The sequence below is a fragment of the Apium graveolens genome, chromosome 3 (genome assembly GCF_009905375.1).
Source record: "Apium graveolens cultivar Ventura chromosome 3, ASM990537v1, whole genome shotgun sequence".
Classification (NCBI taxonomy): Eukaryota; Viridiplantae; Streptophyta; class Magnoliopsida; order Apiales; family Apiaceae; genus Apium; species Apium graveolens.
In genome coordinates, this window is record NC_133649.1 from 277,510,416 (window position 1) to 277,582,504 (window position 72,089).

Below are 72,089 nucleotides of genomic sequence, written 5' to 3' on the forward strand. Positions count from 1 at the left end.
ATGATTAGATATCACAGGCACAATAAGAGGTGGAGTAGGAGTTGGTGCAGTTGCTGATGAATACTGTTCACACATAGTTAGAGGATTGATATGTCTTGAAAACATAGTTATGATTATTTCTATACATGTGATATTTGTCCTAGATGATAATAGCTTCACGGCTTGAACTGAGTTTAATTACATTAGATAGAAGCATATATCTACAATACATCGCTATGTTATTACCTTCACAAAGAGATCAAGATCAGAATATGACTTAATATTTGCATCTTTCTCTCTTCTTTCCATATCAGCCAACATATCTACGAAAAAATAACAATAAAAGTTTAATTATCAAAAAACTCAGTTCAAAATCAAATATATAGTATTCCACATGTTACACAAAGCACATAAACACCAAGAGCTCAAAAAATCTACATATAATACTATTACATGATCCAACTCCCTATAATTTAGCTAAAAAATCCAAGGTTTCCCTCATAGTCCTTTCTCCCATATGAATATGACACTAACTAATATATGCAGAAGTTCTCGAGACACAAACTTATTCATTCCGTGGCCAATATATTTGCACATTTTTACTGATTTTAACATATAATGCAATGTACGTTATTGAGAAAGTAAATCCTACCCATTAGAAGCCAAGCTTGAAAGAATCCAGTAGATCGAAAAATCTATTAGACATCTCTAACAACAAAAAACATGAAAAAACAAAATGGCATGTCTGTTTTAAAAATTAGTACCTCAAGATATACTTCTTCCTTAATACAAAATCTTGTGTGCTTTACTGGAAGCAACAATCTTCCCGTTTTTATCTTGAAGCATTTTTTTTAATAAAATCTTTATTACTTGTGGACTTTCTTGTTGGTCGCTATGGTGATAATTTTGTGCCGACATTATTAACTCTTGTAGTTGTGGCAATAAAAATTATTTCTCCAACACTTGTTGTATGAAATTGACCTTCTACATTCATAACTAATAATGTGCATAACTTATTGTTACTCCATCCATACCTAAAAATCCTTGATCCACTCATCCAAAAAAATTAAAATCAACCAATTATATATACATACAGCCAACTTGTATTTAAACATCGAAGCGATGATGTTAAAGTGCAAAAAGTATCCCAAAAAATTCTCACAGAAATTACATCAAACAATGAGAATGCAAAATCAAAATTATAATTACGAATGAAACAACTACAGAAAAATAATTTTAACATAGTAATTAAGACATTATATCAAACATGCAGTGTGCATTTCAAATGTACTAAATCTTGAAACCATATATATGTACACTAATTTATAAGGAAGAACCTATACACTGCTAGAGGATGAGTAAAGTCACAAATCAATAAATTGAACAAAAATATAAAGAACTTGGACATTATAATACCTATGGTATGGTCCTTATTAAAAAACTTGACGGATTTGTATCTCTACCAATTGCTTGTACTTGATAAAAACAATTACTTTATTTGGCCAATCTTCTTTTTTAACATTAACAATGTTTGGCATGCGTCTTTGTTTCGATTGCATGATCAAAATATCAAAAAAAAAATTAGTCAATTATAAGTTCATAAACCAAGCAAAAGCAAGAACCAGTGCCATGCCTCTTTCAAATACAAAACTAATATTTTGATTGCGGCATCTCCCATTTTGGCTGATTGTCATATCTCTCATTTTGGCTGATTGTCTATCCTATTAGTTTGTGATTTCAAATTCTATACTGTATTGCACGAAAGTAGGCTGTTGCTTATGGATCAGTAGTTTAATCATGCTTACGTGGACTTTTTTGAACATTTTCTAGTCTAAGTAGAATTACATTCATGTCCCTTATTACTATATTTTGGTTAAAAATTGAACTATCTTAAGAAGGACATAACTGGTAGATTAGTGCAAAAAGTATTCAAGATTTATAATATACATAGATATACATAGATACATAGATTATAATAGGGAAGAGATCAAAATCTTTTTTCAACTATAACAAGTTATCTTTTCTATTTCTTTAACTAAAACAACTCCTCGAATATCACGGGTAATTCTATTTAATAAAATAGAATAATAATATTATAAGTACTAATAACTAATAAATTACTTTTTTTTCCAAAATGGATTACCTTTTCAAACTACATTTTCTAACCAAGCCCCTTGTTCCAAAAACAACATGGATATTTAACAAAATAAGATAATGATATTATAATTGATATAACCAATTACCATTTTCAACTAAAATGTACTATCAATTCAAATTAATAATTTAATATTAAAAAGTATCAGTTCAAATTGAAATAACAAATCAAAAAATTTCAAAAATTCCATTCATCATACGGGATTTAAGCTATTTTAATTAATGTGATTATGAATCAAAATTTCATCTGACAAAAGAAAAGAATAAAATAAGGTTTCTGAAAAAATGATATGTTTTAACTTTTAGGTCATACTATTTCTTATTTTTATCTTATCCTTTTTTCTTGGGCTCTAAACTTTAAACTCTGACCCAAATAATGGGGGATAATGCTGCGCGATTGCTTCTAAATTACAATAACGATCTTACCGCTTTCTTACAGACAAGAGTTGATCTTTCTCATCACCATAATGAAGTGTTTAAAAGAAGCGGGATCAGTGGTCATGTTCCTCCCATCGCTGAACGGGAGGAATTCCGGTATCGTGCGCAATTCGTTTTGGCAAGATTGCACAATGCTAATATTAAGAGAATGTGCAACAAATTGAACGGAACAAAATGTATCGTAATTAAGTACCCATTACCTAACTTTGAGGAGGCAAATGAGATTTATGTTGTTGGTGGAGAAATCAGAATCATTGCAGAAGCTCATGTACCCGGAGAACAAATTCTTGCAAATCAAAGATCGCTTAGCCCGGGTAACATCGATATGATAAATTCTTTTTTGAAGAACAACTGGTTCTTCTTGTGACTTACCAATAGATATATCTCGGCGGAAGAAACGTGTGACACAATGCCAGAGGGCTCAGATACATGTACCTCGGTTTGTATGATGTAACCGACCACTTGCAATTTCAGACTGCGCTTAATTTAACCGGCTTCGAGTTTGTGCTAACTTATATGCTTGTTCTAGTTATGTCAATTATTTGAGGGATTTTATCCTTTGTAAGGTCAAGAGTCATAAGTTATTTATTTACTTATTTTCTTGTATGTTTGTGCTTATACTTTGTAGATCGACCAATCTACGCACTCGATTAACAAGTTTCATTTGCTTTGATATAGAAACACCTTTGTTCTTGAATTTGTTTGTTTAGTGTATTTCAGAATCATTGTCGAAACTTAAATGGTGAATGATATTAAATTTTCACTATTAATATTTTCTATCTTCAAGAAACGAAAAACGGATTAAGTAAACTATTCTTGATTCGGAACTAACCTTTTATATCTCGTTTTTACCCTAAGTGGTTTAAACTTGATTTTTAGAAATCAAAGAAAGTTTATACTTGATGAACCTTGTTACAATCCATTACTTTGTTATTAAATAACCTTGAACAAAGATTAAACAAGTTAGACCACTTAAACTTGAAAGAACAAGTTCAAGAAACCATTCGGCCTTAAACATTTACATTCGACCGAATACTATTTTACAAGCCAGTGTTGGTTTTTGTTGAATCTTAAAACCTTATTCCAAGTGCTTGTAATATTTTTGTGGTCTTGAATATTTAATTATATAACTTATACTTGGTTTAATTTATCAAGGAATTAAATTAACAAGATGAGAGAACTTGTTTTTGAACAAAACAAGCAAGTAGTTCCATTTGACCTTTTTCATTTCTATTCAGCCGAATAGACTACATTTCATAGCATTCAAGTTTCATTACATGTCTTGCTTACTTGTGCGTGAAGAGTCCCTTGTATTCAATTCTTTGCAGTGAGGTGAATTGAGGTGATCCTTATTCAAAGATTCAAATTTTAGGCGTACTAATGGGGAATTAGTAGCCTTTGTACCGTGAGGAAAAGGAAAGACCCGAGACCGGCAAACAAGGTTGTTACGCTCCGAGATAGTCTTGTACTTTATATTTAGTTATTATATTTTGAGGTCACGTGTGTGTAACGTTCTGAGATAAATATACATAGTAGATTGTAAAGCCTTCTCCGCCTACTATAAAGGAGGATCTTTATAGTAGAGAAAATCTCGATTTTGGATAGGAGCTCGGGGACTGGACTAGGGGTGAGTGGACTCCGATTATATAGTCAGCCACTGCGCACCGCGAACCAGAATAAAATCAAACATGATGTACATTACTCTTTTCATATCTTTACTTCTTGCATTTGAATTAATTATTTCAAGTAGCCTAAGTAAACAAGGAGAAAGAAAGTTTCAAAAAGTTACGCTCAACATTCTAAAAAGAAGATGATAAGCTATTCAACCCTTTCAGGGGACGTATCATTTTTTGATAATTTAGTATCATAAATTTTTTTGATATAAATACATATTCCTTGAAAATTAATTATTAATTATTATAAACGAGGATTAAAAATTTATACAATTTTTTTCAAAAGCATAATTCTATTTCTTTAAAGGGACTAAACAACCCAAGTTACTTATAATTTTTAACATAAAAGTAATTTATAGTATCTCAAAGTACACGGAAAATCATGGGAATGAATATGATAATCGAAAAATAATTAAAATTACTTGTCTATAGTTAATACATTTAAAATGAAAAAAGAAGCAAATTAACAACATTTAAATCAAGACAAACGTCCTCAATCTATTATACATGAATGACCCACACTTTTAACAATGTCCATGGTGAGCAGCGGCGGCATGATGAGTATGAGCAGCGGCGGCATGATGAGCATGAGCAGCGGCATGAGCAGCATGATGGTGATGATGGGCGGCGGCGGCGGCGGCATGAGCAGCATGGTGATGACGATGACGAGGACTAGTTCCTCCGGAGTCACCGCAACCAAATATGATAATAGAAATAATTGAGAGTGTCATTAGAATCATGCATAGCGCCAGCATGACGCCCGATGTACCAATCGCTGCTGTTGCTGCTGATGCACTGCCATCGCTAGCCAAAATATGTAAACCTAATAATCTAACCATCTCTACATACGCTTCCTGTTTCTAACCAAATTGTTTCTTTTTTAAGACCAAGCTCATGTTGCTTATATATAGTTGCGTGGAGTTGTATAACTCGCTAAAAAGATAACTTCAAAATATTTATAAACAGAAACTTCACACGTTTCTCAATTAGTCAGATCATGACTTTTTATTATATGATGGAAGTTGTGATTAATGTTGATCCTATATAGAGCCGGTCAAACGAGCGGGCCGAACGTGCCGGGCCGAATTTTTGGCGGGCCGATTTGGTCACAGTAAAGTCGTGAACGGCCCGTAAAAATTAACGGTCCGTGCCGAATCGGGCCGAACAATCAATTGAGTAAATCGTTAACGGCCCGCGAATTAAACGAATTAGACGGTTCAAATTTGGTGCGTGTTTCCAGGAGCTGTGTGGCTTGGCGAATTAAGCTGTGTTTTTGTTTTATTCATTTGTCTGTTACTAACTTACTATGAGTCAGTCTTGTTATTATATTATAAGTCATGTTATTATACTATTGGTCTTAGTCTGTTACTTTGTCAATTGTTTTATTAACATATTATTTGTTTTATTCTTTTTCTTTTTCTAGTTCAGTTCCTATATTAACTTATGGCGTGGGAATAACTCGCGATTCGCGGGCCGTGCCGGGCGGTTCAGTTCCGGCTGAATCGTTCCGGTTTAGCGGGTCGTGCCGGGCCGGTCACGGTCTCTCAGATTTCAACTCATGCTCGGTTCGTTTGTACAGACGGTTTGTGCCGAATTCTGAATCGGCTCGTAACGAGCCGACTTACGCGATTTTCAGGCGAGCCGGTTCCCGGTCGGGCCGAGCCAAACCGCCCGTTTGGCCGGCTCTAATCCTATAAACTATCGCGAATTCTATATCAAAAAGACGTGTTTGAATAAGCATGCATCTACCCCATTCCAAATGATTTCATTTGGAATCTCTGAATTGGTCAGCGGTTGAGACCAATCAAAATCGTTACTTGTCAATTAAGTAGCTAGATTTGATTTTTCAAATTTTGCATTTTTCACGATATAACTATCTTACAATATCAATGGTAGACTAGGAACCTCAGTATGTTTCCAAAATTCCTTTCGTATGTCACGTGTCTCTTTTTTTTTACCAGTTTTAGATTTGTGCATATTAACATCAAGTCATTTTGTTTTTTTTTTAATAAAAATTTTCTAGTATTGCAAAAAAAATTAATTTCAGATCATAATCAGTTATCACATCGAAGAACAATCAAGATAGGATATGTTATGTTAATAAAATAATATATAAAAAAAATAGACGAAGTTAATGAGACAATTGCAAACCCAGCTGACAGTGTTTGATTTCATTATTAAGATACAAACATGTGAATCTCCTGATGACCATACCACCAACACTTCAACAACCTCGACCCCCATGGCGAAGATGATGAACATTACTATGGTGACGAGCAGCACTACGGTGATGAGCAGCATGGTTGTGGTGACGATGATGACGAGGACGACCACCATCACCTGAGTCCCCGGAGTCACCGCAACCAAATATGATCATAGAAATGATTGACAGGGTCATCACAATCATGCAAAGCATGAGCATGACTCCTGATGTACCAATTGCAGCAATGCCATCACTAGGCAAAACATGTCAACTTAATAGTCGTACCATATTGCTTCCTGTTTCTTGTCTTAAGCCCATGCATACTTATATACAGCCTACTAAACGTGACATAAAAGATGAGAATACAGAAAACTAAATGGACTTGAACAAACGCAGAGCAGCAACTCAACAGCTAAGAAATAGTCAAATATATACTATTACATGCAAAAAGTCGTAATCATAATAGCCATGTTACTGTTAGTACAAACCTCTGAAAGAAAAATGTCAGGTTGATGCCAAAGAGAGATTAATAAATTTGGCAGTAACAAAGAAGTTTCTAAATAAATGAAAACAAATATCCCAATAATTATGATAATGATAATCAATAATCAACAAAACAGAATCTCTGAAAAACCATATAAATAATTGAGATGGCTATTTCAAGCTAAAAAGTACAGGTAAGTTTCACAAACAAAGAAGAAGTTATGTACAATCCATCTTAGTAACTCAACTTGCATAGTTAATGAACAAATAATCACTTCATAACAATGACAATCAGTGGCTGCATTTTTAACACTATATTAACTTGTCATGAATACACCCTCTATAATGAAAAATTACAACTAATGTAGAGACTTCTTTCTAAGGCTTCTTGTCTCAGGCAGTCGCAATATCTCTACTACCATTTGTAGTCTACTATGTTTGCTTTCCAGAAACTATACAATCAGAGGACAGATCTTCGAAGCTTTAGTAGCACGAACCTTCAGCTCTTGATCCACAATCACCTTATCAAAGCCATCAAGCAGGATAACATTTCATTGTACCACTGGGAGTACAAAAACCAATGGCATGATTTTCACATTAAAGTAACCGATAAATACCCTTTTCTAAGGGTTGTTCTCTGCAATACCGTTGTTAATAAGCATAACTTTATTACAATGAGGTGAAGACAAATTTTAACCGAAAGCATAATATGTAAATGAAAAGAACAATATGAACATCACGAGTCAATATTTGCAGCTCAATCCCAAACTTTTAAATTGGAATCAGCAACACACTTTATTTCTAGATATTTAGATGCAGTTATAATATAGCATTCAATACCAACTCCATAATTAGATTAAGTTGTCAAACACAGCATGAACTGACCTTCTACAAACAATCCAACAGCGTAAAAAACTCACCTACAGGTTGAGGATCTTTGTGCACGAAGAAACTTGCAGCAACTATCAAATAGCAGAGGAGGAGCATCAGTCCTTTGAAGTAATTTGAAGTTCCCTCCTTTAATACAATAATAATACAGTCAAACAGAATAAAGGAATATATAAAATAATGAATAAAAAAATAATAATACTTCATTATAGATCCCTGATCATATTTTTATTTTACAAGTAATGTGTTCAATGGAAGCAGTAGACGTAGGTCTCAACAAATTTCGATTTATCTCTAGCCAGACGCTTTAGATTTCTTAACGAGCTAACTAATAATAACTCACACTATTTTCAACACTCATTTACTGAAAAGAAATATATATATATATATAGAAATACAAAGAGTTGTATAGATCGGAGTCGTTCTTTAGCTATAAATATTTGTAAAATGTTTTATAAATAGCTGTCTACATTTAAGTTTTCAATTTTACATAGCAGTATGTAGGGCACAACAGACAAGGAGACATGGACCCTTTCTTGCAGCATTTCAAAATCCCAAAATTCAATCCCCTTGTTGCAAGCATATAATTTTTCTTGAAAGCTGTAGATTACCATTTAGAATAAGTTTCCAGAAAATAGACTAACCTGCAGCATGAAAGCTACTACTATAACAGTCATGAAAAGAGTGGCCGTCTCAAAAAGTTGAAAATTCAAATCCAGCGGATACCCTAGAATCCACCCAATAACCACGCAAAAGGGAATCTGCAATTATAATATATAGTATAATCTTTATATAAATGATATAAAGGTATACTATACAGACCCAGAAGTAATATATATACGCATGTGTTCGCATTTAAACATAGTAATAGTTCATAAACAACATTAATGCACAAGACATTCTGAAACTACCCCAAACATGGCAATCTGTGTTGACGAGCCTATCGCCACCCCCAGAGAGAGGTCCTGCACAAACACAGCATATATTAATTGTTACAGGAATGTGTGCATAATTAACCCGTGTGAAATTGGAAGGATAAATGCTTACAAGCTTATCTTTCATAGCAAACATAATGGCGCCTGCATGTTCTGCAGCATTTCCAACGATTGGAAGTAAAATCACACTTATGAACGCAACCGGCATGTTCAGAGCAACAGATGCCCCCTGAAAGTAAAAACAGATTTTCTAATATTAACTGCAACATGAATTACAATTCTATGACAAAAAAATTAGCACGAAAATATTCAAGAGGGACCACAAAGAGGTACTGTAGTGGAACAATCACCAGGGCAATGAATTCTAACAAATTCTTAGCCAGCAATAAGCCTATATATTGTAGTTACCTCGAGAAATAAAAAAATGACAAACCAGTGGTGTAGACAACATCCAGTCTTAGACTAATAATTAAATTAATTGATTATGCTACAACAAGTCCGACCAAACTACACGTACCCAGTATTTCCCACTCGAAGTAGGTTCCAGGAAGGGTAATATGTATACAAACTTCAACTCCTTTCTCACAGAAGTATAGATGTTGTCTCCTTTAAGACCCCGGATTTTATAAATATTGAAATTTTTAAAGTTTTTAAAATTGAAAAGGAGCAAACGGCATCAACAAATGTTTGGAAGTCGACAATAATCTTTCTTCCTCTTTTATTGTTTCTGTAACCTAATTAGTCTAACCATACAATACTCATAATCAAAGGCTATTAAATTATTAATACCATCTTACAACTCTTTCTTACCATACTCTATATATACCTAAGGGTTAAGTTCTATGGAGACCACTTTTTTTTGGAGACTTTGGAGACCACTTTTGTTCTGCAAGTTAAATATTGCATAAAAACATTGCAAAACATATTATTTTGCGAATCATGCTCTACAAAGATCCTTATTTATTCAAAATATTGAATATCATATATGTACTGCATGTAAAACATTACAAAAATATTTTATTCTGCAAAACATGTTAACTTTGCAGAACATTTGTTCAGTTTGCAGAACATACACATTCTACTTATTAAACTTAAATGATCTTCAATAATTTTAATGAATTAGTGATACTAGTAAAACATACTTCACAAAATAATATATTTTATAGTATTTTGAATGCAGAACATATGTGATCTCCAAGGTCTCCGATGAAAAAGCGGTCTCCATAGAACTTTCCTCTGTACCCATATATATATATATATAGAGTCTTACTCCAATACAAACTAAATTAAAATACAAACTACAAACTCTACCCCACCCAATTTAAATATACTCTCCCACACACAACTCCACCTAATTCCCTCCATTTTTAATTTAGTCTTTCCCGTCAATTGGTGAACTTTTTTTAAAATCCAACTTCACTGTATTTTTCTGCATCCTCCAACAATCGGTATGAATACCATATTTGATATATTTCGACGATAAATCACTAATTATGCCTACGAGAATCACTAAAGTCTGCTGGTTACTAGAATAGTATTGATTTCAGTTTACTGATTCGATTAAGATTAAATACTGATTTGTCATCAGAATATAGCAAATATGATATGCAAATTGATGAGTGGGAGATGAAGAAAAATACGGTGAAATTATTTTTAAAAAATAGTTAACCGATTAACGAGAAAAGTCAAATTAAAAACGAAGGGGAAATAGATACATGCATATGGAGGAGAGAGAAAGAGATTAAACATGTGACTGTTATTTAGTTTGTAGTTTGTATTCTAATATTGGTTTGTATTTGAGCACTTGCCTATATATATGCTACTCCAATAGAAACCAATTTAGAATAGAAAATAGAAACCAAATAATTTTATTTTTAAAATTAATTCGAAATATAACACATATGGTATGTAAATCGGTCGTTGAGAGATGTAGAAAAATACAGTGGAATCAGATTTAAAAAAAAACTTACGGTTTGACGGAAAAAATCAAATTAAAAACGGAGGGGAAAAGCTGGAATTGGGTGTGGGAGAGTGCAGAGTAGTTGGGTGGGGTGATTTAGGGGGGACCATTAGATTAGGTAGATCTAATGGCTTAGATTGGTTCCTAGTTTCTATTTTAATTTTAGTTTGTATTTGATCATTCCCCTATATATATATATATCCGTAAAATCTGTAAAATTTAACCATGAAGTTGCGATATACATACATTACGGTGTTTATCACGTTTCATGCGATATTATTAATTTCAAACCTTTAATAAATTCAAATCAACTTTTGTAAAAATTCTTAAAGTTAGTAATGACACACGAATTAATTTCTAACAAACAGAGCTGGGATACTAAGGAATAATACCTCTATGGCATTAACTAGGTACTCTGAAAGTGCTGATATCCATACAGTCAAAACAAAGAGCCATATTATAGATTCCCATTTTGAGATCCGGGGAGTTTCGTCATCAACTAAGTTTCCATCCTGGTTACTATCTTCCTGAATTCAAACAACTTGTCAGTCAAACAATAATAATGCATTTGCCAAGAAATATAACATAGAAAATGCACAGGGGTACAAATAAACAATAGCAATGGTTTTTTTTGTAACTTCAGCTATGTTCTTCCCACTCATATATATTTAAATAGGTTCCTGACATGTATACCCAAAAACAAAATTGTTTAATCCTCATTCAGGACATTCAAGAGATGTGGACCCAAAGTTTAATGATGAGCAAGAATATACACCATTTAAATTTTATGAGCAACCAAACGACATAATGTGTTCAACAACTATAGTTAAATATGCATGATCTAGTTAAAAACATTCTGAAAATAGATTTTATAAGAGAAAAAATAGACAACATAGCGTTGAATTCAAGAGAGTATCTCATACATCTGAAGGTAAGTGACTGAACCATTGTAGAAAACGTAATGAGAACAATCTGCTACATTTTTATGATGACTTTAAATCTGATGCCCAAAATCCACAGATAGACGTGGAGATGGAGAATGTGATACAAGAACACAACACTAAGTTATAACACAGTGTCTAGAAGAAAGCCAAGCAACAGAAGTCTTGAAGAGTGACTTTCTAAACAGAGAAAGTAAATTGATATTATGACCTCACTGATTGGAGAATACATATTACTCTGGCTGGTAAGCTGGAAAAAAAGATAAGCACCATATGCTATGAGCATGACACAGCTGCTAAACCTTGAAAGAGCTAATTCAGACTTTCCATCATGCAACTCTGTGTGTGTAAAGTGGAGAACTGCTGGGAACAGAAGCCCCATTACTGCCATCATCAGTAATCCCGAGTTCACCAAAGCAGTTCCCTGCCATCAAACCAGTACTACATCAATCAAGTTATGCACACAGAAATACAGAATAGTTCCGATATAAGAAAATTATTTAATTATTTAATGGCTGAATAGGTAAAAACATATATTATTCCTCAATTCAGTAAAGGCACCAAGTCAGGCATTTCATGTGACCCACCTTATTAAACACTTGTTCCTTATTAGGATGAACAATTCCACCACTGAAAAATGCACAACCAAGCACAAGCAACATGTTGGACAGAATTGAACCCAGTAATGACTGCTGAATAACACGCAGCATGCCATTTTTCATAGCATACATGGAAATAATCAACTCTGTTGCATTTCCGAAAGTAGCATTTAAAAGCCCCCCAACTGCAATTATGCAACTACACGACATGAAATGGTCATCATAAGGAGTTATAACTAAAGACATTCTCTATGACATCTATGACGCCACTAAAAAGGAAAAAAAGCATTAAAGTAATTGTACCGGAAAAACTGTTAAACACAATTTATGACTATTACGAGGCCTTGTAAACAGCTTAAAAGTAAATAAATTCAGAGAAGCTTTGCAGAAAGAGCAGGTAGTAGAACCTAGACCCCGTAGTCCCAAAAAGCTGAGGATCAGCTACATGCACAGTAAGTTTTGTAACTTTTTAAATTGGAAATCATGTAAAAAGTAAAGAGACACGCGTGATTATTATTGTATATCAATTATAATTTACAGTGTGGGTGTGGCAATTTAACATCAAATATTAAGAGATGTAACAAAATGTTTAATTATTTAACATATTCAAAGAATAAGCCTATTAAACCTACAAAGTTTAAAAATGAAACCTGTATCTCCAGTGTAACAAGCCAGCTGCCTGCATTTAAAAGAATCCTAATTAAGTTGTATACTATGCAAGAAGAAGAAACCTCATGCTAAATATTTTAACCTGCATAATTACGAAATACAAGTCAATGGGTTTTCCGGGTTCATACATAACTAAAAAATGGATACATGAGAAACTTAGAAATGTTTTTTGTGTTTTTATTTTCAAGTCAAAGAACTAAACAAAATTTGGGGTTGGGGGGGGGGGGTTACATTATACAGAATGCACACGTAGTTGGAAAAGGATCCGTCTCTAATAGTTAATTTTAACGATGCAGTAACGTGCGGAAGAATGTCTAGGGACTTAACATCAATACTAGCATGCTGGGATCACCTTTATCAGGATTTTTTTAATTAAGATGGTCACAAGGACATCTTAGTGATATAGTGCTGGCATGGTTATCTATAAGATCAAAACTAGAGAGTAGTGGTTGATTACATGTTTAATAGAGGTTTACTTTACATTTTTTAAGTTTTAGACAAATAATAACTTGTGTGCTACATATTGTTTTCATATAGATTATGCTATAGACGACAAGTATAGGGCTTTACTCTGTAGCCCAACCCAGACGCTCTGCCAACGGTATGATGCCTAACAAACTCAGGATGAAGACCCAACCCTGAAATCAAATTGGAAGGCACATTTATGAAAATTTAAGTAAATAAACATCCAAGAGTGTCCAACAGCATCTGCAACTCACATGTTGGCTTGCCACATTATGAACCAGTATTGCTAATGGGCCGAAAGGTACGAGTAAGTTGATTTTGTTGGAGAATAAGACGATTTTTATACTTCTGAATATACAATTTAGTAAACTTCTCAAATCAAGATATTGTTGGCTAACAGAACGGGATGGTCTGTTGGGTGGTGTATCCAAACTAGCCATCTTAACATCCGTTGGTGCGGTGCTGACGAGACTATTATCTTGATGCTGTAGTGATCCCATCTGTGGATAGTTAGTAACCTTGAATCACTAAATAAACATTATTTTTAAACTTACTAACTATTTAAGTTAATGCACATCACAATTAAAATATAATGCTGCTCGATAACCTACATTTATAAATCTCAACAAATTTCAAGTAATTTAACGACATATGTTCCAGTAACCTTAATTTTGAGTTGGTAACCTTGAATCACTAAATAAACATTAATTTTAAACTAACTAATTATCTAAGCTAATGCGCATCATAATTAAGAATGTAATATATCTCAACAAATTTCGAGTTATTTAACGACATATGTTCCGTAATAACTAGTCTAGTATGTGTAGTTTGATTCATGACAAGACGAAAGTAAGTACTCACTTGAATAGAGTTGGTCGGAGACATGTCTGAATAAGTTGTTTGAAAGCACTAGTTATGTTGTTGCCCAGTTCTACAAAGTACACAAACGTACATTTTGTAACATGTGCACAAGTCTATCTGCTGTAACAAAACAAACAAAATTTCTTACAAAATCAGAAAAATGTTTAACTACTACTATCCCAAAATCCTAAACAAATTCAAATCAAACTTATCTTAAATTATTTTAGGAAAACAATTTTTTTTAAAAAAAACATAAATACAAAAACATGGTGGAGAATAACGAAGGGGAGATGATCAAACGAAATAAATCCCAGAAAACAAGATCAGGAGTATATAATTGAAGTAACATCACAATCGGGGATCATTTGTAATTAGTAATCCCTTACTTGTGAGAGGCGACAAGGCGGTTACTGTGATCTTCACACACACAGATATATATATATATATATAGAGAGAGAGAGAGAGAGAGAGACTCACTTTTTAAGTTTTCAGAGTGAAAAAAGAGAGAGAAAAGTAACAGTGTCTGTTTGGATATATATGTGGGTATTTATATTGGTTTGTGAAACCGGCTATTAAATGTCTTAATTATCTAACTAAAAATTTAAGATTGTATTAACGCTTTTTTCTATAATTCTTCATATTGCTTTTATAATTAAATATTATATTAAGATTATAAATATAAACAAAAAAAATTCTAATAAAGTTGTACTTTTTAAATTTGTATTTTTTCCGTCATTATTCTTGTTCAATTGTTCTGACAAGATGAAGAATGTGTTATAAAATAAAGGAAGTGTAAAAAATTGTACAGAATTACACGTGGTTTTAATTGGAATGGATGTCAATATCAATTAACATGTTATTCCTAGCATTATTTATAAAGGAAAATGCTAGGTATACCAAAATAAAACAAAATGACCGATCCTCTGTGTTTTCCAAAGCTTGCAGACTGCAGAATCTGTTCAACTCCAAACGCTATATTCCAAGCTGAAACATAAATATTCGGACACAACTCTTGATACTGTTTTGTACAAATCAAGAAACTAAGCAAAAATCCAACTAATAATAAACCATAGAACAAATAATATTAACCCATAAATAGTTGCAGAAATTTTTTAGCTGACTTCAAAATTTTACATTTCATACATGATACATTTGGTGGAGACGGCACATCAAGTGAGGGGAAGACATACTTCGAGTTTACTTTCAAACACAAGGTTACATTTCTTAATCTAACAAGTTGGAGATGGATTGGATACACCAAGGAAGACCTCTAAATTACAGTGCCCCTGGGAATCAAAGCATCCTTGATTACTGTCACAATTCCGCTCTTTATAAAGTAACCGTCAGTTTCTCTTGCTGCTTCTTGAACATTGTCGCTATTTATGATCTGAAATGATAAAGTTCAAGGCCATATATGAGTTCCCGAATTCTGGAAAACGATGCAAACCATAAAAAGTGTTGTTTTTTACAAGAACATTATACACACATGCAAAATACATAACTAGTAAGGAACGTCGTTTGTGTCGCCCATCTTCCCATTACAGAGACAGCTAGAAAGAGAATGAGATGGTAGCTCTTCAAGCATGCAAGCATCAATACATGTAAGTGTATAATTACAAAAAACAATTGGCCATGAATTGTACTACTGGTCTTTTTCATGAAACCGGGGAGAGGGAGAGGGGCTTACCATACTACGTCATTGATCACCTCTAACCATAACAATGGTTTCTTGTAAGTTTTGCTTCATTTTATCATTGTACTTCCTCTGGAGGTATAAGGTAACATATGTGGGTGTTGCAGACAGTACACATGAATATACATTTATTTGACAGTCCACAAGTAGTGCTTTATTCTTATAGTTCAACACTCTTTAATTATAATAAAAAAACAATGGCTTTTTAGCTTCTTAAAAGCAGTAATCTTGGCAAAAGTTTCTTCTTCTTTTTTCTTGAAATTGAAGTACTACTGTCAATTTTGATATTTAGTATGTTGTCAATAGATTTACAGAACTTAAAGCATAGCTCTTTTCATTTAATGGAAGTAATTACTGAAACTAGCAATTTACAGCACAGAGACAGAACTGTTTATTTGTAAGGTAAAAACATAAAGCCCATACCTTAACGTTGTCCCCTATACGGGCATTCTTGTCAATAATTGCTCTTCTGATGTGAGAATTCTTCCCAATACCGATAGGGACACTACCCTTCGCAGCTACAGACTTTCTGTCGGTATCCGTCTGGTGACAGATAAACAATTAAACATTACCAGTTGGGAAACAAGTGCAAAAGATATCATGGATAACCAATTCCACCCACAATTTCTTGTAGGTATCTTTAGATCAACTTCCCAACAAATAATTACGAGTTTATCTACAATCCTTTGGCAGTCTCCATTCCACACAAGTTTTTACAGGTAAATTTGGCTCAACTGCCCAAGAAAATTAACCAGATATGACGGGGTTATCTACACGCCTTTGGCGGTCTGCAATCTCTTATGTTTGGTTGGGATGAATGAACTGGAATGGAAAATTGTGAAAAAACTAAGGAAAAGAAATGGAGGTAGGAGGAAAAACTGAATAAAAATGAAAGAATAAATTATTATGATTATTATTTTATGATGAGATTTGTGAAGAAAATGAGTAGGATGGAGAATGCCTTTTCAAATTGAAAGCAATGAGTTCTACTTAAATTTGATAGGAATAGGATGGAGGAAGGAAAGGAAAACATGAAAGTTTACTCATTAAAAGTAAAATTATCATTCCATTCCTCCTATTTTCATTCACTCCAACCAAACACAACATTTGTGTTCTATGTCACAAAGAAGAATTCAATTTAACGAGATGTAGATTCCAGCTCCTGGAGATGTATTACCTCGTAATAATCAGCTCCCATCAACAGCGTATCTTCAATAATTGTACCTTCTGAGATGCAAGATCGAAGGCCTACCACTGAGTGGTGAATTTTGCAGTTCTGCACAAGCATTTGTAAGAAAGTCAAGTACAATGAGTCAATACCTTCACTGCTAAATACAACTTATTAACTTAAGATGTCATAGTACAATAGAGTATAAGAGACAGAATCATCCACTATCTCCAAATTGTGCTACTATAACCATAGACTTTATCTACGGCACTCTTACTTATATATAGCACAAGACAAGAGGGGAGCTGAATTTTTTGTCACGGTATATGTTATTCTACCCCTTTTCCGAATTACCATCAAACAGAGAAATATGTCTCATCACAGTTTGGAATTATGTTTATCCACCAGTTTCTCAGTTTTTCCACTGTACTAACAAATTGTGGGACGACTAAGAACCAGGCCACCTTTATTTTTTTTCCAAATTTGGTATCTACAATTCACGCACCTTGATTACACAGCCTTCCCCAAAAACGCTATCCGTGACACCAGCATCAAGCATCTTAGAAGGGGGTAGATATCGAGGTTGGGTATAAATAGGCGATGATCTGTCGTAGAAGCTGAAATATATTCCAGACATGTTTACTTCAGTGGCAGAAAGAAATTTTTCATAAGACGTTTAATAAAGGTATATTACATATATTATTGACTCTTATCTGAGTCTTACCTAAAATCTGGGACTGGCTTCTTTGTGATCCCCAGGTTGGCATTGTAAAATGCCTCAATGGTACCTATATCTTCCCAGTAGCCATCATACAAGTAAGCTTGTACCTGTGGAAGTTCAAAGAATATCATGGAAAAAAAATATGCAGACAGCAAAATAGTCCAGTGGCTAAGCAAATTAAACAAATCATCCTTAATATCCTCATGATGATAGACTGATTCATTATCATGATACACTTGAAAAAGTTTGCATCATCTAGATCAACAATGATTAAAGATGTTCAACAACGTAAATAGGTTCCAAAATGATGTCTTAGCAAGTATCAGTCTTTAAAGCTTGCATCATTGAATTTAAAGAGAATTAACAAAGTAACAAATGCATGGGTTACATTTAGAAGACTTTTTTCACATAATCAAACTTTTAAAATGCCTAGAAAACGGATAATTATATTCAGATACAATTTGACGAAAGTACATTCTAAATATACAATGAATGCTACGTTTATATTAATGAACAGAAGTAAGAAATGCATACTCTCAATCCAATAGAGGTTGCACCAGGAATAACTTCACTTCCAAAATCATTGGCTCCGGGAAACTTATCTCGAAGCAAATTCAACATTACATCTTTACTCACAACATATATACCCATACTTGCAATGTAGGGCATCTCTTTGGCTCTCTCATCATCAAGACCCAATATAGTCGTATCTACCTAAAACAAAGATTAACAAATAGGACAATATTATTTCACTTGCCAGACAGAAGAAGTATGACTAACAGATAGACACAAGGAAGTTTTCAACAACCATCTCACAGTATTGTTATACCTTCATAGATTTCAACTGATCTCCTTTTGGTTTCTCTGCAAATTCAATAATCCGTCCTTCTTCATCGATCTTCATCAGACCAAAGGCAGTTGCACGCTTCTCATCCATTGGCAGGGCAGCTACAGTGATATCAGCAACAGTTTCTCTGTGTGCTTGAATAAATCTCTCATAATCCATCCTGTATAGATGGTCCCCAGCAAGAATCAGGTATTCGAGAACATTGTGCTCCTCAAACAGCCACAAATATTGTCTTACGGCATCAGCTGTACCCTGCAACCAATTTAAACTGAAATCAGACTAGAGTTCGGAAATTCTATATAAGGAAAAGGAGTAAGACACTAACAGAAAATAAGTTGTTACAGATATGCACCTAACCTGTAGAGGGATTATAATCCAGGACAAAAAAAATTATATACCTGGAACCAGTTCGGGTTCTCTGGACTCTGCTGAGCCGCAAGAACTTCAACGAATCCTTCGTTCTTGTAACCACCCATATTACTTGCATAAGCCCGTGAAAGGTGGCGATTGAGAGATGCAGAATTGAATTGTGTATGAACATAAATCTTTGATATGTTACTATTCAAACAATTGCTAACAGGAATATCAATAAGCCTATAATTTGCTCCTAAAGGAACCGCAGGTTTTGCCCTCTTCTTTGTCAGAGGATAAAGACGGGTGCCAGCTCCACCTCCAAGAATAATCCCCAAGACACTCTGCAGAAGATCACATATACAGGCAGATGCTTTAATTATGTTTACATGTGAACCCTGATTCGGAACTAAAAATACTAATCTTTTTGGAAGTAGTAAAATGTGGAAAGCTACTATGAACGAGTGATGAGTAGTTAATATATGGTTGTTCAAACCTGAGCTACTTACTATCAAAAAGGAATAAAAATGGGCTAATTAGTCTCAAATTCCCGTATGTTCCAAAAAAGAGTGGGAAACTTATTTCCACCTGTAAAAAAACATGCTCTCTGTAACATGCTTACACAATCCCCCCTCCCACCCACCTCCCAAACAGAACGTGCATCGGTCAATACATTGTCAAATTCAAGAAAAAAAACACTAATTGAAGAATTTTTCTGCACAGCAGCTAAGAGATTAGGCAACAATTTCTAGTCTTTCTACTTTTCACTAATCCTCTCCCAGATTGAGTAATTACAAAGTAGTGGCCGAACTTAATCTACTGGAGCACTTTGGTGATCCAAAGTTTGACTTTTGCAATATGTTAGCCGGACATTGCTTTTACTCTTTGAAAAGGTGGCTAAGGGCCAATTTTTTGAAAATATTTTTATCAGAAAAGTGACCCTTAGTCACCTTCTTGAACAAGGAGTATAAGCAATGTTTTGGCCAATATTGCAAAATCCGGCCATCAAAGTGGAAAACTGGATAAAGTTCAATTGGTAAAATTCAAATAATCAAGTAACTCCGATGTTAGCAAAATTCCTCCTATAATAGAAAAAAAAAAGGAGTAAAGAGGTGATTCAACTAATAGGAATGCGGAAATTTCAAGGTGGAGGAACAAGTTGAAGTTAAGAATAAAGCTTAAAAAAATCTAATCAAGCTGAGTTAAAGTACTTAACTACTAAAATAATACTAACTACTTATAGTATAATAATTATCAATGCCTAGACAACTTAGAGCAACTCCAAGAGTCACTTAGAACACTCCTCAAAAAAAATATTATAAAATAGACTCTTAGTCATTTAAGATCCCTATATATTTTCACTCCAACAATTCTCCTCAAACACTCATCTCCTATTTATTGTAATTTATTTTATATTCCATACATACTTTTAATGTTCTAATTTTTAATTGTTATTCAGCAATTCTGCATCACTTCTGCATAATGCGATACTCATCAGTCATCACTGTCCAGAAAGAGAATGCTCATGAATAAAACTTTAATATATTTCTTATAAACTTAAAATTGTTTATTCACCTTATTGAAAAACTAAGCACATTGGATGAGAGTATGAGACGCTAGCATAATTTTCAACTGAACTAGTCACATATATTTTAAACTATTGAACTCAGTAAAGATCCTTGAAATCAGTATATATTAATAAAAAATCAACTGAGGAGAGAAGGTATGCTCCTCACAATTGAGGAAAGGTTTGAAAATCCTAAGAGCAACTCCAAGAAACTCTCTATTCACCCTCCTAAGTTAAAATTTGAGGAGATTGAAATGAAAAACATCTCCAACATACTCCTGGTCCCTCCCTAGAAAGTTAGGATCTTCAAACCTTTCCTCAATTGTGAGGAGCATACCTTCTCTCCTGAGTTGATTATTTATTAATATATACTGATTTCAAGGATCGTTATAACTGAGAGTTTATGCTGGGTTCAATAGTTTAAAATATGTTGAAAATTATGCTAGCGTCTCATACTCTCATCCAATGTGCTTAGTTTTTAAATAAGGTGAATAAACAATTTTAAGTTTATAAGAAATATATTAAAATTTTATTCATGTGCATTCTCTTTCTGGATAGTGATGAGTATCACATTATGCAGAAGTGACCAGAATTGCAGATAACAATTAGAAATTAGAACATTAAAAGTATGTATGGAATATAAAATAAATTATAACAAATGGAGATGAGTGTTTGAGGAGAATGGTTGGAGTGAAAATATATATAGGGATCTTAAATGACTAAGAGTCTATTTTATAATATTTATTTTGAGAAGTGTTCTAATTGACTCTTGGAGTTGCTCTAACTTTCTAGGGAGGGACTAGGAGTGTGTTGGAGATATTTTTCATTTCAATCTCCTCAAATTTTAACTTAAGAGGGTAAATAGAGAGCTTCTTGGAATTGCTCTCAAGGGGCTACAATAATTCAATCAATCAAGCAACGAATGCTAGAAACATACACGAGAGAGAGAGGGAGTGAGAGAGAGATTACTCGGCTAGCGTCAGGATCAAGAGTCAAGACAAGTTTGAGAATTCTTAGAATCGGAAACAGCCTTAGGACATACGATCATGGAACGCCTGCAGGCACTGTTACATCTTTTTCCTGGTTCAAATGAAACTGAAGTCATCTTATTACCGGAAATGTTTGACGACGAGGAAGGTAGTCCCGGAAACAAATTCACTCTCCTCTCTCCATTTACAACGAAATGTACACTAATGTGTGAGCTTCCGGCAACAACAACAGCAGCAGCAGCCATCGGGAAGAGTGATCACAGTAGTTGCAATTTGCAAATGAGTGAGCGAGTTTATTTACAAATTTTCATGTCCTTCAATTACGTTATTGCCCCTGGGGGTTTTGATAGTACGAACTCCGTCCCTTCCAATTATTATCGTTTTAGGAAGAGTGTCTGACACGAATTTTAAGATTAATAGAATGTTTAGTTCTATAACTTGTTTTAAAAATTTTCTTTTTTCTGAATAAAATAGAATGTTTAAACTTTTATTCAGAAAAATAAATTTTTTAAAAAAAGTTAAAGGACTATACATTTTCTTCATCTTAAAATGCGTGTCGGACACTATTCCAGAAACAATAATAATTGGATGGGACGGAGGGAGTAATTCATTATTCACGGAGGAAGATAAAAGTGACCTCATAAGGGTTTTAATGTCAATCAAGGGTAGATTAGGGTTTTAACTTTCTAGGATACAAACAGGGAAAGTGTGACACGTTCACTCACATGGGGCCTGTGAATGGAAGACATGGGTGAAAGTTGGTGGTTTTGTTCTCTTCTTATTTCTTAATGATGTACTCCCTGATGACTTTATACATTTTTTATTTAGATTTCTTACACTATTCCTGATAAACCATTAAGATCAAATATAGTCATAAGTAATCTTGTTAAATTCGTATTTATTAGTACTTTAATACAATAAAATTTTATATTTAATACTAATACTAAATCAAAGATATTAACAATAAAAAATGTGCATTAGACTAACAGTGTCAAATACAAATAAAAAACGTTTTTAGGGACGGAGGGAGTACAATGTTACTTCAGTTAAATCATAAATAGATTCTCGTAGTAACAATTGCTAACAATCAGGGTTCCATAAATCTTTAATTTCATTGGCTAATCCCCGATTAATTATGTACAAGATACGTTATTGATTCGATTTCTAAAATCCGATTAATCTACGTGTATTCTTTATTATCGTTATTTTGAAAATAGATTATTTGATATAAATATAATTTTTAATTAAATTTAAATAACTATCAAATGTGAACTATGATAAACATATATTAATTTATAAATTACTAATAAAATAATTTAGAATTAAATATAGTTAAAAGATTAATATACATCCGATTTTTCTCCAAATAATCCTAAATCAGTTTTTTGACCGATCTCTTTCGATTACCGATTTTTATAAAATTGCCAACAATGTAAAAAATGAGTAATATCTTTTGACAATGTTTTCTTAATAATTCGGCTTATATATCTTACAATTGAGTATTATTCTAACAAATTTCTGGGTTGAGCGAGAATCGAACCGGCAACTTAGGACGACAAGAGATAAGTTCTTAATAAATGTGTAGCGAGAAAATGAGTAACACGACATTTTGAAAGTGTTGATTTCATCGTATATATAATCTAGTTTATATATTTATGAAATAAGTACTAAACAAAATTATAGTATCTCAACAAATTCACAATTCACATGTAAAGTATATCCTGCATTCAGATGTTCCTACTATCGTTTTTAGATTTAACCAAACTTTGTGTATCATTCAAACATGAACAGCTCAATCTCAATCTCAATCCGTAAGGGCTGTAACAATTATAAATAACTAAGAAAAAATATATTTTGATTATTACACTTGCATAGTATAACATAATATTTAATTTACATATTTTACAATATATAGCAGACAGAGAAACAAACATATAAATTATTGTTTTTTGTTTTCAATTTTAAAGAGACTGACAAGATTCTTCAAACCAAAAGCAAACATCCACCAAAGACCAAAGGGACAGATTTAACAATCAACAATCAGTCTCTTATTTCAGCTTTGAACAATCCATTCCACTGAGAAAAGAAGATATAAACCGATTTCAACTGCAACATCCACCTGCTTGAGAAGTCGAACCATCTCTTCCTCCTGACGGCCCCTGGATGCCACCATATCCAACTTTTATCCCATAAGACTGCAAAAAAAAGAAGCAAAAACATTGACAACATGAGCAGCCTCAAAATATTACAAGTGAACAAGTACCCTACAGTTCTAGCCTTCTAGGAATCAAGAATCAATATGTACATGACAGTGTCGTCATTTATTTTAAAAGATGAACGGTGGAAAAAAAAACTTGCCTCATTTGATACGTCAAAAATTCCATCCTGGATCTTCTTATGAATGGTAGCTGCAGTGCTTATAAACGCCTGCCATATGATGTTATTATTAGATAGATAAGGAATAAATGCTGAATGCATTTAATATTTTATTGTGATATAAATTGAACACTGGCAATAGTATTAAAGAGACACCTCTTCAACATTCTGAGCAGTTTTTGCAGAGGCCTCCATAAATATTAAGCCATGTTCCTTGGCAAATTGTTCGCCTTCTTCGGTGCTTACAGCCCTTCTATGAGCAAGATCAGATTTATTTCCTATAAGCATAATGGTCATATTTGCATTTGCATGCTGCCTAGCATCCTCCAACCAGCTCGCAAGATGATTGAAAGTTTCTCTCCTAAATTTTAAAAAAAATGTGGTATACATTATTTTTCCATCTCAGATATAGTAGACAATATACCTTAATGCATTCGACCAACAATACAAAACCTTCCACAACAGATACAATCAGTCAAAAAAAAGTACCGACATCTCCAGCTATAGGCAAGAAGAATATTCGACTTTCTAATGTACAAATTCTAAGACAGAAATAATGTCCACTTATAATACTGCATCTATGGTTTCTGCTTTCATTGGGTGTTCTAAATAATGATTAGGGCCATAAATAAACACTTTGCCGAGTACAACATGGACGACTTCTTCTAAACTTTTCATGAAGGAAACATTGCAAGTATCTCATTTAACTGTTTGGATAATCTTAATTGGTTAATTGGCTAAAAGTAAATCAATAATTAATTTAAACAGAAGACCATCATGTGTTTTCCCGATAAGCAGTGTCATTATAGTAGCGTAGATATTGCGTATAGTATTATTTTATGCAAACAAGGGAACACAATGTCCCCTTACTATCATCGATACCCTCTGTCTTTGACGGAGATGTATAAAACCTTTTGAACAAGACATTACCACTTATATATATAAAGTATTGCTGCATCGATATTACCATATTCAGAAGATGAGTAGATTTTTGAATATCACCATAGTACCGTTCAATTTTGCATCAGATTGTTTAAGAGCACTTCTATAATGTAAAGCATTGGTACAAAATATGTCATATATGGTTTCGGTGAAAGGTAGATCTTGACAAGACAATGGAAGATAAATTCATGTCATTGGCACTTTCTACATTAATTATTAGGTATTTACTTAGGTCCGTACATATCTGGTATGCTTCAGTCCAGCAACTGAGAAATAATTTGCCATGTGCATTAACTTTTTTTGATTAAAATACGTTAGCGGATGATTAGTCATAGTAAGGAATACAAATAAACCGAGTCAAGCTCGAATACCACTGTGCCGGAGCTTGGCTCGTTAAGATAATATTGTTCGCAATTTTAAACAAAAAATCACTGTGCTGCTTATTATTTTTTCTTAATTTCCTTGCATTTGAGATTCTATACAATAAATTTATGTCCACTACAATATAGATGTACATGATAATGTACAAAGGCTCGACATGGAAAGGCTAGGTGTGAATACCTTAGGTCAAAATTTACATAATTGACAACTAGAAAGACTTTTACCTTGTAATATCATAAACTAACAATGCACCTGCAGCACCTCTGTAGTAGGACCTTGTGATAGACCTGAATGATTCTTGACCAGCCTACATGCAAATCGAAAAATCAAAGGCCGTGCTTGAAAAATGTTTCAAGACATGAATGATTTTCATGCCTCTTAACATGTCTCATTCCTATATACCACATACACAACTTAAAAGAATCTTAGTTTTACTTTAGCAAAAGAGTCAAGAGCATTTAGTTAAATAATAAAATAACTTATTTATGAAGTTTCAAAAATGACATTAGTGTGTTCTGCTAATTTTGTGAATGAATGTCAATATTAATGTCCGGGAACTTATTAAGAAATTCTGAAATGCAAATGAGGGAAAATTAAATTGGGGTACAGGCAGCACATAATAGAGAACTCGATAGTATATGAAACAGATGATTCATGAAATTAAAAGCAATTTACGCCCTGGTGAGTGCATGTGATGTGAATGTTACATGTTCAGAATTGCAGATATTCAAGAAAAGAAATGCTCTGATTTTGGACATGTCGAAGCCAAAGGACAAGATAGCAACGGAAAATAGGAAATAACTGATAGATAACTAACCGTGTCCCATATTTGCAGCTTTATTGGTTTGTTCTCAATTGTGATCATTCTGGCTCCAAATTCAACCCCGATGGTTAAATCATGGACTGGTTGAAAACGCTTGTCCGTGAACTGCAGAAGAAGACATGATTTACCAACTCCTGCAGTATGAAAAAGACAAAAATGAAATGGAATAGGAGTGAACATTATGCATATGCCCATCAAATAACACAAAGCTAATTCCACTTTTGCTCTATTTCATTCTTTTTTTATGAAAAAAGACGTAAACCCAAGGTTTGCAAACAATAAAACAACCAAGGCTTGTACAAGCCCTCAACAAAAAACTATATATGAAAGAATGAAAATTTAGACCTGTTGCACGTGATCCCTAGTTTTCCCCAATAATAGTCTATCAACAGAAAATTAGTTGTCCCCTTTTTGCTTTAGCAAACCTTTTAATCCTACGATGAATGGGTGAAATGGGAAGCAACAAGAGCATCTTGTCAAGTTTACAAACCACGAAGATTTAAGTATAACATAAAAGGTGTTAAGAAAGTAACCAGCACTACAGCTCAAGGTCTTCAAATTAACGAGACCTAGACATTCCTTAAGAGCTAATGCTAATCGCTAATAAAACTAAATACTCAGCCTTCAACTATTTAATTTTATAGTAGCATATAAGACGGGCAGGATTTGGTCTTAAAATCTTCAAGGTTTCGTCCATGAAACTACTAAAAGACAACATCAAATATTCAGAAATTAAGCTAAGTTGCAGCAATGCTTAAGCTATGTATACATAAACTCAGAATATATAAATCATTGCAAATATGAGAGGGGGAGAGAGAGAGAGAGAGAGAGAGAGAGTACCAGTATCACCGATGATGATGTATTTGAAGAGATAAGCATACGACATAGTGGCGGATGATGATGGTGGCTTAGATCTTTGATCTTAGAGGAATATGTATATGTATGTAAATTTGATGAATTATGATCTACGTTTCTGCTCCGGTTTGTAATAAATAAAATAAATAATACAAAAGAAATAGCTACTGATGAAATATATAAAGGAAACGGCGAGGAGAATAGCTGTAGACCTCTCCGTTGTTGTTGCGGGGGGTTTAATGAACTTCCAGGCGAGAACAGAACAGAGTGCCTGGCCTTAGCTGTCTGTAAGTTAAGTTTAACCCCCCAGATACAACAATTCAGATTTTACAACCCAACGCCGTGATTATATTTTGCTATATTTGGATCATTCCATTAAAGTTAAATTTAATTTTACTAAATTCATACTTTTTTAGAATTTTTTAATATAGCAATCCACTTTTTTTTATATAAATAAGGAATATATATTTCAAATGAAGGTAACATTTAAAAATATCTATATTTGTAACATTTCCATTTATAGTTATAAGTTCTAATTAGAAAAATTGACTAATTTGAATTCGGACTAAAGTCCTATTTATCTCCGAGAATAGTAGTAGTAGTCTTAAAAAAATTTAAATGTTTCTTTAGGTGTATTGTTCAAACTATTAGTTAAAATAATTTGAAATAGAAATTATTTATAAATTTTCTAGAACTATAATGTTATTTACTCCGATGGAATTAACTATATTTTAAAAATAATATATTATTTTTATTACAGATAGTTATAATTAGAATATATTATTTGAACATGATAATATATTATGTGTAATTTAACTATATGTTGCTATAAATTTGACAAATATAGCCAACTTAGGGAGACCGACTAAATTTGTAGATAAGGGAAATGAGCGTAAACAATTTTTTACATAAAATGTAAAATATATATTTAATATATGCTTGACACATTTTTAGCTTCCACATTGGAGATACTCTAAAGAAATCTTCGATTATTTAAATCAATTATGATTTTTTTAACAACATATAGAGTATTAACTGAGTGTACAAATCGAAATTCAGGTTAATTCGGTCAAGTTACCTCATTATAAGTACTCGGATTAATAGGATAGTAAGCGAAATAAGTACTCAATTAAAAATCGGATGATTCATATTCGATGGTTAAAAATTTAAAAATAACATGAAATTTGTATTATGTGGTGAGATTTTTAAATTTTGTACATAATCGGGTTTATCTAAATTATATGGTAAGATAAATGGGTGAATTTTGAAAATTTCTTAAATAATTATTAAATAATTAGGTTATTGTGTTCTTACATAGAGGACATTTTTGTTTACATTTAACACGTATACTTTACATTAACCTCCCATAAGTCCCTAACTCCTTCCTTTCATTGATCGTAAAGTAATCTACAAACATCCATGTCAACTGCATCTTCTTATTTTATTAGGTCGGCAAGTTGATATCTTATTTTTTCGCTAATCATCAACTAATTCCCCATTACTTCATTCTTTAATTATCATAAAAATCACAAGGTGAAGTACATTATTCTTGCTAATAATTCTGTACTTGCAGCCATAACAGTTCTACATGCGTATCATATCACCAAGAGCTAAAACAAGAAACAGAAGCCAAAATAAGTAGTTACAATTTGATTTATTTACTAACTATCTAAATCTTTGTCTTTAATCTGCTGCCTTAACAACAATAGGACTCCTCACATAATGCTGTCCATCAGACCATGTCAGCTGTCCGAAAACATAACCTCTAGCTGCTCCAAATGCTTCATCTCTAGCTGCGCTTTTTCGATTAAGCTTCAGAGTCAGATTAAAGCTCTTTTCATCTCCGACCTTGTCGAATTTCAGATACCTTGGCTCAACAATTGCAACTATTCCAGCTGGAGCCGTTACACGTGCTCTGTAAGCTGCTGGAGAACCAACATTCTTCAGAGTTCTTGTCACGGTTATTGTCGTGTTGAGATTAGGTACAGAGATTGATGGATAATTTAAGTCCGTGAGTGTTACGTGTTTTGGACAAGTGTAAGGTTCTCCTGCGAAAATTTTTAGCTGAGTTGAATTGTACTCGAGGCCACAGAGAAAATTTAAGTAGTCTTTAACACTTAAGTCGTATACTAATCCAGGATCCACAGCACGGTTTGGTCGTACATGTCCAGCTCCGTAACTAAATGGCGATGCCTTTAAGCCGTCTGAAGTTTTTATTGGCTGCACGATGTTGTCCCGCATTCTTGCTGAAATTATAAATTAATTAGTACATGGAGCCATTAAATAAGGGATGGCCCTGATGATGCACATCTGAGATCAAACTGATTGAAGATGAAAAACACAGAAGTATAACTATTTGATACACTCACCTGTGGTCATTATTGCCGATCTGATAGCAGCAGGGCTCCATTTTGGATAGATGGCTTTAAGTAGGCCAACGATTCCAGCAACATGAGGGCATGACATTGAAGTGCCTGATACGATATTAAATGGAATCCTCCGCTTATCATGATCATCATTTGTAGGTGATACTGCTCCAGAGTAAGCAGCTAGTATGGATAATCCTGGTGCAGTGATATCAGGCTGGAAAAAAATATCATGAACAATATTACTAAAAGCTCACAAAATATAAATAAATCCTCACTACTCTTCTATTGAAACCTATTGAACAGTTCTAAAAACCTTTAGGATCTCTGGTAGAATAGAGCTTGGTCCCTGTGACGAAAAAGCTGCCATGACTGGAGCTGGTTTTACACCTAACTGAGTTGTTGGAGGGGTTAAGTAAGCAAATGGAGACCTGCAAAGTGGGGTATAAGATTCAAAAAATAGATTAGCAACCGCTGATATATGCATGATCGAGATTCAAGACAATTGGTGTTGAGCTATATTGGATAATTGGATAATCCAATGAAAATGAGCTGCATGAAAGTTGTACATAAAAGTACATTTGCAACTCTTTCCCAAGAGCCTGCTCAACATGCAGTTCTGTGCCAATTGCCAGGAATTCAGATCATGGTGAAGTCGGAAAATTGTCAGTTTTATTGCTAAATATCAACTTACTACTACCATACTTGGTTGTGTTGATGTAACGAAAGACAGCTAGACCTTCGGAATATGTTATATGTGAAGCCGGGAGGACATGAGGATCCGCAATAATCTCGTCTCCTGAAGCTTCATTGTTGCCAAGGATCATTGCAACTGCGCCTGCTAAAAGAGCTTGCCTGCCCTTGTCAACCCTTGCATTGTCACCTCTAAGACAAAATATTATCTTTCCCTTCACCTTTGCAGGATCCAGAGCACCAGATTTACAAAGCTCGCTGCAAAATTAGAACAACAGGATTCACCCAAGGTTGAGATTGCTACCGTTATCGATTCAAGAATATAAAAATCTAATATTAGTAAAGATATCTTAATAGCTTGAGTGTTATTCTCACGCGTCTTGTAGAGTGGCATTCGCAGCTTTGGCACCTTTAGAGCTAATAAGTGGATAGAACTTGATTCGCAATGCTTTAGATAAGCTTTGTCCCTGCAAACAGAAAGTGATATATTTGAGATGCATATCCGAAGAAATCCAAGCGGGTTAATTAAGAGTGTCATACATATGTAACTTCTGTTCTATAAATATATGCACATGTTCAGTTTTAACTACAACACTTCTTTCCACAAAAGTAGTTGCACTGTTATGAGTGAAGCAGATGTTAAAAATTCAAAAAAGTAACCTTGAAGTGCATTTTGTTTCCAAGAGCAACGTAAGTAGGAAACTCGCGATCTATAGTGCTGGCTCCAATGGTGAATTGCCAGGGAGCTACATTGGTAACTGTACCAGCCAGAGGTCCTGCATTTCCAGCTGACAAAACAACTGGTATGCCATGCTTAACAGCGTGAAAAGAGCCAATGGCAGTTCCGTCATGGAAAAATGGATCAGCGCTATCACCTCCAATGGATGCAGACACCACATCAACGCCATCAAAGATAGCCGCCTCAAACGCAGCCAATATATCTGCATCATAGCACTGACCTTCACCCTTATAGAGCCAGCAGATCTTGTAAGCCACCACCCGTGCTTTGGGAGAGCCGCCTTTTGATGTGCCATTGGCATACCCAAGAACATTAGCTCCAGGTACAAAATTACCAGCAGCAGTTGATAAGGTATGTGTTCCATGACCATCAACATCACGCGGTGACTGAAATGTGGAATTAAGAGGTCCCACTACTGAAGCGAAACCTTTGTTAAAATATCTGGCTCCAATCAACTTTCTTCATAATGAGATATATATATAGCAAAGTTAGTACCAGAATCATACATAAACAAACCAGCAACAACAATGTTCTTAGTTCTCCAAGAACACACAAGTAGAAACAGTGAAAAAATATATGACCTGTTGCAGTGAAAAGATTTATCAGCGCCATTTACACAGAGACCTTTCCACTTGGATGGTATTGGTCCAAACCCTTGATCACTAAAACTCTTTGATTCCGGCCAAACACCTATCACGAATGTATTACACGCAATGTAAGTTTTTTTGCTCTATCTTTCACACCATTAGGAAAATAACAACAAATGACATAGTTCAATGAAAATTCTACAACTTTGAACTATAGACCTCGTACGACAAGCAAGCCACAATTGAAAAAAAATGAACGATAACAATCACAACGGACATTATAAATTCAAACATTTTACTAACCAGTATCAAGGTTGGCAATGATTACATCTTCTCCGAATCTAGCTTTCCTCCAGATGGAGCTGGGATGAACTACTCCGTTATGCTCCAAGCCTAGGAAATCCCATGACCTGGTTGTGTGTAATTTCCTTGCCTTATTCAAAAACACCGAAACTACATCGGGATGTTCTGCATAATGCATTTTAATGGAAGATATTTACTTTAAAGGTAAGACTGAGAATAAACTTCAGATTGCAGCATACATAATAGAAACAGTAGCAACTGCTTACTTGCTATCTCTGCTGCTTCTTCCTCTTCGAGGATTGCAGCAAAACCATTAATGTTTCTTGTGTAGGAGTAGAAGATGGCTTTCTTGAGCCTTGTCACTACATTAACAGAGGATTAAAGAATAAGATGATGATCACGTATATATTCGAAAAGGGATGATATTATTTATCAACTATTACAGAAAAACTTGCAGGATCATTACCTTCCCAAGAAGGTTCCAAGAAAGTCATAATGCAATTCAGTAACTCGATCCAAATCAGCTGATGAGACCTCTGGACCATGTGAATGAGCACCCAAGTAGACCACATACGAATGCTAGCGCACAAAAAACATAAACTATTTCAAACAGCCAAACCAAATATACCCCGTCTTTCTCCAAACGATTTTTGAAAAACGCAAATGCGACAGAAGTTATAAAACACCACACTAGTTACATAATAAATACTTAGAATAGGTATTGGAACGAGAGGCACGAGTGCATGCATGACATGACACATACCAGCCCTGTCTTCATAGCAGGAAATACCGCTACAAAAGATAGCAAGGGAAATACCGCTACAACAAGACAATTTCATTATGAAAAAGATGCTTACTTTCTCACTAGCAATTGTGGGGACTTGCATCAAGGATAAAATAATCAAACATGCAAGGTAAAAGGGATTGGTAATTGTAGCTCCCATCGTCCTCCTCTGGTGTTGTTAATGTTGAGTACTCTGTTCTTCAGTCAAAAATGAGTAAACTACGTATTTTTATATGGTGCATCTGTGAATATATAGGACTAAAGAAATTACCTACGCGTAATTCCTATCATGTGTTGATATAAAAACTGATATTACCAAAATGGAAGGTAAAATTGTCCAGTTTTATTGCCTGATTTTATTAACTTGTGAATGAATATAGAAGTTTGTTTCATATCACACAGCTCAACATTGTTACAAATGTGGTGTCTTTTAATTTTAGGTGATACAGTAAATCAATCTATTAATATCACCGAATAATTGAATCATGTAAACTGATTCAGTGTATCAATGCAGTAAATAGATAGGTAATATTAGTCCACTAGAGTACTAGACCTAAATTATCCGACATTCCAACTATTTCAATTTTACCTAAAATACTAGAAACAGGCCATTAGCCGGTCATCATCGAATGTACTCTGCCCAATTTATATCTAAATAGTTTCAATTCCGATGCACAGGTTTCGTTAATATTTAAATAAATTTTAAAAAATAATTATCTAATTATATATTAATTTTAACAAACTTATATAAATATATAATATTTATAAATTTATAATAAAAATAATAATAAAATTAGAACGGAACTGTGATCGTAATTTAATAGCATTAGTGTAGGTCCTAGTTTGATAAGTCCATATTATTACATATTATTAATACCTATTTTATGTCTATTTTTGTAATTTATTAATAAATATATAATTTTACTTTATTTTGCATGAAAATAAATAAAATCAGAATTTAAGCAGTAAAAGGTGAAAATGGCAAGGAGGTAGAGAATAATTAAAATTAAAGAAATTCGAATATTTATTGGAGAAGAAGAAGGAAAATAAGGAAATATATCCTTATATCCTCCTTGAAAATATGATACATGTCTTATACATTTTTTTCCCTAATGTAACAATTTTATAATGATTTGTATTATATTATACTAATTTGTTTGTAACATTGAAGTACCTAATATAACATATTTCTCAAAAAAAATTGACATGATTTGTTTGTAAATTAAACATGTTATAAACCTGTATTTCATACAAGTCAACAAAATAAACAATTTAAACCCCCAAACTTCAAATCGGTTTTCACAAACCCCCACCAAATACTACTTCAGTTTTCACACAATTCACCATCAACTCCACATAATCCAAAAAACAGGTACATAGTCTATAGTTAAGGATGATAAATAAACATCTGAAATCTAGTACGGATAATACTTGGAGTACGCAAAAGAAGATATGTAAAAAATAGTGATGCCACTATGAGATTAAGTGCAACCCCTCCTGCTTTCAAGCTCATGAGAAATAATCTGCAATCTGGATCCTCGGTAAATCTTGTGACGGTAGCATCTCTTTCCTTCATAGTCATAGATCCATCAACTGAACACACTAAGCTCCGGACTGCAAAAGGTTTCAACATCAAGATAATTATTATGAACACTGCGTTAGATAAATAAGATCATATTGTTAAGTAAATTTAAAAAGTTTAGCAGCTTCCTATTGTTCCCCATGTCTGCATCATAATAAGACTAAGTCAAATTGACAGCCCTAAGAATTAGTTATATGATAATCTAAATTTGTATTTTGTACTGTATTACTTGAGTTGTAAAAAATGTCAAAGATTAATCTGCAGTATTTTTCTATAAACAGTCTCAAGCCTAAGAATAAACTCAGTAAGAAGATCACGCCTCAGAGAAATTGTGAAGAAACTTGGAGTTGAATAAATATGTTTTAGGAAAAATATTCTAAGTCAAGATATCTACAAGTCACAGATCAAGTCATATATATAAGTCATTCGAGAACTCCAGAATGACTTATCGAGAAGTACAAAATAACTTATAGAGAAGTCTCAGAGATATCGACAAGTCAAATGAAGACATGAAAATTGGATATATCGACTAGTTAAATTATCATTAGAGATATCAGAGATATCTACAAGTCAAAATGTATATAGAGATTTCTGAGATATCGACAAGTCATTTCTACATTAGAGAACTTAGAGATATCGACAAGTCAAAATGAAGTTATGAAGATTGGAGATATCGACAAGTCAATTCTCTCATTAGAGATCTCTAAGATATCGACAAGTCATTTCTACATTAGAGAACTCAGAGATATCGACAAGTTAAAATGAATATATGAAGATTAGAGATATCGGCAAGTTAATTCTCTCATTAGAGATCTCAGAGATATCAACAAGTCAAAATGCTTATAGAGATCTCAGAGATATCGACAAGTCATTTCTACATGCAGAAATTTGGAGATCTCGACAAGCCAAGTTCACTTATAGAGAACTCAGAGACCTTGACAAGTCAAATATACTTATAGAGAATTAAGAGATCTCGATAAGCCATTATACTTATCGAGATGCCAGTTCTCTATACAACAAACTGAGATCTCGATATGAACCTCAAGTACAAAATGTAGACAAGTTAAATATTCACGATTATCAATCAACAAACGATCTAATCAGTTAGATTGAAAAGTCTATAAAAGCAGCTTGAAGAGTGCAAGATCAAAGGTCAAGATTAACTGACAAAAAAAAGTCACAGATCTACACGATTTGCAAAGATACACTAAGCCAGAAATGGAAAGTTTTAAAGGTAACTTAAAGTAGGGTTTAGTACATTCTATTGCATGCTGTGTAAACCTGTGTTTACTATGTTAGGTCACACAACACTGTAGAAGGGGGTTGAATACAGTGTAAAATACAATCAAATCGATTTAGAACACAAGTAACATAAAACAGATGTATTCGATATAATAAACTCTGTTACAATGGAACTGTTCTCTCTCAGTGATGAACAAATATCACGAGAGCTGCTAGGTTACAATGTATGATCTTCTCGATGATCGTAACACATATAGTGTAAACCTATGTCTGTGTTTATATAGACACACAGTTACAAGATAACTTCTAATTGATATGGAATATAATTCTGTCTCCTAAAATATATCAATCGGATATCTTATACAATTCTTCTAGTCCTCTAACTCTTTCCATGCATATCTTCTTCTGTATTAGTCTCGATCTTCTTTCCTGTAAATCAGCTTCCTTCCTTAACTATTAGTCCTCCAGTACTTAAGTTCTGATATCCATCTTCTGATATTATCTTTTGATAATCTAAATCCTGATATCCTTAATTCCTGACTTCCAGTAAGTCCTGATTCTAGTAAGAACTGATATTTCCTGTTTGTTAAGATCTGAAAACTAAACATGAAATATATTAGACATGACATCTTAAATATATCCAACAATCTCCCCCAACTTATAAATTATGCAAGAATGTACAAGTTAGTAAATTTGATGATGTCAAAAACATTTAAGTTCAAATGCAATAAGAGTTTAATAAGACTATTAACTACAACTTAAAAAACATCCAGCTTTACCAACATCACTGAATCAATCTGAATCCATAATGATTCTTAACAAAATCATTTATCAGATTATCTTCAGTTTTCCTCAGAACTTCAGCTAACTGTGCTTTGACTTGCATCAGTTCTTCTTCTTTACTATCACCAATTTGATAAATGGTTGTTCTGAGAGCTTTAATGGATGTTCTTTCAAGTCCATCACCAAGCCTGATAACCTTAGGAAGTGAAGAGTTTTCATTATAACATAAGCATCTTCCTTTCAGAATAACTTCCACCTTAGCATAATTCTTCAGCATAGGAATTTCTCTTCCATTACCTTCAGTAATCATTTGACTGTAATGAGAAGTCTTTTTACCAGAGATTCTGAATAAATCTCTTATAGCCTTCAAAATATATTCTGACCATCTTCTTGTAACATCAGATTTTACTTCCAGAAGATAGTGAATATGTTGAAGCTCTCTGACAGACTTCTTTAGTACATCAGTATCAGCTAGTCTATAAGTCCTTCCATCATTGAGAAATAAGATCAATTTCTCTTTTAGATTCTCTTTTTCATGAGAATCTATCACAATTTGAGCAGACAACACCTTGTCAAGGTGCCTTTATTTGATTTGTTCATATGGTTTGTCTGTCAACATGAAAAGATCTCTTAGAGTAACCTCTACTCCTGTTCGAATCATCTCTTCGTCAAAACCTAATCCAACTCTATCTCTAGGTTGCTTGGCTCAAATGTAGCGAGTTGATTAATCATGAGATTGGATTTTGGTTCAACTGGAGTAGCTTTCTTCCATAACAGCTTCTTCTTATCAACAATTGTCATTTTCTTCAAATCAACTTGAGCATTGTCAGTAGTTGATGTCTTGATAGCTTGATCAAAATTTGCCGTTTCTTCTCTACCTTGCTGTCCTTTATTCTGAACAACAACTTGAGCAGTGTTAGAGGTTGTTTTAGATTCTTCAATTATCTTTCTTCTTTTCAGAATTTGAACAGTTTCATCTTTAACAAGATTATCATCAGTTACTTGAACCATTTTACACACTGGTTTCATCAGATCTTGAGAAATTTTCAAGTCCAGTGGCTTGGTTGGTTCATCAACTTTTCTTTTCCCTTAGGTGTAATAACCCCAATTTTTGGACTTTTTGTAACCCTTATGAATAGTGATTTTGCTGATTATGTCGATTAAGAAAATCATTCATGCCACACTATGTAGCAGTTCTTTTATTGATATTCTGAGATCTTATTAGTACTCTATATGGTATATAAGTGTATGTAAAGATCGTCAGAATCCAAATTCGAACACTTTGATTTTTCCCGAAAATCTACCAGATACCGAAAGAATTGAGTATAAGGTAACATGATTAAAATGATTTAAATCCAAGGATTATAAGAGAGGATCATAAAAGGAATATAAAAAATTGAGAAAGGTTTAAGGGAACCCAAGTAATAAGATCCCGGATATGATCCCTCAAACGATTAGCAAGAACGAACGATAAACGAGTAGTAAAACAATTAAACGACAAGTAATGCAAGAGAGATTAGTGCAAGGATTAAGGATGATAATCAAGCAACTAATAAAGGATTAGCATGAAAGATGCTTCCACCACCAAGTGATGACAAGTGGCAAATGATGAAGTCACCAAGGTGATGTCATGCTTAGTCACACTCCACTCACTTTATTCAACCAATTAATCACCCAAATATCCCATTCACTTCCATTTTCCACCACAAACTCATTTAGCAAAGTAAAAACCCTCCCAAGAACAAGTGCTCTCGGCTTCTTCATCCCAAAGAAGAGAAAAATTCCAAAAATCAAGATTCAAGCTTTGCTAAATTACAAGGTAATTATCCAAGGTTTCTTATGATTAGTTATGGCTATCCTAGAAGTTTAAGCCTCCAATTCTTCATGAATCTCTTCCAATAAATCAATGAAGAAGATGATGAATAGTGTTTTCAAGATTACTAACTTTGTTTTCTTTGTTTTTCCTTTAAGATCCAAGCATTCCTAAGCTATCTCAAGGCTTCTTAAGGCTTCCTAGCTACTCTAATCACTCCAAGGAAGGTATAACACCTCCAACCCTAACTTTACTTTGAGTATTAGGATGATTTTGATTGTTATAGTAAATGAGAAGCATGATGCTTGTGTGTTTATAGTTTTGATTGGATTTGTAATGATTTGGATGTTGAAATCTTGTTTATAGTTAATAAAACTTAAGTATAGTTAGTAGTTCATGTTTGTGGTTGAATAAATTGGAAAATCTTGAGGTTTGGGACTGATGTAGTAAGTTTCGGATGAAGGTTGGTTGTAATGTTGGTTGTGAGTTGGTTTGTGATTGATTTGAAGTAGTTAAAACTTGGTAATCGCGTAAACATAGTCGTCGTAATGCCTGTTTTTATACAACTGCTTGTTCTTAGTGTTCGGGACAGAGCGCTAACTGTTGAATTGCCATGTTTAGCTAGATTATGTCGTAAGCTTCATTTTGATATGTGGTTCGCTTGAATCCGATGTACGGTTTAGGAGAAATGACCGTTTTAATTAACGACATTTCGCGAACGAACCATTTCCCCTCGTCTTACTTTGAAACCTTGGTTAAGGTCCTTAAATGACTATTTGGAGTATGAAATAATTATGTAAGGTTAAAGGGTCAGTTTGTAGGGTATTCGCGAAAGGGTCGCCTTGAAATTCAGTAACGGTTAATTTATTAAAAATGGTGGAGCCGAGGGTACTCGAGCGACTTATGTGAATCGTTGAGTGTGTAAGCGACCGTTAGGGTTTGAGTGAGTTTTGACTAGTTTCTTAAGCGATCGTGGTCTAATTCCAGATTATATTGTTGTTCATAGGTTACCGGACCCACTCTAAGCTTAAGTCTATCCCGGAACACTCAGGCAAATTTCTACACGTTATACTGTTGTTGTGATGTATATATGTATATGCATTATCTTGTGATAAGTGCATGCTTGTTATTAGCTAATCTTGCGATATATTGGAACATGCTGATATGGTATATATGCATGCCTGTTTCGTAATCTTGATATCTAATTATTGATTCAAATGCTTATAAGTTGCACAATACCTATGCCGAAGATAAGTAGTAGTTGCGTATACCCTTAGTATAGGGGACCCGAAGGTGAACATTTTTCTAAACCGGGAGTCGATATTCCCGAGTATAATATATATATATTTATATATATATTTATTTATTTATATATATAGATATAGTTTTCAAAACTATTAATCGAATAAGGTTTATTCGATAACTTTATTTTATTTAATGAATATTATTTTGAATATTCATTCGAGGACTTATGACTCCGCCTATTTTATTAAATAATATTCTTTATTTTATTAAAGAATAATGTTTCAATATTTCAAACTTATTTTTGATTATTCAAATAAAGATCGTACTTTCGTATAAGTATATCTTTGTTACTATTATTCGTTTCAAGTATGAGTTTTTAAAACTTCTACTTCATTTATTTTTATAAAGATTATCCTTTATGGGAATATTATTTAAATAATAATATTCAGATATTTTCCAACATATTGGGACTGATTTATTTTATTAAATCAGCATTACTCCAAACATTCTTAAAAATGTTTTCGAGTCTTCAAAATGATTTCAAAAGTTAGAGCGGATCCCAAAACTTGTTTTCAAATTTAAGATCTTCCTTTCAAAGGGGAGTTGAATACTCGCTCAAAAATCTGAGGGATCCGGCTCTGTGGTGTATTTTATATTCGTAACGAGGTTGCTGTTTTGAGAAAACAATTTGATTACTTGCCCAACGTTCGGGAAGTAAGTCCATCTAATTGAGTCGGCATAAGCGACAGGCCGGGGTACGGTCTATGAAGGTGTAAGAGGCTAGGTGACAGTCCATCCACGCGTGAGTGGCCGGGTAACGGTCTAGCGCGAGGTCCTAATGCGGCCAGGGTGATGACCGGCGAGGAATTCATCCATCTACAGTAGAAAAGGTTACTTAATGGGTATCTTTCCTGATCAGCAAGATATCGGGTTTATGCCAAAATTCTCTTCTTTCCAAATTCATTGGATATGACAACTCTGTTTATACTTTCATGACAGAGGTTTTCAGGGAATGTATGAGGTATATATATAGGTGTATATATATATATCGGGACTTAATGAAGTATCTCGTAACTTCATTTTTTTAATGATATTTCAAAGATTGAATTTATTCAAGTCTTATCTTGTAGCCTCATCTATGTGATGAACTTTTGAAACTAATTATAACTTGAATGGTGGTAGTTCAAGTAGTATTCGGAAAAGATATAAGTATATTGGAGTATCTTGTAACTTCATCTTTTAAACTTATATCTAGTAAATGATTATCTTACGCATGACAAAGACTTTCAGAAAAATGTTGAGACAAGGTTAGATATATGAGATCACCTTGCAACGATATTTTTATACAGTTATAAACTGGAACTCGGTGTATATTATGCGTGGAAGAGGACTTCCAAGATTTTAAAAAAGTATATATACATATATACTGAATATTTTGCGACTTGGTCGCGTTAAGATATCAAACTTGGTTCATATCTGCTTGACCAAGACTTTCATGAGTATTATGATGAGAATGCTCATAAATTGTTAATCATTATACATATTTTTTTGGTGGGCTTGTTGCTTACCCTTGCTTTCTTCTTTCATCACACAATAACATATAGACAAAATGAATAGGACTAAGCTCCCAACTCGCAAGCGGATATGAATCATTCCGCAGTTTCCTGTAGGAGTTGATGACGCTGTAGCTGAGGTAGGAACTACTAATAGGCCAGGTTTTCAACTGTTGATGTATCAGACTTATGTATATTTATGAATTGTAATAATGGCAAAGAATATGTAAATTTATTCAGAAACCCTTTTGAGGTGTAATGACTTATAATTGTGGAATAAAATGACTCGTGTTATTTTTGGTATTCATCTCTGAGACTATAACTTGTGGTGTGTATGTATATTGTGGGGTCACAGTACGCAGTAGTTGATTGTTTATTAAGAGTTATGTGTTATTAAGGGAAATGGAACTCGTGACAACCCGGATCCCCGACCCCAGATTTGGGGGTGTTACACTTTGTCTTTGGGATCACTCTCAGTCTGTGATCTAGTCTTGAACTTTGAAGTTTCAGATTTTGACTTTTCCTTGATCACAATGCCTTTTTCCTTAGGCCTTGGAGGTTTCTTTGCATCAAAAGCTTTAGACTTAAGATTTGTCTTCTCAGCAGCAAATTTAGCTTCTTCCTCCTTGAGAGTTTCTAAATCCATTCCTGGATTGTGTTTCAGAAATAATCTTCTAGCTATCTCCTCATCAAGTGTCTGGATTTTAGGATTTTTGTAATAAACAGTAGTCTGCTTCCCCTTTAACTTCAGAGTTTGCAAAAACTTCTGAGAGTCTTTAGATCCTGACTGAATCAGAATATCAGAACGACTTTGTTTATCAGCACTTGACTTCAGTCTTTGAGCATTCACAACATCAGAACTTGACTTGTTCTGAATAGAAGATTTTCCTTGAACTTTTCTTTGACCTCTGCTCTTTTCAGAGTTTCCCTGGTCATCACCTTTATCATCCTTTTTCTTCAGTTCGTAAGTAGGTGAACATTTGGACTTAACTACCTTCTCCCCCTTTTTGGCATCATCAGGAAGTAAGAGAGAAAGAAGAAGTTCAACTGAAGATTGGATTTCATCCAATTGAGCTTTCTGAGAAGCTTGATTAGTCAGGATCTCAGCAATTTGGGCCTGTTGCTTCTCTTGAGTTTTCTCAATGGCTTCAACTTTTGCCGAAATAGGTCTGATATACCTGTTCTTGTCAAGCTTGAGCTGTAGATCGAGCTTATCAGCTTGTTCTCTGAGTGTATCAACCTTTTCATGAGTAGAAGTATGCATACCTTGAAGATGTTTTGTAGACAGAGCTGTGATCTTGAGTTGTGTCTTAAAATCAGCATTTGTGAGCAACTCATCAGCTTTTGCAATATGCTCTGTCAGATCTTTAGAACATGGAATAAAATCTGATTCATTCCACTTCTTGGTCCACTCAACACCTCTGTGAGTATCCTCCCAAGGAATAGGTGCTTCCTTTTCAATAAATTTCTTCATCAATTCTACCTTGCCCATGAATAGGAACTGGATGTTGTGAGTTCTAATTGATATGGAATATAATTCTATCTCCTAAAATATATCAATCAGATATCTTATACAATTCTTCTAGTCCTCTAACTCTTTCCATGAATATCTTCTTCTGTATTAGTCTCGATCTTCTTTCCTGTAAATCAGCTTCCTTCCTTAACTGTTAGTCCTCCAGTATATAAGTTCTGATATCCATCTTCTGATATTATCTTCTGATAATCTAAATCCTGATATCCTTAAGTCCCGACTTCCAGTAAGTCCTGATTCCAGTAAGAACTGATATTTCCTGTTTGTTAAGATCTGAAAACTAAACATGAAACATATTAGACATGACATCTCAAAGATATCCAACATACTAATATATAAAGTAAACACTGGTCCTTTGCTTTTAAATTGTATAAAATAGATCTAGTTTTTCTTATAACTTTCTCAAGAAAGAAACTGAGTTCTTTACTTACAAAGAACACAGGATTTGTAGCAAAACAGTAGCTTAATTTTAATACAAAATTAAGTGGGTTTTGAAATATTGCGTGCACTGTTTTATTTCAGTTAACATAATATTACTGTATTTCTAATCTGCTTTGCTAACTAAGTAACAAACATTCAAAAAGCCTTAAAAATATCTAAAACACATTCACCCACCCTCTGGGTTGTATTCATTACCTAACAAGTGGTATCAGAGCAAAATCTGAAAGTAAACAGATTAAAGTTCTTGGAAGAATGAATATACGGAAGATTAGCATTATAAAGATACCAGCCTTTGATAAGACCAACTACACATTATGGAAAAAGAAGATGATGATGTTTCTAAGGATAGCCAAGTACATCCAGATTCTGAAGAATGGACATTTTATTCCTATGATAAGGATTGAAGAGTCTACGGAAGGAGACATGGTCATCCCAGCTTACTATGGTCCTAAAGATCCTTCAAAATACACAGACATTGAGAAGGAAAAAGTTTTTATTGATAGTAGTCTGTAATTACTTCTGATAGAGTCACTTGACAATGTCATGTACAATAACATTGTCAACTGTGACATAACCAAACAGATCTGGGAGAAAATAGAGTTTATGTGTGAAGGTACAGAGGAAGTTATATCCAACCAAAGGAGAATACTGGTGTCTCAATATGAGGTATTCATTGTTAAACCTAAAGAAAGTATAACTGATGTCTTTGAAAGATTCAACAAGCTGATTAATGACTTGTAGCTTCATGATAAATACTATGAACTTGATGAAGTTAACTTGAAGTTTTTACTCACTCTTCCTGACCATCTAGAACAGACGATTTCAGCTATAAGAGAATGAAGAGACTTGAGCAGAATGATAGTGGAGGTTTTGTATTGCATTCTGAAAACCTATAAACTAGAAATGATCCAAAGAAAATCTTTAAGAGCTGGTCAAGGGCATATTGTTGATGGAGCAAGTGCACTAGTTGTTAATGACAACCAGTCATCTGGTGATGAACTAGACTCCAGTTGTTTCAAGTAGTGAGCAAAAGAACAAGGAACCATAGAAGCAAGTTATTCTTGAACTTGAAGAAGATGAATTCTATACCTTGGATGAACTTGATGAGTTAGATCAGTCCATGGCTTACTTAGCAAGAAAATTCTATAACATTAGAGTAAAGAATCCAAAGTTCTTCAAAGGCAAGGGACCGACATTCAACAAGGACAACAACTGGAAGACAAAGTCACATTACAACTCTGACAGCAAATATGGCTACAAAATAGGATATGTTGACAGGTCAAAAATCAGGTGCTTCAATTTTGATGAATTGGGCCATTTTTCTACAGAATGCAGGAAGCCTAAGAAAGTGAAAAAGGACAAGGCCTATCTTAAATTGGAGGCAAAATATGAGGCTCTTCTAAGAAAGCAACATGGCAAAGCTTATATTGCAGAAGGAAAGAGTTGGGATAATTCAGACAATGACTGATGATGAGGAAGTATGAAACTATGCACTCATGGCCTTGGAGCAAGGAGAGTCATCCTCATCAAAAATAAAGGTACCAACTCTTACCACTACTGATTTAAATAAAAGTGAACATAAGGAGACTGTTGAAAAGGTGAGCATAAAAATGTTCCACATCCATACTAGCATGGTAAGCAACTACTGAGGAGGTCAGTAGGTTATCAAAAGCTAATGAGAAGCTTGAGAGTGAGAAACAAAAGTTTGAGATACTGCTTGTGGAGCTTAAGACATTCGAGCAAGAAAATGTAATATCTAAAAAACAAGCTCAAGTGTGCTAGTGAAATAGAAGCCGTGTTAAGAGAAAAGATAGAGAAGAATGAGGTGAAACTGAAATCATTCAGGAATGCATCTCATCTAGTTGGTCAGTACCATAAGAAGAACAAACCATGTGCAAACATAGCTATTGGCTTGGATTATGATGTATTGAACAACAACAAAAAGGTTGAAGGTGACAGAGGCAAAGTAATTATAAATGAAGATGTCCCAATTATGCTGAGAAAAGTGAATGTACCCTTATTTAAGGCATGTGAAGCAAATTTTAGAGAAGTTGAGTTGGTGATAAAGCAAGAGCTTGCTGATAAGGATAATGAGAAGAATTACACAGAAACAACTCCAATTCCTGCTGAGAAGAAGCCTATGAAGAACCAAACTCCCAATAAACTAATCAAGGAAGTTAAGACTAAGAATGCAGGAAGGAAAAATAAAAACAGAAATGGGAAGGTTAGAGTAAACAAAAGCAGTAACTTTGCATTTGTTGCAGATGCTCCCAGGAAACTAGTGTCAAAAATTTGGCTCTATTAATCATCTAACTCACCTTTGCAAAAAGGTTGTTAGCAAGCCAGAAATAGGAGCATGCAAGTATAATGAAGCAAAGGCTAATGATCCCTACTCATTCTGTGACAAGTTTAATTGCATACCTTGCAACATGAAAGTAATGACAAGTTATCACAAGCTGAGAATAGATCTTAAGAAAGTCAATATAGAGACCTCAACTAAAAAGGAAAATTCACATCAATCAATGAATTCTATTCTTTCTGAATCATCAAATGCTACTTCTACCAAATATGTTAACAAGAAGAAAGAACCCAACACTGCTTGGGTTGCTAAACACACTTAATCATTATTGTGTGCAGGGCAAAGTGAAGAAAGTCATATGGATCATAGATAGTGAATGCTCAAGACATATGACTAGGTGATATGGCCCCACTATCACAATTTGAGGAGATGGCTGGCCCGTTAGTGACTTTTGGAGACAACAATAAAGGTTTCACAATGGGATATGGCAAATTGATTTCTGGAAATATTGTCATTGAAGATGTAGCACTGGTAGCTGGTCTTGAGGTGAATCTCCTGAGTGTCAGCCAATTTATAGATAGATGATTTAATATTTTATTTGACAAAGGAGAATGCCAAATTATCAACAAAAAGACTGGTGAAACTGCTTTAAAGGGAGCAAGGAAAAGAAGCTTATTTGTTGCAGACCTGGACTCAGCAAATGAGGATAGAATTTGTTGCTTCTACATCAAGGCATCTGAAGAACAAAGCAAGTTGTGGCATAAAAAGCCCTCTCACTTGAATTACAAGGCAATCAATACTCTAGTCAAAAAAGAGTTAGTAAAAGACATGCCAAATCTGGAGTTTGCTCAAAATGAGGTATGTGAGGCTTGTCAAAAAAGAAAAATGAAGAAATCTAGTCACAAGAGTAAATCTATGAATTCCATAAGTGCACATTTGCATCTTATTCACATGTACTTATTTGGACCAGTTAATGTCTTATTAATTTCAAGAAAGAAATATGCACTTGTGATGGTGGATGACTACCGAAGATACATGTGATATTCCATATTTTTTTTCAGAATTATTATTATTATTATTATTATTATTATTATTTGAATATGTTTAGGTGGTTTTCTGATTAGGAGGGAATAAAATGGTGGATATTTTATTCTTGTTTGACGAGTTTGTGTTATTAAATGGTAATGTGCTAATTGTTAAGTGTTATATCGATTCTTGTTAATTTCTAAAAATATTTACTTAAATGTATTATTTTCAAAAGTTTATTTGAAAATCGATCATTTTATTGAATCGGTAAATTGAGTTCGTTTAGTAATATTAAGGATTGGATAGATATTCTGTCTGCTATGTGTTGTATGTAATATAATTGTGTGGGACTCAATTGTGATTGAGGATTATTTGTATTATTAATTACTGAGTCGTATCGTTTTATTTTTGTCTTTAAAAGTGATTTTATTAAAAATCTAATTTCATAAATATTTAAATTATCTTTAAAATTATTTTTATCACTTTATAATTATAATAATTATTTTTGGGATTTTATAAAATTTAGAAATCAATATTTCATCAATTATTTAGCCCTATATGATTTTCCGATTTCATTTATTTGTAAAATCCGTATTTAATTCCAAAATTCTTCAAAAATTACGAAACTCATATTTATTTAAGTTTGGAATATTCTGAGAATTTTAAAATTATTTTGGGAATTTTTGGGATTAATTTTACCCGTGCGTTGAATCGTTTAATTATTAAAAGCGTGTATAAATTGCGTTTCAAAAAGTGTTTTAAAATTACAAAATTTATGTTTATATAAACTTCAGGATATTTGTAACTTTTTAAGACTATTTTCGTGATTTTCTGATTTTGTTTCAATTGTAGCTCGGTTCATTAATTGTAAAATGCGGCTATAGCGCGCAAGTCAAAAATACTTTAAAAATTAAAAAAAATTATTTTTATTACTTTTAATTATTCCAAGAATTTTAGAATTATTTTAGTAATTTTTTTGGATTATATTTACCCGCACCTATGTTCGCTAAATCACAAAATGCGGGTTTGATATTAAACTCAAAAATATTTTAAGAATTATGAAATTTTCATTTTACTAGTTTTCAATTATTTTGAGAATTTTAAAATTAGTTTGGTAATTTTCCTATTTTTATTTACCCGTAAATTTATCCGTTAAAATGCAAATTGCGGGACGGAACCGAGCTGTGCGAGATACGTGTCCAGAATTCAATACGTGGCAATCCCCAAGGAAATTAATTATAATGTGTTGTGTTGCTGATGCGCTGTGTTGCTGATGCGCTGTGTTGCTTGTGCTTTGTAAACAAAAAAAACATAAAATCAATTATACACGCGCGAGCCATCCCCGTTCCCTCTTCCACTCGACCCTCTCGTCTCTCCTCCCTCGTCTCCCCTGTTTCCCCCTCCTCCTTTCCCCTCTGCTTTCCATGTTCCCCCTTTCCTTTTATTTTATTTTTTTTCTTTCTTTATTCGTGTATATTTATATATACTAAATATTCAAAAAATTCATATCTTACAAACCGTATATCCAAATTTCAATTATTATATATATAAACGATCAGCGCTTCGATACCTACGCATAGGTATATATATTGTGAGGTTTCAAGAAGAAAATTTGGGGAGCATATTTTCCGTTTTAATTTATTTTCGGAGCGTAGAAAAAGAGTTTGGAGGCGGTGATTACTTCACATGGCATCTCAGCGTGTATATGTTTATGGCTATTAATTTCGGATTTTTCTGGAGATATTTTTCGGACATCAGATATTCTCCTCGGGGTGACCAGAATTTACTTTGGATGCGGATCTCTCGAGTTGATCGGGACAAGACAGTTGGATAAAGAGTAAGATGGAATGGTATTGGGTAGCTGGCTTCTAGCAATCGCAGGGGCAGCACATCAGTAAAGTGTTGAAAGGAAGGACGGTGATATTTTGAGGCAGAATGTCAAAATAGATGCCTCTTTGCGAGTGTGACTAACTGCTAAATCTCAAAGGCAAGTACCCCTGACTTCACTTATCATTCAAGTGACGTTTATTTCGAATCATATTATGCAAGTATCCCTATCATCGTTTATTGTTCAAATGATATTTATTTTAAATCTCATTATGCAAGTATTGATTTCCCTATTCTCAGTTCGGAATAGATAAATGTTTTACATATCGCTGAATTAAATAATTCTGTTTATGCAAATACTCATTTGCTATTCTATGTTCAGAATAGTCAATTGATTTTAGTTATCCAATTATCAGATTAATAAATGTTTGGGATTTTGAGAAAGATGATTTTGTTGCGAGAATTCCTGCCCAAGTGAATGGGGGAATAAAATTATTTAGGATGTCGATTGATTCGGCTCCTTTTTCAATAAAAAAGGGTTTTAAGATTGAAATGGTTACTGGTTACTGGTTACTGGTTACAACGTAGGTGATCGAGATATCGGTCCAGTTGTAATATCTTTCAAGGCTAGTTATGCCTTTTCTGGTGCCCTATAGGTACCGTATGTCTTCGGGATACGGGTAGTACCTATACTTACGGTATGGCTGCAGGATACCGGTGTTGTTTCGCGACTGATCATCGGGAACAACATGAAATATAATAGGTTCCAATCTAAATTGATATCTAAATTTCTTTATTATTTTGATAATCATAGCATAAATGATTTACCAACTGTTTCTGTTTTGGAATACTGGTGAAATGCAGTTTTGATTCAGATTCTGATTTATGCTGATACTTACGATGTTGTTAAATATCAAAGGTGGTATTAGTATAGATGATTGATGTTGACTTCAGTATGGGTGTTGTGAGCATCAAAGTTCGTATTGATATCTAATTTGATATGACAACAAAATAAGTATTAATTTTAAGAGTTCGGTTTAGAGTAAAGTTTATGATTCAATCCATAATCATTGTTTCATGATATTGTTGTTTACGATATTTCCGTAAACACAATTTTACGATTTTTATTCTCGTCAAGATTCAAAGTATTGCTGAAGCATTTCGCTCAAAAATATCAAAATGGTTTTGAATACAATTAAGGAATCAATTCTGGGGTTCCTCAACTAAAATTTTATGATTCAGCAATTATGATTTTAAATGTTCTGCGCTATTGCAGATGTCAGTTTTATATCAAAACGACCCTATATATGCTATAATGATCTTGCTGAGCATTTCTTCCGCTCATACTTGCCTGTTTTTAAATTTAACCTCCAGTGAGGATTAGCTTGCGCTGTTTAGCTGCGATATTCGAGGAAGCAAAGAAGAAACTTTTGAAAGGTGGTTGGTCCAGGGTTTGCGGGCTAGTGTAAGTCATGTTGTATAAAGTTGTTTATATTATATTATATTATAATTATGTTATTTTATAGTTGGGCCTAATATACTTCTCTTCGAAGTTATACTAGGGGGTTTAGCTTTGAGTTTGGAAATTGTTGAAAAGAGTTTTAAAAGAAAGAGAAAATTTATTTGTGGAATTTGGATATCTTGTTTCTTGAACTGTAACCTTAAATGATCTTGGATTAGTTTGAGGTCATAAATAATAAATATCTTCTGCTAACATTTGTTTATTGATTAAACGGGTTAATTTGGATTGAGGTTTCATAGTGACGACCAAATCTCCTGACCCCGGATTTGGGGGCGTTACAGGTTGGTATCAGAGCCGAGGTTATAGTAAACTAGAAACGAGAATGTGTAGGAGTGTGTATAGCTATGTGAGGACGTTTGAGCTCATATCGAGTTCCTGTTGGACTATTGGATATAGTACCAACGAATAAGTTAAGATAGGCGCATTCGTTTGAGATGATTGTGCTGAGCTGGATGGAACTCCAGGAAGCTGCAAACTTCTATTGTGGAATATTCCGAGACTATGATTCGAGGACGATGAAGATTATCGATATCCTTGGAACATGAAGAAGCGTCTAGAATCAGATGGCGAGTCAACTGGAGAGTTCAAATTGGAGATAAATATTAAGACTTTGGCAATACCTTCCTTTTCTATAAATTCTTTTGACTTCTCTCAAAAGGAATATCAGTTAGAAGACATAATCCCTAACACCAGTTTATTCATTTTGTGCCAGAATTTTTATTCTCTGGACTTTATTTCCATCAGAAATATCAGCTTTGAAATCTTTCCAGTTTTATTCATTTGATTTGGGTTCCTTTAATATTCTTTTATTCTAACTGAGATGAACAACCCTAACTATAGGGGACACAAGGTATACCTGTCTGTGTGATAGGAGTTGGATGGGACGCCATCACTTATGTGTGTTGTGAATACATGAAGGTTAACAGCCTTTAGTAGTGTCTTAATTTGGACACGCAATACCAAGTTCGTTTGGTCATATTGATCTTTCAGTTATTCTTTTATTTCAACAATATCTTTCTCAAATTCAGATTTTGGTTCCGTTATGGTATCAAATTCTTTTCTTTTTGAAATTCCATGATTTTATCATTCCAAATATTCGAAGGTATGCCAATCAAGTTAAGCTGAGTTATCCTGATCAAGTCAAAGTAAGGCAATGTGATGGAATTACGAAGGGCGACAGTGGAATGCAATGCAATTAAAATATCAGTGGCATATAACGAAGTCTGTCTGTCTCTTTATTTCTCTCTCTATTTATCTCTATCTCTCTTTCTTTTTATTTCTCTTTCTCTCTATCTTTCTTTCTATTCTTCTTTCTCTCGATCAGTAAAAGTGATTCTATTCAGAAATTGGTCAAAAGATATGTGGAAGGAACAATAGTGCGGAGTGAAGCTCATGTGATAACTGTGTGGTATAAGGAATTTCATGTGTTATTTGAAATTTTGAGAAAAGTTACGTATGCAAGATTGGAAAGTTGAAAAGAAAACCTCTAGTTTCCTCTTCTGCTGATTCCGAGGACGGAATCCTTATAAGGGGGGTAGTGATATTCCATATTTTTTTAGAATTATTATTATTATTATTATTATTATTATTATTATTTGAATATGTTTAGGTGGTTTTCTGATTAGGATGGAATAAAATGGTGGATATTTTATTCTTGTTTGACGAGTTTGTGTTATTAAATCGTAATGTGCTAATTGTTACGTGTTATATCGATCCTTGTTAATTTCTAAAAATATTTACTTAAATATATTATTTTAAAATTTTATTTGAAAACCGATCATTTTATTGATATCGGTAAATTGAGTTCGTTTAATAATATTAGGGATTGGATGGATATTCTGTCTGCTATATGCTGTATGTAATATTAATTGTGTGGGACTCAACTGTGATTGAGGATTATTTGTATTATTAATTATTGAGTCGTATTATTTTATTTTTGTCTTTAAAAGTGATTTTATTAAAAATCTAATTTCATAAATATTTAAATTATCTTTAAAATTATTTTTATCACTTTATAATTACAATAATTATTTTTGGGATTTTATAAAATTTAGAAATCAATATTTCATCAATTATTTAGCCCTATATGATTTTCTGATTTCATTTATTTGTAAAATCCGTATTTAATTCCAAATTCTTCAAAAATTACGAAAATCATATTTATTGAAGTTTGGAATATTCTGAGAATTTTAAAATTATTTTGGGAATTTTTGGGATTAATTTTACCCGTGCATTGAATCGTTTAATTGTTAAAAGCGTGTATAAATTGCGTTTCAAAAAGTGTTTTAAAATTACAAAATTTATGTTTATATAAACTTCGGGATATTTGTAACTTATTAAGACTATTTTTGTGATTTTCTGATTTTGTTTCAATTGTAGCTCGGTTCGTTAATTATAAAATGCGGCTATAGCACGCAAGTCAAAAATACTTTAAAAATTATGAAAATTTTATTTTATTACTTTTAATTATTCCAAGAATTTTAGAATTATTTTAGTAATTGTTTTGGATTATATTTACCCGCACCTATGTTCGCTAAATTGCAAAATGCGGGTTTGATGTTAAACTCAAAAATATTTTAAGAATTATGAAATTTTCATTTTACTAGTTTTCAATTATTTTGAGAATTTTAAAATTAGTTTGGTAATTTTCCTATTTTTATTTACCCGTAAATTTATCCGTTAAAATTCAGATTGCGGGATGAAACCGAGCTGTGCTAGATACGTGTCCAGAATTCAATACCTGGCAATCCCCCCAGAAATTAATTATAATGTGTTATGTTGCTGATGCGCTGTGTTGCTGTGCTTTGTAAACAAAAAAACATAAAATCAATTATACACGCGCGAGCCATCCCCGTTCCCTCTTCCACTCGACCCTCTCGTCTCTCCTCCCTCGTCTCCCCTCTTTCCCCCTCCTCATTTCCCCTCTGCTTTCCATGTTCCCCCTTTCCTTTCCTTTTATTTTTTTTCTTTCTTTATTCGTGTATATTTATATACACTAAATATTCAAAAAATTCATATCTTACAAACCGTATATCCAAATTTCAATTATTATATATATAAATGATCAGCGCTTCGATACCTACGCATAGGTATATATATTGCGAGGTTTTAAGAAGAAAATTTGGGGAGCATATTTTCCGTTTTAATTTATTTTCGGGGCGTAGAAAAAGAGTTTGGAGGCGGTGATTACTCCCGTAGCATCTCAGCGTGTATATGTTTATGGCTATTAATTTCGGATTTTTCTGGAGATATTTTCCGGACATCAGATATTCTCCTCGGGGTGACCAGAATTTATTTTGGATGCGGATCTCTCGAGTTGATCGGGACAAGATGTTGGATAAAGAGTAAGATGGAATGGTATTGGGTACCTGGCTTCTAGCAATCGCAGGGGCATCACAACAGTAAAGTGTTGAATGGAAGGACGGTGATATTTTGAGGCAGAATGTCAAAATAGATGCGTCTTTGCCAGTGTGACTAACTGCTAAATCTCAAAGGCAAGTACCCCTGACTTCACTTATCATTCAAGTGACGTTTATTTCGAATCATATTATGCAAGTATCCCTATCATCACTTATTGTTCAAGTGATATTTATTTTAAATCTCATTATACAAGTATTGCTTTCCCTATTCTCAGTTCGGAATAGATAAACATTTTACATATCGCTGAATTAAATAATTCTGTTTATGCAAATACTTATCTGCTATTCTATGTTCAGAATAGTCAATTGATTTTAGTTATCCAATTATCGGATTTATAACTATTTTGGATTTTGAGAAAGATGATTTTGTTACGAGAATTCCTGCCCAAGTGAATGGGGGAATAAAATTATTTAGGATGTCGATTGATTCGGCTCCTTTTTAATAAAAAAAGGGTTTTAAGATTGGAATGGTTACTGGTTACTGATTACAGCGTAGGTGATCGAGATATCGGTCCAGTTGTAATATCTTTCAAGGCTAGTTATGCCTTTTCTGGCGCCCTATAGGTACCGTATGTCTTCGGGATACGGGTAGTACCTATACTTACGGTATGGCTGCGGGATATCGGTGTTATTTCGCGACTGATCATCGGGAACAGCATGAAATATAATTGGTTCCAATATAAATTAATATCTAAATTTCTTTATTGTTTTGATAATCATAGAATAAATGATTTACCAACTGTTTCTGTTTTGGAATAATGGTGAAATGCAGTTTTGATTCAGATTCTGATTTATGCTGATACTTACGATGTTGTTAAATATCAAAGGTGGTGTTAGTATAGATGTTTGATGTTGACTTCAGTTTGGGTGTTGTGAGCATCAAAGTTCGTATTGATATCTAATTTGATATGACAACAAAAGAAGTATTAATTTAAGAGTTCGGTTTAGAGTAAAGTTTATGATTCAATCCATAATCATTGTTTCATGATATTATTGTTTACGATATTTCCGTAAACACAGTTTTACGAGTTTTATTCTCGTCAAGATTCAAAGTATTGCTGAAGCATTTCGCTCAAAAATATCAAAATGGTTTTGAATACAATTAAGGAATCAATTCTGGGGTTCCTCAACTAAAATTTTATGATTAAGCAATTATGATTTTAAATGTTCTGCGCTATTGCAGATGTCAGTTTTATATCAAAATGACCCTATATATGCTATAATGATCTTGCTGAGCATTTCTTCCGCTTATACTTGCCTGTTTTTAAATTTAACCTCCAGCGAGGATTAGTTTGCGCTGTTTAGCTGCGAAATTCGAGGAAGCAAAGAAGAAGCTTTTGAAAGGTGGTTGGTCCAGGGTTTGCGGGCTAGTGTAAGTCCTGTTGTATAAAGTTGTTTATATTATATTATATTATAATTGTGTTATTTTATAGTTGGGCCTAGTATACTTCTCTTCGAAGTTTATACTAGGGGTTTAGCTTTGAGTTTGGAAATTGTTGAAAAGAGTTTTAAAAGAAAGAGAAAATTTATTTGTGGAATTTGGATATCTTATTTCTAGAACTGTAACCTTAAAAGATCTTGGATTAGTTTGGGGTCATAAATTATAAATGTCTTCCGCTGGCATTTGTTTATTGATTAAACGGGTTAATTTGGATTGAGGTTTCATAGTGACGACCAAATCTCCTAACCCCGGATTTGGGGGCGTTACAATACACATGGGTAGAATTTATGCATTTTAAAGATGAAACTCCACACATCATAATTGAACACATCAAGAAGATTGAGAAACATGTTGAAGATCATAATTATGTGAAAAGGTTGAGGAGTGACAATGGCACATAATTCAGAAATGCAACTTTAACTAAATTCTGCAAAGACAAGGCATTGTTCAAGAATTCGCAGCAGCTAGGATACCTCAATAGAATGGTATTGTTGAAAGGAAAATCAGAACATTAGTGGAGGCTGCTAGAACAATGCTGCAAGATGCCAAATTGCCAACAAGTTTCTGGGAAGAAGCTGTCAACACTGCATGCTACACTCAAAACAGATATCTCATTAATAAAAAATTTGGAAAATTACCATACTCAATCCTATCTAAAAGAAAGCCTACTGTGAAGCATTTTCATGTGTTTGGAAGCAAGTGTTATGTTTCGAAAGACAACTCTGAATATGTAGGAAAATTTGACTCTAAAGTTTTTGAAACAATTTTTTCAGGGATATTCATCGGAGAGAACTGTCTACAAAGTCTATGTGCTTGAACAACAGAAAATTATACAAAGCACAGATGTAACTTTTGATGATGACAAGTGTCCAGGCTTAGAATGCTTTGATGAAAATGAAGACGAGGCCCTTAGATTTGAAAATATCAATATTGATAGTGATTCTGAGGATGAAGCTGAAGTCAACACAAATCACAGAATGGATGATGAGTCAACTGAACAAATGAATCATGAAAATGGAAGCTCATCTCAAATACCTGAATTTAATTACAAAAACTCAGGGGGAGAAAGAGGAGAAAGTTTTGCAAGTCATGCCAATGATGAAGAAAATGCAGAAAATTCAAGTCAACAAACTTACACCAGGAAATGGGATAGGAGTCACACAAGAGAATCAATGATTGGTGATCCTAATATTGGATGAGGACTAAAAGGACATCGACTAATGAATGTTTACATGCTTGCTTTCTTTCACAAATTGAGCCTAAGAAAACTGAAGAAGCTCTACTTGATCCTGATTGGATATCTGCTATGCAAGAGGAGCTAAATCAGTTTGAAAGAAAAAAAGTTTGGGAGTTGGTTCCTACACCAAAGAACAGAAGTGTAATTGGAACTAAGTGGGTGTTCAGGAATAAAATGGATGAAAATGGAATTGTCACCAGAAAAAAAAAGCAAGGTTGGTTGCAAAAGGCTAATCACAGGAGGAAGAAATTGATTATGATGAAACTTTTGCTCCAGTTGCAAGACTTAAAGCAATAAGGATATTTCTTGCATTTGCTGCACACTCAAATTTTAAGGTGTATCAATTGGATATAAAGAGTGCATTCCTTAATGGTGAGTTGGAAGAAGAAGTTTATGTGCAACAGTCACCTGGCTTTCAAGATCCAGAATATCCTAACTTTGTGTACAAATTACTCAAGGCTCACTATGGATTAAAGCAAGCACTTAGAGCTTGGTATGACACACTGTCAGTATTTTTTCTTAAATATGGATTTACTAGAGGTATAATTGATAAGAATCTCTTCTACAAGCAGTATGGTGATGATATGATTCTAGTTCAGATCTATGTGGATGATATCATCTTTGGTTCTACTAATGAAAAGCTATGTCAAAGATTCTCAAAACTCATGTAGAGTGAATATGAAATGAGTATGATAGGAGAACTAAGTTACTTTCTTGGACTTCAAGTTAGTCAAAGAAGTGATGGGATTTTCATCATCCAAACTAAGTATGTCAAGGATTTATTGAAGAAGTTTGGTATGGTTGATTGTTCACCTACATCTACACCCATGTCTACAACTACTAAGTTAGATGAAGATAAGAAAGGAAAAAGTGTAGACATTTCAGATCATAGAGGAATGATTGGATCTTTGCTGTATTTAACTGCTAGTAGACCAAACATTATGTTTGCAACATGTCTGTATGGAAGATTTCATGCCAATCCAAGGAATCATATTTGATGGCTGTGAAGAGAATTTTCAGATACATAAAGGGGACTCCAAACTTGAGATTATGGTATCCTGAGTGATCAAGATTTGAAGCTGTTGGATATACATATGCAGATTTTGCTGGATGCAGGGTTGGCAGAAAGAGCACTGGCGGAAGCTGTCAGTTTCTTGGACAAAGACTTGTATCCTGGTATAGAGAGAAACAACAATATGTGTCAACTTCCGCAGTTGAAGCTGAATAAATAGCTGCTGGAAGTTATTGTGCTCAAGTGTTTTGGATTAGAAATCAGCTAATGGATTATGGCATAGTGTCACACAGAATTCCAATTATGTGTGACAATACTAGTGTTATATCTATTGTGGCTAATCCACTTAATCATTCTAGAACAAAGCACATTGATGTAAGGTATCATTTTATTAGAGAACATGCTGCAAATGGTACCATTGAGCTTATTTTTGTTTCAACAGAAAAACAGTTAGCTGACATTTTTACTAAATCCTTTGGATGGAGCTACTTTCACTAGACTTGTAGGTGAAATTGGAATGCTAAATTCTTCATCCTAAAGGCAAGAACTCATCTAATCTTTTGTAGCAGATTGATTTCTAATAAATCAAAACTAATCTGATTTAATTGGAAATTAACTGAAATATGAGTTATAAATATTTCAGAAATCTCTGTATATTTGTTTTTTCAAAATTCAAAATTTAGCTTGGAATTTTTCAATTCTAAGAAAACTTTCTAAATGTCGATTTGCATTTTCAATATGTAAAATTAACATTAGGCGAAATCAAAAAGATCAAAAGTATATAGAGAACTGAGATCTCGATAAGTCTAATTGACTTCTCGACAAGTCATTTTGAGACTTCTCGAGTGAGTTCTCGATAAGTTATTTTTCTGACTTTCTCGAAGGACTTCTCGACAAGCTTATTTATGACTTCTCGATAAGTCATTGTAGAGATCTCGGTAAGTGATAATTCACAGAGTTCTCTACAAGTAAAAAATTAGACTAATCAATAACTCACAACTAAGGTAATTTAATTTAATAAATTATTTTGGTAAAATACTTTTGACAAAATCAGTCTGATTTTGTTTTGATGTATTCAAATAAAAATTAGAAACAATTCAGTCTATTAAGGACAAACTGGGTATTTATTTGACATCTCGACAAGTCATTTTCTAGTTCTCGATAAGAGTCAGGAAAATGACATATCGATATGTATCTATTCTCTCAATATGACTTATCGATAAGCAAATTTCAAACGTCCATTTTTAGTTCTCGATAAGTCATTTACCTTCTACTATAAATACCCAGACATCTTGACTATACACCTCTTTACGCCTTCGAGATCTCTAAGCGACCTAATTTTTTCCAAATCCAAACTGTTTCCTTCTAATTTTTCTTACCTACTCAAATTCAAACTATTCCAATGGCATAAAACACAGTTACACCTTTCATCCCAAAGGAGGGCACCAATTATCTTGCTTTTACTGATGCCAATCAAGCTCCTGACAATTTCATTTCTCAAATGTTGCCAAAAATCAAGTGTCATAATTCTAGAATTATGCTCACCACTCAGAAACTAACATTTAGTTGGTGTGGAAGCTCCAATTTCGAAGCTCCAATTCATTTATCTACAATACTTGAAGATGTGGAGTTAACTGTTGATGGTGTGGAAGCTTCTGAAGCTGCTGGATCACATACTCCACCAATTTCTAATTTTATTCTACATGTTGAAGCTGGTGATGAAGTTCAGCAATTAGTGCAAAATCCAGTTGCTATTGAAGAATCTAATGATGGTGAATAAGCTAATATTTCTAATACTATTATAGATCCTGAGGATGATCTTTTCTTCCCTGAAGATATGCCTATGCATGTGAGACAACAGAAAATGAAAGAGTTAGATGCTAAGAAGGACAAGGATTATTTTGATAATCTCTGGAATGCACATTGGAAAGATAATACATATCATTTTTCCAGAACAAAAGCTGTTGCACATCTGGAAATAGCAGAACAGAAGATTAAGAATCCCGATATGCTGAATAATTTGAAAACATCAACTTTAGTTGTCAGATCCTTACATAAAGCTCAAGAAGCAACTACTTCTCATATCAATCAGATCAAAGAATCATTGATTGCTTCAAGGATGACTACTCATCAGGAAATTCAGAAACAAATTGCACCAATGGTTGTCAGGAAAACTATAATTGAAGCCAATCAAGCTAGATTGGAAGCCAATCAAGCTCCAATGTCTGATCAACTTACATAAGTACATAATTTAATGAAGTTGATTCTTTCTCTACTGCTTGGTGATGATGCCAAAAAGGGGGAGAAAATTGTTAAATCTAAATGCAAACAGCTGACATTGACAAATATTGATGATGAAAATCCTGATAGAGGTAATAAGGGGGGACAGAAGGATAGTGAAAGGAAAATAGGTGAAGAGCTAGTTGAAGTTAGTGGTTCATCAAAAGCAATCACTAGATTTCAATCTAGACAAGGTGGAGAGAGTAAGAGAAATGAAAGAAGAGTTGAAGAATTGACTGTGATTACAAATATGCAACAATTTTCACAAGTCACAATTGTTGCTAATGAAGACTAAGGTATTCTGGAGATAGAATCTGGTGTTGAAGCAAGTCAATATCTTCAAGCTCTAAAGTAAAAGGAAGGAAGACAACTCTATTCTACAAGGATCCATAGATTCAAGTATTTAACTCTGAGGTGAGTAGAAGAATCTTTGAAAGAGAAAATCATGGAGTTGATCTTGAATAGCTAAGGCAAATGGAGGAAGACTTCAAGAATTCTATGAAGACAACAAATGCTGATATTGTTGTTACTTCTCAAGTACTTTATGAAGATGATCCTTCTAACAGACCAACCAAAGGTGTAGTTATAAGGGAAATCAGTCAGGTAGAAGATGAAAGATCTCTCAAATCATAAATGATTTTAACTGTTGACAAGAAGCTTAAAGGAAAAGAGAAGATAGAGAGGAGTCAACGATTTCAAAGTCTAAAGCCAAAGATGTTGTAAAGAAGAAATCAGTATCTAAGGAAACTAAATCTCAAAATAATGATAGATCCAATCTATACTAGTAGTTCAAGCTTATGATACTAAAGAAAAATATGAAGAAGAAGAAATCAGCCAAGCTCACCAAAGAAGGAAGATTTATGGAGCTGATTGGGCTGATAAACTGAAATTAACCTCTAACACTGCTCAAGTCAAAGAAGCTGTTATTAAACCAATCACAACCTCTGATTCTACTCATGTTGTTGATTTCTTAAACCCAATTCAAGTAGATTTATCAAATTCTGATTTTGAAGACATAGTATCTTATAAGCCATAACTTACTTTTGAAGAAAAGAAGAAGCTACTATGGGGAAGCAAGAACCCAACACCTAGAAGAGATTCTTTTAAAACATTAAAGAAGATTTATAGTGGAAGTTCTCGATCTAGACAACCTGGAGTCACAATTGGTCTTGGAAGATTAAATGTTGATGATCCATTTGTAGGAGATGTTTTGACTTTAAGAAAACATTCTTATTTGACAGAAATTGGAGATAATGTAATGCTTGAAGACTTACAGAAGATCATATCAGTGCAAATTGTTATTGATCATGCTAAAGAGAAAATAATCTATATTTTGGAGTCTGGGAGAAGCTTAAGGTTGAATCAAGAACACTTAAGAGATAAACCATGGCAGGAATTGGAACTTATTGCTATAATTCTCAAGGTAACTAATTCTGTAACTGCCATATGGTTAGCGTTCATAAAGAACCTAATATAGTTAAAGCAGAAAGGAATGCCTTATAAATCAAACTACATTCCAAAATACATTGTTCAATCTGAATATGCTGTTGATATGCCTATTGGAGGAGCCAAGATAGAAATGAGTCTAGGGACTAAAGATTTAACCTTTAATCCTAATGGAAAGAAAATTGGGTTTCTGGAGCTAGATGATCTATCTCTTGGAAATTCAAAGTTATATTATCTCAGAGCTTCCATCTATTAGAATGATGAATCAACAGATGAACTGAGGGAATATAAAAAGATGATGCAATGGTATTTGGATGTAATAGAAGAGAATTTATTGAGGAAGTTTCTTGAAGATTTTCCAGACTATGTTAGAGTTCAGAATGAAGGGTAAAGTCTGATATTCATTGAAGCAAGATTGAATATGCATACTTGATTCCTGCATTTAGATAGTTTTGATATCATCAATTGGAACTTGTCCATATTTCCATAATGAACAAGTCGGGGGAGATTTTTAGGAGCAATTGATGATATCAAGCAGAAACTATCAGAAGTTTACATCAGAACTTATATCAATGGATGATAATGATATCAACAGATGATGATATCAACGGATAATAATGTCAACGGATGATGTAATCAATATTTGTCATATCAGTTGATCTTCAATAAGGAAAAGGAAATAGGAACTCAAGGCGGTGAAGGATTGTTAATAGAATAGGATTCCTTATACATTGTGTAGTTGTGCTCTATATAAAGCACATATTAGGTTCATGCTATAAGCATTGCGAACATTGTTATATCTTTCGCATAACCCAGAAGGTCTCAAGGATAATTATTCATCCTTTCAAGAGAGTACGTTTGTAGTTAGTTTTTATCTGTTAATATAAAAACTGTTGATTCTGTTGAAGCTTTGACGAATTGATTGTATTAACTGTATTCACCCCCCTCTACAGATGATTAAGGGCCTAACAAGTTCATAATTAACTAAAAATTTAGTTAGAGTGCCAGACCATGTCCTTGACGATTTCTTGTGTAAGATACTAGTTCATACCAACCTGTAGTGAGCTTATGAAGAAGAGATATTCAGAGTCCAATTGATCTGCAACTACAAAGTCTATTAATTATTGTACATTGACTTCTTCTTTTGACTTATCAACTAGGAGTGCACTTGTTCACATTTACCTTATAAATATTGAATTTTGAATGTACAACAGGTGCCATTTATGTCATAATATCTTCAAGTCTCGTCATCGGCGCTTTGCATTAGATACTGCTTCCATATAATAACCTAGCATCTAGTTGGCTTTGTCCCTCATAACAATGCCATTGTCATCCAGTTTGACATCTGGTTATCCTTGTGCCAATTACAATATTATCATTTGGTTTGGATACCAGCTTCCCTACAATCTGCTTTCTGACTGATTGAGTTCATCTTGATTTGCAATCACCCAATCAATCCAGATCTATCGGAGCTTCTGTAACTTTCTTAGTTTCCTATTCATATAGAAAACCAGAGAAATGCTCATTTATGCTCAGTAGCCCAGCTAATCATTACTCCACCATCTGGATCACTTAAGAACTAGACTTTGGGAGATGGTCTTGACATCAAACCCTTTGTTTCAACAGATATGTTCTTGTTGTATCCTCTTGATTTTCAATATGGTGTTGTGTCTGACTAGTTGATCCTTCTTTCACTCCTCCTAAGTTATGGAATTCCCTGAAAATCCTTATCCTTGTTGAATGGCTTCTTTGAAGTACTGAGTTCTGTAGTTACATTGCCATTCCACAGCTTGGATATGAACCATCATTCCCATTATTTTCAATTCTAATAGCTTAGAGCATGATGTTATTGATCCGTGAATTTAGACTATCTATCACCTTCTATTGATCGACCACAAATGCCCAGTAGGTTGCAGACTCCACTTAGTAGCCATGAAAAATATCCTTAAGAATCTTAGCTGAAATGCCATGATCTTCAAACAAATGAAAACATTTCATTTTTTAATTCTGTAGAATATTCTCTCTAAACACTTTCAGGTTATTCAGTATTTGCTTCTGTTGGCCATTAACTCATTAGTGATCTTCATGTATACTTCCTGATCAAGGCCTGATCTTACTTGTAGCAAACTGTATTGACTGCTCCAGCCCTTTGGTATTTAGAAACTTCTGATTTGTTTGACAGTGTCCTTCTTGCTTTAATCAAGTTATGTTTCTTCCTTTGTTTCACCCCATTCTGACACGGAGTTCCCAATGTTAAATATTATCTCAATATATTCTTGTTGGTGCAGATATTATAAATAACTGCTTCTTAAATTCAATCCCAATATCTGACCAGAAAGTCAATTCAGTTACAGCTGCTTCTAGTTTGATCTTCTTTAATATAATCAATCACCATCTGTGATGTCTTATCTAGAGAGTGCACTAACAACAACTTTGTATTAAGAGTAGTCATTGTTGTATAAAACATGCCTGTACCTTAACAAGAATAAGACAATTTTGTACTTGTAACACTTAAAGTTTGTAAAAATGCAAAGGAGCAGACTAGAGTCTTTTTCCTGAAATAGTATCAAGCCTAAGAATTTTATCTGGAAGAAGATCAAGGTGATCATGCCTCAGAAGAATTTTGAAGAAGCTTGGAGTTGAATAAATCTGTTTGGTTAAAAATATTCTAAGTCAAGAACTCTACAAGTCACATATTTAGTGTTATAGAGAAGTCATTCGAGAACTCCAAATGACCTATCGAGAAGTCAGGAAAGCTACTAGAGAATTCAGAGAGATATCGACAAGTCAGGATGACATGAATATTGGATATATCGACAAGTCATTTCTTCACTAGAGAACTCAAAATTATCGACAAGTCTACATTCATTAGAGAACTCTGAGTTATCGATAAGTCAAAGTTCACTAGAGAACTCAGAGATATTGATAAGTCAAAATTCACTAGAGAACTCTAAGTTGTCGACAAGTCAAAGTGAAGACATGATGCTGAGAGATCTCGACAAGCCAAAGTTTCATTCCAGAACTCAGAGACCTCTATAAGTCAAATTCACTAGAGCATTAGAGATCTCGATAAGTCATTATACTTATCGAGACGTCAAGATCTCTATATGCCTAATTGGAGATCTCGAGTGAAATTCTCAAAGTACAAAATCACAGATAAGTTCAATATTCAAGATAAACAATCAACAAACAATTCAACCAGCTGGATTGACAAGTCTACAAAAAGTAGCTTGAAGAATATGCAAGATCAATGGTGAAGATTAACTGACAAGAGAAAGATCAAGATAATCACAGGATGCTAAAGATATGCTAAGCCAGAAATGGAAGAGTTACTTTTCTATAAATAGAAATGACAAGTGACAGTTTAGAAAAGCTAATAGCATGTCTTATTGTACACTGTGTAAACCAACAGTTAACTAAATTATAAAGTTAACACTGGTCCTTCAGTCAGCTGTAATAATTTAGATAGAAATCTTGTAACTCTCTCAAGAAGAAGCTAAGCTCTTTATCAACAAAGAGCCTATAAATTTTGTAGCAAAATATTCTTAATTTTAATATAAAATTAAGTGAGTTTTGAAAAGATTGTGTTCTTGTTTATTGCATGTTTATTTACTGTATTAACACATCGTCTCTACAAGATTAAATTTACTTTGTTCAACCAAAAATATTCAAGAAAAGCTCAAAAATAGAAAAACACATTCACCCCCCCTCTGTGTGTTATTCATTTCCTAACAAGTGCTATCATAGCAAAATCTGAAAGTTTGAAGATCTTGGAAGTATGAATACACAAAAAATCAGTAGCATCAAAATTCCTACCTTTGACAAAGCTAACTACACTCTTTGGAAAAAGAAAATGATGCTATTTATCAAGATGGCCAATCCACTCTACATTCAGATCCTCAAGAATGGGCCCTTCACTCCTATGGTTAGAGTTGATGAATCTACATATGGAGACATGGTTATTCCGGCTCATTATGCTCCAAAAGATCCTTCTGAGTATACTGAGCCTGAAAAAGAGAAAGTTTCCCTGGATAGTGGCTAACAATTGATATTGATCGAGTCACTTGACAATGTGATGATGTACAACAACATTGTCAACTGTGATACTGCCAAGCAAATATGGGAAAAGATTAAGATACTCTGTGAGGGAACTGAGGAAGTTAGATCTAATCAAAGAAGGATACTGATTTCACAGTATGAGGGTTTCATGGCCAAGCCAAAGGGAAGTATAACAGATGTGTTTGAAAGGTTTAACAAGCTGATAAATGACTTGCAACTTCATGACAAATACTATGAAGCTGAAGAAGTGAACCTAAAGTTCTTGCTTACTCTCCCTAATCATTTGGAACAGAAAATCTCAGCAATCAGGGAAGGGAGAGACTTGAGCAGAATAACACTGGAAATTCTATATGGAATTCTCAAAATATATGAACTAGAAATGATTCAAAGAAAATCATTGAGATCTGGTCAAGGACATGTTGTAGATGGTTCAAGTTCTTTAATCGTAAATAAAAGCCAAACATCTAATGATGAACCAAGATCTCAAACTCCAGTTGCCTCAACAAGTGAGCAAAGAACAAATGATTCACATGAACAAGTCATTCTGGAATTGGAAGAAGATGAGTTCTACACTCTTGATGAACTGGATGAACTAGATCAGTCAATGTCCTATCTGGCTAGAAAATTCTCTAACATTAGAGTAAAGAAGCCAAGATACTTCAAGGGTAAAGGACAGTCTTTCAACAAAGACAACAGATGGAAATGAAAAGGGAAGTACACTTCTGAAAGCAAAACTGGCTACAAAACTGGATCTGTTGACAGATCTAAGATAAGGTGCTTCAACTGTGATGAGTTGGGTCATTTTGCTACAGAGTGCAGGAAAATCAAGAAAGCAAAGAAGGATAAAGCTTATCTTGAACTTGAAGCAAAGTATGAAGCTCTTCTAAGGAAACAGCAAAGCAAAGCTTATATTGCAAAAGGTAAAAGTTAGGATGACTCTGAAAATGATGAAGATGAAGAATTTGGAAACTATGCATTCATGGCCTTGGATCAAGGAGAATCATCCTCATCTAAATCACAGGTACCAACTCTTACCATAATTGATTTAAATGTGAATTAATAAAAGGAAACTGTAGAGAAGATGAGCACAGAAATGTTTCACATCCACACAAGCATGGTTGCTGCTAATGTAGAAGTTAGCAGATTAACAAAGATAAATGAGAAGCTTGAAAGTGAGAAGCAAGAGACTGAATTATTTTTGGTGGAGCTTGAAGCTTTAAAACAAAAAATGCATATCTAAAGAACAAGCTTAAGTGTGCAAATGAAGTTGAAGTAGTGCTAAGGGAGAAGCTGGAAAAGAATGAAGTGAAGCTGAGATCTTTCTGAAATGCTATCTGAACTGGTTGGACAGTACCATGAGAAAAACAATTCATGTGCAAACATTGCTATTGGCCTTGACTATGATGCTATGAATGAAAAAAGAAGACTGTAGGTGACAAAGGGAAAGCAAAGAAAACTGAAAATGCTCAAACCTTCTTGAAAGAGGTTAATGCACCTATATTCAAAGCATGTGAAGTCAACTTCAGTGAAGAAGAATTGATTATCAAGCAAGAAATTACTGATGAGGATAAAGAGAAGAAAACTGAACAATTAACCCAGTCTTCCAATACTGAAAAGAAGCTCATGGAAAACAAAGTCCCAAGACATCTGTTAGAGAAACTAAAACTGAAGATGCAAGAAAAAAAAAGAAAAAAAGAAACGAGAAAATAGGGATAAACAAAAGCAATAATTTTGCTTATGTTGCAGATGCTCCTAAAAAGAAGTGTGAAAAATGTGGCTCTGTAAATCATCTAACTCACCTTTGTAAAAAGGTTGTTAGCAAGCCAACTGAAGGAGCATGCAAATATAATGAAGCAGATTCAAATGATCCCTACTCATTCTGTGACAAGTTTGACTGCATCCCTTGCAACTTGAAAGTGATGAAGAGTTGCCACAAATTGAGAGTAGACCTTAAAGAAACAAAAATTGGGTCTACATCAGATAGGGAAAATGCACAACAGTCATTGAACTCTATTTTATCTGAAACTACTCATTCTACTTATGCTAAATCAGTTAACAAGAAGAAAGTACCCAACACTGCTTGGGTTGCTAAACACACTTAAAACTCATTGTGTGCAGGGCAAAGTGAAGAAAGTCATCTGGATCATAGATAGTGGATGTTCCAGGCATATGACAGGTGATAAAGCCCTGCTATCACAGTTTGAGGAGAAAGCTGGCCCTTTGGTGACCTTTGGAGACAACAGCAAATGATTCACAATGGGATATGGCAAGATTATTTCTGAAAATGTTGTCATTGATGATATAGCACTGGTAGCTGGTCTTGAAGTGAATCTTCTAAGTGTTAGCCAATTTGCAGACAAAGGCTTTGAAGTTTTCTTTCAACAAAGAAGAATGCACTTTTATCAGCAAGAAAACTGGTGAAGTTGCTCTAAAAGGAGCAAGAAAAGGAAGCTTGTTTGTTGCAGACTTGGACTCAACAAATAAGGATGGTATTTGTTGCTTCTACACCAAGGCATCCGAAGAACAAAGCAAGCTCTGGCATAAAAGCTGTCTCACTTGAATTTCAAGGCAATTAACACCTTGGTCAAAAAGGAGTTGTAAGAGACATGCCTAAACTGGAGTTTGCTCAAGTTGATGTTGTGAAGCTTGTTAGAAAGGAAAAATGAAAAGATCAAGTCACAAGTCAAAAATTGTGAATTCTATAAGTACTCATTTGCAACTAATTCATATGGACTTGTTTGGGCCAGTAAATGTCTTATCAATTTCAAGGAACAAATATGCACTTATGATGGTGGATGATTTCTCAAGATACATTTGGGTAGATTTTATGCACTCTAAAGATTAAACTCCACATATCATAAAGAAGATAGAAAAACAGGCTGAAGATTACAATTGTGTGAAAAGATTGAGAAGTGACAATGGAACAGAATTCCAAAATGCAAAATTGAGTGAATTATGCAAAGGTAAAGGCATTGTGCAAGAATTCTCAGCTGCTAGAACACCTCAACAAAATGGAGTAGTTGAGAGAAAGAACAAAACATTAGTTGAAGCTACTGGGACAATGCTGCAAGATGCCAAGTTGCCAACAAGTTTCTGGGAAGAAGCTGTTAACACTGCATGTTACACTCAGAATAGATATCTCATTAACAAGGCACATGGAAAGTAACCTTACTCAATCATGTCTAAAAGAAAGCCTACTGTAAAACATCTTCATGTGTTTGGAAGCAAGTGTTATATTTTGAAAGACAACTCTAAATTTATGGGAAAATTTGACTCAAAGGTTTTTGAATCAATTTTTCTGGGATATTTACTGGAAAGAACAGCCTACAAAGTTTATGTGATTGATCAAAAGAAGATTATGGAGAGCACATATGTGAATTTTGATGATGACAAGTGTCCAAGCTTGGAATGCCTTGATGAAAATGAAGCTGAAGCCCTTGCATTTGAAAACCTCAACATTGATAGTGATTCTGATGGTGATGATGAAGTCAATGCACAATAAATGCTTAATGAAGAATCTACATGAAAAGAGAATCAAGGGAATGGAAACTCATCTCAAACACCGAATTTTGATAGCATAAACTCAGGGGGAGAAAGAGAAGAAGAATCTATAAATCATACCAACAATGAAGAAAATGATGAAGGCACCAGTCAACAAACTCACACCAGGAAATGGGATAGAAGTCACAATCTTAATGCAATAATTGGTGATCCTAATGCTGGTGTAAGGACTAGGAGTGCAACTGCTAATGAGTGCCTACATGCATGCTTTCTATCTTAAGTTGAGCCCAAGAAAACTGAAGAAGCTCTAATGGACCCTGATCGGATATCTGTTATGCAAGAAGAGCTCAATCAGTTTGAAAGAAACAAAGTTTGGGAGTTAGTTCATGCACTAAAGAATAGAAGTATAATTGGGACAAAATGGGTGTACAGGAACAAGATGGATGAAAATGGTGTGGTTACCAGAAACAAAGCAAGGTTGGTTGCAAAAGGCTACTCACCAGAAGAAGGAATTGATTATAATGAAACTTTTTTTCCAGTTGCAAGACTTGAAGCAATAAGAATTTTTCTAGCATTTGCTGCACACTCAAATTTTAAAGTGTATCAAATGGATGTGAAAAGCGCCTTCCTAAATGGTGAGCTAGAAGAAGAAGTATATGTGCAACAACCACCTGGCTTTGAAGATCCTGAATTTCTAAACTTTGTGTATAAACTGCTCAAGGCTCTATATGGATTAAAGCAGGCACCTAGAGCTTGGTATGATACATTGTCAGAATTTCTGCTTAAACATGGTTTTACTAGAGGCACAATAGACTAAAACTCTCTTCTACAAAAACCATGGTAATGACATGATTCTAGTCCAGATATATGTAGATGACATTATTTTTGGATCTACTAATGAGAAGATGTGCCAAAGATTCTCTAAGCTTATGCAGAGTGAATATGAAATGAGCATGATGGGAGAATTAAGTTATTTTCATGGACTTCAAGTTAGTCAAAGAAATGATGGAATCTTCATCAGCCAAACCCAGTATGTCAAGGACTTATTAAAGAAATTTGGTATGGCTGATTGTTCACCTGCTTCTACACTAATGTCTACTGCAACAAAGTTAGATGAAGATAGGAAAGACAAAAGTGTAGACATTTCAGGATATAGAGGAATGATTAGATCACTTCTTTACTTGAATGCAAGTAGACCAGACATAATATTTGCAATATGTCTGTGTGCAAGATTTCAAGCCAATCCAAAAGAATCAAATTTGATGGTTGTTAAAAGGATTTTCAGATACTTGAAGGGGACTCCTAACTTGGGATTATGGTATCCTAAGGGAACTGGTTTTGAAGCTGTTGGTTACACAGATGCAGATTTTGCTGGATGCAGGGTTGATAGGAAGAGTACTAGTAGAAGCTATCAATTTCTTGGACAAAGACTTGTATCCTGATATATCAAGAAACAACAATCTATATCAACTTCTACAGCTGAGGTTGAATACATAGCTGCAGGAAGTTGTTGTGCTCAAGTGCTTTGGATTAGAAATCAGCTAATGGACTATGGCCTAGTGTTACACAAAATTACTATTATGTGTAACAATACCAGTGCCATATCTATAGTAGCTAATCCAATTAATCATTATAGGACAAAGCATATTGATGTAAGGTACCATTTTATTAGAGAATATGCTATAAATGGTACCATTGAGCTCATTTTTGTTCCAACAGAAAAATAATTAGCTGACATTTTTACTAAACCTTTGGATGAAATAACTTTCACTAGACTTGTACGTGAAATTGGAATGCTTAATTCTTCATCCTAAGGCATAAACTCAGCTAATGTTTTGCAGCAAATTAATTTCCAGTAAATCAAAATTAAATTGATATTAATTGGAAAATTAACTGAAATATGAACTATAAATATTTCAGAAATCTCTGCATATTTATTTTTCAAAAATTCAAAATTCAACTTGAAATTTTTCAAATTCCAAGTAAACTGCTCAGTTGTTAATTTACAATCTTAATATGTAAAATTAACACTACACGGAATTATAAAAATCAAAATTATATAGAGAACTGAGTTCTCGATAAGTCTAATTGACTTCTCGACAAGTCATTTTAGGACATCTCGAGTGAGTTCTCGACAAGTCAATTCACTGACTTCTTGAGTGACTTCTCGATAGGCTTAAAAATGACTTATCGATAAGTCCTTGTAGAGTTCTCTAGTAGTGTTAATTCATAAAGTTCTCTACAAGTACAATTTCTGACTTATCAATAACTCAGAACTGAAATAATTTAATTTAATAAATTATTTTGGTAAAATACTTTTGGAAAATTTATTCTATTTTTTATTTTCAATTTATTCAAATAAAAGTTGGAATTAATTCAGTCCATTTTTGGATAAACTAGGTATATATTTGACATCTCGATAAGTCAATTTTTAGTTCTCTAATAAGAATAATTTAAAATGACTACTCGATATGTATTTCAATTCTTAAAAATGACTTCTCGATAGGCAAATTCCAAACGTCTATTTTTGAGTTCTCGACAAGTCATTTGCTTTTACTATAAATACCCAGACTTCTCGATACATATACATACTTACAACTTTCGAGATCTCAAGTGACCTAGCTTTCAATCCAAAATCGATTTCTCTCTCGTTTTTCATCCTTTCTCAGAAATTTTTCTTACCCACTGATTCTCATAAATCAACAAGGGCTCTAAATGTTGCAAGAACATCTATCCCAGAGAAAGGAACCAATTATCTTACTTTTGCTGATGTAAACCAAGCGCCTGATAGTTTCAAGGGGTTTGTGAAACTGTTGGCTGAATCCTATCTTGCAGGTGCTTTGACTACAAATCCAGTACTGTATCTAGATATGCTACATGAATTCTGGACTACAGCTGTAGTGAGGACTGATGTAAACAACAACTCTCTTTCTATGGTGGTGACATGCACAATTGGAGGCCAACTAATAGAATTCAATGACAAAGATGTGAATAGAGCTTTGGGGCTGCCTACTGAGAATCTGGTGGAAGTACCAACTCCTGATGAGCTGAGTTTATGGACTTCATCAACTATGGTTGAAGAATCAACCTGTCAAGCTTAAACATGACCTAATCTGAGGAAGGAGTGGTCTTTCATCTTTGACTGTATGGTAAGGGCCTTTACGTGCAGGAAAACAGGATATGACAATATTTCAAGTGTTGTGCAAAAGCTGGTGTATTCAATTTCCCACAATAGACACTTGAATGTTGGTCTGTTGATCCTGAAATAGCTTGCAACCAGGCTAACAATGCCCCTGTCAGCTAGAGGTAAGGAAATTTTCTTTTCTAGATTTATTATGTCCACTTTAAATCATAAAGTAGCAGATATACACTTACTGAATGGAATAGATAGCACAAAAATAGGCAATTGTAAGCAAGTGTCCAAAATAATATTTGGCTTACTTACTACAAAGAATAAGGTAAATATAAGTTTGAAAATCACTCCATTTATGTTGGAGAGGTTTAGGACTTACCCTTATCCTATGCCTGATGTGGCGCCCCAAAACCCGGGGTCAGGAGTCTCGAAGGCCACGCCATATAAACTCACACAACTCACACTACAATATATAAATACTCACGTTTCACGACCCCACACTTATCACACACACACTTACAGGTTATTGTGTTGGAAACGAACCATCATAACTAGAGTAATAATCAACCATCAAGTGATATTTATTACAACCCAAAAGAATTAATCTTACCGGGGAGTGACCTTAAGTAAGGCTAGTCCGCCAGCCAAATACACGTTTCTTGTTTCTTACCTTACATAAGTCATACTTATAAATAAGCTGAAATATAACCAACTGAAAACTAATTCAGCTTATTCTGACTACCTGTGGTACAACACCAAACAATCTACGGAACAGCTGGCCATTTCCTACCCGTTTTGTGACGGTCTCAACCCCGGGTTCAGGGGCTGACGTCACCAAAAAATATGACAAACTATAACATAAACTACTAAATAAACTTTTATTATAACGCACGACCCCAAACCAGGAGCCGAGACAGGTTCAAGTATTATTTAGGTTACAACACAACACTAACTTATTCAAAATTCAGACATCCTCACTTATTATAGCAACTCATCAGACCTTAGGGTCTGATACAAACAACCTCAGAGGAGCCGGGACCGGAGGCTGACACTCTACGCTGACTTGGTCTTCTAGACATCTGCAATGAATAAATACAAAACAAGCTGCAAGGGTGAGCAATCCACTGCTCAACAATACCTCTATATGAATAACTAGTAAACATGATGTATACAAAAAAATAGTATAGGAACAGATATCAAACTAGTTTATGAAAAATCAGTAAAATATGTATAAACTGGATATCAAAACTAGCATGCTCTGCAA

At 33.9% G+C, this 72,089-nt stretch overlaps 4 protein-coding genes across 12 annotated transcripts; all 4 read right to left on the reverse strand.

Moving 5' to 3' along the window:
* Window positions 1-7,085: 7,085 nt before the first annotated feature.
* Window positions 7,086-14,773, reverse strand: LOC141713394 (vacuolar cation/proton exchanger 3-like). 9 transcript variants are annotated; one of them, XM_074516792.1, is made up of 13 exons: window positions 14,635-14,773; window positions 14,249-14,368; window positions 13,642-13,872; window positions 13,493-13,560; window positions 12,904-12,932; window positions 12,242-12,438; window positions 11,866-12,078; window positions 11,106-11,240; window positions 8,866-8,982; window positions 8,730-8,783; window positions 8,463-8,579; window positions 7,851-7,947; window positions 7,086-7,567 (listed from the first exon to the last, which is right to left on the reverse strand). In XM_074516792.1, exons 2-13 carry the CDS (start codon window positions 14,270-14,272, stop codon window positions 7,554-7,556), a joined length of 1,296 nt encoding a protein of 431 aa, XP_074372893.1. In that variant the 5' UTR covers window positions 14,273-14,368; window positions 14,635-14,773; the 3' UTR covers window positions 7,086-7,553. The 9 variants fall into 9 exon arrangements, with proteins under 9 accessions (XP_074372893.1, XP_074372890.1, XP_074372892.1 ...); XM_074516789.1 differs by having other exon boundaries at window positions 13,642-13,887; XM_074516791.1 differs by having other exon boundaries at window positions 7,086-7,492; window positions 13,642-13,887; window positions 14,726-14,770.
* A 574-nt stretch (window positions 14,774-15,347) lies between these two features.
* On the reverse strand, window positions 15,348-21,827 carry LOC141713396 (glucose-1-phosphate adenylyltransferase small subunit 2, chloroplastic-like). Its single transcript, XM_074516796.1, is given in 10 exon segments — window positions 15,348-15,635; window positions 16,365-16,484; window positions 17,119-17,217; window positions 17,615-17,726; window positions 17,834-17,937; window positions 18,365-18,544; window positions 18,660-18,929; window positions 19,076-19,372; window positions 21,565-21,585; window positions 21,587-21,827. Coding segments are annotated over 10 exon segments (1,434 nt in total). The 5' UTR covers window positions 21,701-21,827; the 3' UTR covers window positions 15,348-15,518.
* A 1,591-nt stretch (window positions 21,828-23,418) lies between these two features.
* Window positions 23,419-27,282, reverse strand: LOC141713397 (ras-related protein RABB1c). The gene is made up of 6 exons (XM_074516798.1): window positions 26,947-27,282; window positions 26,101-26,240; window positions 25,508-25,590; window positions 24,117-24,321; window positions 23,943-24,011; window positions 23,419-23,779 (listed from the first exon to the last, which is right to left on the reverse strand). Exons 1-6 carry the CDS (start codon window positions 26,990-26,992, stop codon window positions 23,687-23,689), a joined length of 636 nt encoding a protein of 211 aa, XP_074372899.1. The 5' UTR covers window positions 26,993-27,282; the 3' UTR covers window positions 23,419-23,686.
* A 1,237-nt stretch (window positions 27,283-28,519) lies between these two features.
* On the reverse strand, window positions 28,520-32,593 carry LOC141715058 (subtilisin-like protease SBT5.3). The gene is made up of 11 exons (XM_074518544.1): window positions 32,507-32,593; window positions 32,116-32,228; window positions 31,916-32,004; window positions 31,650-31,814; window positions 31,341-31,449; window positions 30,681-31,218; window positions 30,396-30,487; window positions 30,033-30,278; window positions 29,644-29,758; window positions 29,331-29,544; window positions 28,520-29,207 (listed from the first exon to the last, which is right to left on the reverse strand). Exons 1-11 carry the CDS (start codon window positions 32,591-32,593, stop codon window positions 28,645-28,647), a joined length of 2,331 nt encoding a protein of 776 aa, XP_074374645.1. The 3' UTR covers window positions 28,520-28,644.
* Between the last annotated feature and the right edge of the window lie 39,496 nt (window positions 32,594-72,089).

Excerpts from the sequence above, each read along its gene's own strand:
- LOC141713394 (XM_074516789.1), bottom strand. The coding sequence starts at position 14,272 with ATGTCTCCGACCAACTCTATTCAA. Across the intron at positions 13,888-14,248 it reads CTCCGACCAACTCTATTCAA|ATGGGATCACTACAGCATCA; the intron begins GTGAGTACTTAC and ends AACTATCCACAG. Across the intron at positions 13,561-13,641 it reads ATAATGTGGCAAGCCAACAT|GGTTGGGTCTTCATCCTGAG; the intron begins GTGAGTTGCAGA and ends ATTTGATTTCAG.
- LOC141713397 (XM_074516798.1), bottom strand. The coding sequence starts at position 26,992 with ATGTCGTATGCTTATCTCTTCAAATACATCATCATCGGTGATACTG. Across the intron at positions 25,591-26,100 it reads AGCTGCAAATATGGGACACG|GCTGGTCAAGAATCATTCAG; the intron begins GTTAGTTATCTA and ends ATTTGCATGTAG. Across the intron at positions 24,322-25,507 it reads TTAGTTTATGATATTACAAG|GAGAGAAACTTTCAATCATC; the intron begins GTAAAAGTCTTT and ends TTTAAAATTTAG.
- LOC141715058 (XM_074518544.1), bottom strand. The coding sequence starts at position 32,593 with ATGGGAGCTACAATTACCAATCCCTTTTACCTTGCATGTTTGATTATT. Across the intron at positions 32,229-32,506 it reads CCACAATTGCTAGTGAGAAA|CATTCGTATGTGGTCTACTT; the intron begins GTAAGCATCTTT and ends TTTGTGCGCTAG. Across the intron at positions 31,815-31,915 it reads AGAAGCAGCAGAGATAGCAA|AACATCCCGATGTAGTTTCG; the intron begins GTAAGCAGTTGC and ends TGCATTATGCAG.